Source organism: Thunnus maccoyii, chromosome 19 (assembly GCF_910596095.1).
Source record: "Thunnus maccoyii chromosome 19, fThuMac1.1, whole genome shotgun sequence".
In the NCBI taxonomy this organism is placed as follows: Eukaryota; Metazoa; Chordata; class Actinopteri; order Scombriformes; family Scombridae; genus Thunnus; species Thunnus maccoyii.
This window is the reverse complement of record NC_056551.1, coordinates 22335390-22396337: the sequence shown is the minus strand read 5'-3', so window position 1 is coordinate 22396337 and position 60948 is coordinate 22335390. Positions and strand designations below refer to the sequence as shown.

Here is a 60948-nt window from a genome sequence, read left to right as displayed (position 1 = left end):
TAAAAGGAGAAGCTAAAAGGAGAGGCTAAATGGAGAGGCTTAATGGAGACGTTAAATGGAGAGGCTAAAAGGAGAGGCTAAATGGGGAGGCTAAATTGAAAGGCTAAATGGTTCAGCAAATCAATGAGCTAACATGTTAGCTAATAGGAACAGGAAATGCAAATGCTAATGGTAAACGGAAAGGGAGTTGCCCTTTTAAATTAAAAGCTTCTTAATTTAATTTACAAATGTAGTTATTTATTTCTCTTTTTAAACTGCATTTTCAAATTGATTTTGAAGTTCCATTATTCATTTATAAGTTCATTAATGTATTTTTAAAGTACATACTTATTGACTATTTTATGTTGTTTTTGTAAATCCCTTTTTAATTTGAGCTATTTATTGATGGATTATTGTTTCATTTGGAAATTCCTTTTCTAATTCCACTTTTTATTGCCCATTTAAACAACTACAAAGAGTTTTTAACTGGTTATTAAACAGTCCCAATTTAATACTGATGCCTCTATATGAGCTACATAAGCAAATGAGACCATTAGCAAGAAGACTGGCTATTTCCATATAGTTATTCTAAATGCCTGCCACTGGGTCGGATTCCCTTCAAAATCAGACAAAGTGATTTACGTCATGCAGACCAGAAGAGTCTATGTTTACATTACATTTAGCATTGTAACATGAGGGAGTACGAATACATTACTAGGACGAGGGGAGGACATTTCTCTTTGTTTGATAATGTGAAAAGTAAAGTTAGACTTGTTGTCAGTTTCCTGACTCATTTTAAAAAAGACGAGAGAAAAAGAGAAAGAGCGCAAGTGGCTGAGAACATGAGTGAGAGAGAGCACTGGTGGTTGAGCAAGCTAGAGAGTGAATGAAAAGAGGGAGTGACGGTAGAGAGAACAAAGCAGTGAATAAGAGAAACAAAATATTATTTTCCTATTGTGTCATGGTGTTTACATTCTAAAGCACAAATAGACACACCCACACCTCCACACAACTCAGCAGGAAGGTGCTGCATTGCTGGGTTTAGTGTGAATGCAGCCTTACATATAACATAGCATATCGTGTATGAATGGTACTAAAACAAAGTTTACCTTGTTTCACCATCGGGATATGTCACAATTATTAATTTTACATAGCCACAAACAGATACATTACCTCATCGCTATGCATCCTGCAAGCAGCTGTTTAAAAGAGAAAAATACTATTAAAAATAAGTTGCATCTTTCTTTCACTTGCTTCCAAAACAAATGCACACTAATCAGATCAAGGTGGTGGTGCTCATTCTGGGAAACACTACCGTTTTGTCTACAGGGGCTGCCGAAATGAACACAAAATTAAAAGTTCCTTTTAGTAACTTTAAAATATTAAATAAAAAATTACTTTGTAATTTAGTCTATTTAATTATGGATTAAATAATTAATTTGTAAACCAATTTATTAATCCCTGTTTTATTGTACAATTAGTTATTAATTTTTTTAAAAAAATGATTTATTTCATGACACTTTTGGTCCTCCATACACTTTTACCCAGCGACGGCTCGTCGGTTGGTTGAGCTGGTGAGCTGTGTATTTTTTCAATCCGCCATCTGCAGCGCTGTTTCGTCCCCTAAAAAAAAAACTCCATTTCTACTGGAAGAAAGCATAGAGAGACGCAGTAGAGTACAACGGAGTGGAGGTGGAGTCTGAAAGGTGGGGAGGGAGAAGAAAGGGGAGAGGAGGAAAACGGGGAAAGGCAGATACAACAGAAACGGGGGGAGGACGGCGGATGAATTACGCTTTAAAAGTTGCATTACAACAAATTTGACAGTTGCGGCGAAGAGGAATAAAACAAGATGATAACGCCCTACTTCCTAGAGAATTTCTGGGTAGGTGGTGCTTTTTTTATTCACGGTGTTTACACCGGTGCTATTCCTTATTATTCTCCTGCTTGTGTTCCCTCCCTACCATGTTCATGTCAGCTAGGAATCACGTATTATTGACTTTGCTGAGGTAGTTGTCCGCTTTACAGGCTCACTCCGGTTAAAGCGGCGGCGTCCGGTGCCGCCAGACTGACTGGTCAGCAGCCGGCCATCGTTCATTTTCTTCGGCGATTATTATTTTGCCACCCCCGGGGTTTGGGCCTCTGTGCTGTAAACCCATCTAACTTGAAACCTCAAAGAATACACCCTCCGCCTCCGCTAATTGGCCGGCGCAGGCTCGCTTGGAATGTTTATGGTCAGTTCCATGAAAGCTATTGGTCGCTTCGGCTGTCAGTCACAGCCGTTGGACGTACGCGTCATTTTTCTTCCGTAACAAAGTTTCAGTGAGATGCCAGATGTTTAGTAAGTTAGCGAACAGGTTTTTTAAAAACACTAATTCAGCCTGATGCTGTGTTGGACATTTAGCTCACGTACAGCCGGTGTTGCAGCGTGTGTGCTGCTATTTCACAGTACACAGTGTTGTCTTTTCCCTGCTCAAAGGTCACTTCTCTCTCGATAATTATTTGACGTGGCTATGTTATAGCAAGTTAAAAAAAAAAGTACATACATTACTGATTGGAATTTCGTCTGCAGTTCTGCTTTCACTGACCTGTTTTTTCAGCGTTTATTGGTCTTTGAAAAAACTAAATCCTTGAAGGAAGGATTCACAATTTTTCAAGTCTGTCTTAAAACAGTCAGGTGCCCAAATGAACTCTGAAGGAGGCTTTTCTTGCTGTAATCATTCCTCCTGTTCAGACAGGCCATTAGAAGATCCTTTCATAATACGTTTACAATGTATGTGATGGGGGCCAAAGTCCTTCTTCTGAGCAAAAACGTATTTAAAAGTTCATCTGAAGTTCACCTGTCCAAATTAGTCAAATCAAGTAGATTTCTTTCAACGTTACAGCCTGTTTAATGCCAAAGTTCCTCTTTTTGTTCCTATACTTTCACCGCAGTTCAACAGGGTTACATGTGGAGGAAACACAAAGCGGGAATTTCATACTAAAAAGACATAAATGTTGCAAATATCCACTTGATTGGACTAACTCAGACTGCTGAAGCCTCATATAAGCTTCAGATAAGCTTTTAAACACACTTTTGTACAAAATGACTGTGTGGACACACTGTGTATTTTGGCCCCCATCACTTACATTGAAAGCGCATTAGAAGGGGATCTTTTAATAGCCGGTATGAACAGGAGGAATGATTACAAGTGAGGAAAAACTCTTTCAGTGTTCATATGGGCATCTGAATGTTGTTTTAAGACAGACTTGTAACAATTGTGAACCTATCCTTTAACAACATCATTATTAAAAGTGAAAACAACCCAGGCTACAACGTCATTAGAGCTACAGCTGCAAGCTAAGGCCATGTGTTGCACTGTTACCACTGCAGCAAGAGGTCGTGTTATTTCTAGTCATATATTGAGTCATATCTGAACTGTTATACATGCTGAAATCTCTCTGGTTGACCACATTTTTTTCCCCCATTGAGCACAAAATGTTTCAGACAAAAGCTGTAGACAAGTGTGATGACAGAAAGTGGCGGATAGGCTAAATGCTAATTAATGTGTTATTGATTTGCTTTGCTGTTTTTCAACGATCAGGTGTACTTACAGCTACAGAAAATGTGGCATTTAAATTGCATGTTGCCAAAATATATATATTTTACTTACCTTATGACTGCAGTGCTGATATGTTTAGCTTGTGCATTTGTCAACCAGTCGCTTAACTGGAAATAACCTCCATTAGGGCTGCAACTAACCAATATTTTCATTATGGATTACTCCGCCGATTAGTTGTTTGGTGCATAAAATGTCAGAAAATTGTGAAAAAAGGTCGACCACTCTTTCCCAAAGCCCAATGTGAAGTCTTCAACTGTCTACAACTCAAAGATATTCAGTTTACTGTCATAGAGGACCATAGAAACCAGAAAATATTCACATTTGAGAAGGCAGAATAAGAGAATTTTGACTCAAAATGATCAATCCATTATCAAAATAGTTGGCGATTGATTTAATAGTTATCTAATCTCAGTCTTCCATAAGGTGGGAAAATTCAACCCTAAGTTTTAGCCTCAGATGACCTCAGTTCCAGCTGGTGAAGGCTGTTGGGAGAGAATTTTGACTCAAAACGATCAATCCATTATCAAAATAGTTGGCGATTGATTTAATAGTTATCTAATCTCAGTCTTCCATAAGGTGGGAAAATTCAACCCTAAGTTTTAGCCTCAGTTGACCTCAGTTCCAGCTGGTGAAGGCTGTTGGGAGTCTGCCGCTGACGAAAGCTGATAAAATGAACTTTGTTAGCGAAAACTACATTAAGCGTCTGAAGCAATTTGGAGATTACAGTGCTGTCAACCTCCAAAGCCTCTTTTTTTTTCTTTTTTTTTTTCTTATATATATAAAGGAGACTTCATCATTAACTAAATGGAAAAGAAGGGAGCCAACACACTCCTGATTCTTCAATCTGCCCTTTGTGCCCCCGCTGCGAGCCACAAGAGCATCCAGTGATGGCAAAGATCAGCTGTGTGTTTAACATGCAGGACACACACACACTTGGCATTAGGGGATGCATCCATTTCCCTTCGACTTGACTACAAATCATCGACACAAGCAGAGACGCATACACACACACACACACGTTAGCATGTCAAGATTCGAAACGGATCTCTTTCACTTTTGCACAGCACGCATGAGAGCGCGCGCACGTAGATTTTCTCCATACCGTTCTCTCTTTTCAACCTTAGTCTTTTTTAGAGATCTTTTCCTTGTATGTAACCTTAAGCTTGAGCCTCTCATTCAGACAGTATCTCCCCTTCAGCTGAATAAACAAGTTCTTTAGGAATCAGGACAGACATGCTACTGCCATGTTGTTTTTTCTGTCAGAGTTGCAGCACTTGATTGGTCATCGCTGGCTGCAACATTTCCGCTCGCTAGATTTATTTGCACGTCTCAAATAGCCATTTCCCCTTTTTTTTTTTTTTTTTTCCTTCTTTTCTTTTCTACGGGTGAAATGTGCATGAGTAGGTTTGTTCCCTGTTGGTCTGTTGATGAAAGTTTTCATGACACAAGTGTGGTGTATGTGATTGCTCCCACGTGTGCTGAAATGTTTCAGTTGTTAGGTTGCAGGTAATAGACCTAATGCCCTACATGTCTGATGAGCTTAACGCAGAGTCTTCCTCAGCGCTCCAGCAGTGTCATGGGAAAATAATAAGATGCCAGTGTAATAAGCAAACAGTGTTGATACAGCCAAGAGCCCCAGGGCATGCCTCTTCTCCCCGCTGTGTGTATTGTGTGTGTGGTCTAATAGGTTCTCACACACAAGTCACGGTGGCAATGCCAGAAGTGACAGCCTGACATATGAAGTGTCGCAATAAGAAGAAGAGACGGACAGTAGTGACGCATTTCCTCCATCTGAACCTTAAACACACAAACACGAGCTATATCGTTGCTTCACCTCTTTGTCTTTTAGAGGAAGGTCTTGCTGAGTTTTTTGCGACCGGACTGAGTTGCGAGGGTTTTTTTTTTTTGTGTGCGTTGTTAACACAGACTCTCAGTTGTGCTTGAAACAAAAATCCTGCCTCACGGTGGTTGTTTTGCTTTTTACTGCTTGTGTTTCCAGCTCTCATAAACTCCTACATGTGAGCTGGGTTTAGAGGTGGTTATATGGGGCATAAAGCTGTGACAGACTTAAGCTCCTCTGGGATTCATCCAGTAAGCCGTATACTCGATCTCACATCCCTAACCATAAGTAGTGGTCAACTTCTTTGTGTTTATACCACAAACAAGGCCCGCTGTGTGTGTGTGTGTGTGTTGCTGTTGGTCTGATGAGTTGCGACAGCTCAGTGCACCGCTCCCAGACCTCCCTGGTCACATGACCGAGGGCAGACACTCTGATGTCATTCTGCTGTCTGCCCGCTTGCTCTCTCTCTCTCTCTGTGCTCAAGGCTCTGGGGTCCACAGGCTACACTATGTTTTTTTTACAGCCTGTCTGGATAAAGAGTGAGAGAGAGGGGAGTCTTGTTTATCTGTGTTGAAACGCCTCGGTTAAAAGTGTGCGGTCGTACATAATTTTCACCACTTTCACCTGAACATTCATTCAGAGTATGAACACTCTTGATCCTACCTGTTCCCCCCCCCCCCCCCAGTTTTTTTTTCGTTGGCAAGTGGAAATTATATGACCAAGACTTCCTAAAGCACACTTAGCCTTCCTATGATACATTTTGCACCATTATGTGATGAATACATACACTATATACACCACAGCAGTGACTTTAACAGCCATCACAATGGCATTTTTGTTAGTTCTCCTTACAAATTAAGAGGAATAGGTTTGTTTTGGAGGTAGTCCCACTTAGCAGCCATATTTAGTGTCATTTCTATACATACGCTGTGTTATTGAGGGAAATCATAGGTTACTTGGCAATCAAGGAAAAACAAATAATCGAAACAATCTATCAAGCTGATTTCATTGTGGTTATCATTTGTTGTTTGAAGAGGACGGTATAATACGGAGAGATAACCAGGGCTCTTTCCGTGTCATGGGTTGCATTACTGTCTGTCAGGCAATAAACGTTTGATTCCCTACACTCAGGATATTGAAAGTGGTATTACTCTCTAAAACAGAAAAGAGTAAAAATTCCTGTCCTCTTCTGCCCAGCAGATGTTACATGATAAACTGTGGCATTGTGGTCTGGCTTATCTGTCCTTTAAGGTGGCATTTCAGATTAGGGATGTCGGCTTTCTAACTGTTTCTCTTTTTTTTGTGTTGATTTTACTCTGTAATAACGCTGACGTTACACTGATGTTGTTCTGTGTGAAAATAGTACAGTAATTATTTTAATAGAGGTTTGCTGTGTGTTTTCTGGCCATAGATGGATATCTCTTATTGATTTAAGAGTCTGTGTGCTGATGAGAACGCTAAAGAATACAGTAATATCTTCATATAAGAGCAGACGTTGTCCTCTGGGGTTTTGGTCATGTGATACATCTTAAATGTTTTTTCTTTTTCCTGGTCTTTGTTATTGAAAGACAAAACATGCCAAATAGGCTTGTAACTGACAATTATTTTCATTTAGCGCTGCAATGATTAATCCATTAATCAATCACACGGTCGCCAGAAAATTAATATGCAACTATTTTGATAACTGATTAATCATTTGAGTAGATTTTTAAGCAAAAATGCCAAACATTCTTCTTCTTCTGTTTTACATCATCACAAACTAAAAATCTTTGGGTTTTTGACTGTTGGTTGTTCAAAGCAAGACATTTGAAGGCATCACCAAGGACTCTGGTGAAAATGTGATTATTGTGAATTGTGAAGGTTGATTTGGAAACAATTTTCTGACATTTTATACAAAAAAATGGTTAATAAAGAAAATAATTGGCTGATTAATAAATAATAAAAAGCTGCAGCCATATTTTCATTACCGAAATCTGCCAGATATTTTTGTCTGTTAATGGTTTGATCCTTAAAATGTCAGAAAATAGTGACAAATACCCATACAACTCTCTGTAGACCAAAAAGATGTCTTCAGGTTGCTTTTTTCGTTTTGTCTGACCAACAGTTTACAACCCAGAGACATTCAGGTTGCACATCCTCACATCTGAGAAGCTAGAACAAGGGGATGGACTACTTGTTGCAGCTCTAATGCCAGACTTCAAGCAATGCATGGTGTTGTGTGTGTGTGTGTGTCTGTGTGTGTGTAGCACTGTGTGTTCTTCTGGTCTAAAAGCCTGATAAACATGCAGGTGAGACATCGTCTGATCTTGCCTTTCATCTCATTTCATCAGGAACCGTTTAACCCGCTCCTAGTTTAGATTAAATATCACTTGAACCATCCAGTCATGCACAAATTTTATTAGAAATTAAAGGGTTAAATTGTCTTCAGGAAATAGATGTAATCACAGATGTTAAGCTTTTGTTTGCATAATAATTATAACTCCAGTTGAGAGTTCCTTGAACCCTCAACAGTCAGTGTTCAAGGACCTGAGTCTTAGTAGCTGTTATTTTCCAAGGAAAAAACAGAGCACTTTTAGTCTAAATACCACTATATATAACCTGAAGCTATACTTAATTGCTGCTGTATATTAAATCCTGCATTTAATAGCGAGTGAAGTTGCCGCTCTTTCCATCCAAGCTCACCTTCTCCCTGCGTTTGAGTGAAAACAGTCTCTCCTCAGCAAAAGCTTTAGGGCACGTTCAACCATGACGTAAGCTGTCTAGTTGCCCTTACCTACTTTTTTTTGCAGCCTAAAGCATACAAAGAAGCTGAGTCTCCTGTAGTCTGTGAGTGTTAGTGATATAGTGCAGTATTTCACAGCCAGTATTGAAGGTTCATGTCGGAATCTGTGATAAATATTTGCACAAACTGAATATTGGACAGCTTACACCCTTCTCCCTCTCCTTCTTTTTTTATGAACTCCTATCAGTCTGTAGTAAAGCGATCTAAGCTGCAAACTGTGCTGCAAACAAACCCGTGATTGACATATGCGCTAACCCCACAGCGTGTTATTCTCCTTTGGGGTGGGGCAGAGAGCTAAAAAACCTCTCCATCTAAATCCAAGCATAATAAGTCCTTCTGAATTTCACAATGTGTGGTTGGAATATTAAACAGCCCTCACGACGGCTTTCATCAATGAGTCTCCAGACGAGGACATTGAGAAACTGTGCGGGACTCTGGTATCGCCCCCCCCACCCTCGCTGCCGCACAAGTACATGTAAACTAGCTTGTAGAATGATTAGAGATTCGTAGTTAATTTTAAAGGATAGGTTCACGGTTTTTCAAGTCTGTCTTATAACAATAGTCTGGTGCCCATATGAACACTGAAAGAGGTTTTGTAATGGTTCCTCCTATTAATACTGGCCGTTAAAGATCTTTTACAAGTGTGATTACAATGTAAGTGTTAAAAAATTCCCTGTTTGTGTCTCCCCAGACACAGTTATGTTGCGCACAGAAAGAAGAGTAACAAAAAGAGGGAATTTTGTAATAAAAAGACTTTGAAACTTTGAAACATATTCACTCGATTTGACTAATTTGGACAACTGATGCCTCCATATTAGCTTCAGATAAACTTTTAAATACATTTTTGCACAGCAGGAGGAAGGACTGTGGATTTTGTCCCCCATCAGTTGCATTGTAAGTGTATTATGAAGGGTTTTTTTTAATGGTCAGTATGAACAATAGGAGCAAGACACTATTATTATTGAGACAATATTGTTTCAAGACAGGTTTGAAAACCGGTGAACCTATCTTTTAAATCTCAGACGTTTCATGTTTTGTTTTTTTTTTAAAGGTGATGCTTTTATATTCTCGGCGACCGCTTTGTAAGATTTATTTTTAAAATGGATTCCAGTATTGTAACTCGGTAAAACGTCAAAAACGCCCAGAACTGTTTCCTGTGTTTGTTATTATTTTTCTTGTGTATTCACTGATATCAGATTCCACATGAGCACACTTTTACACAGAATGGACTTTCTTCCTGTTGCCGTTCTGCTCTGTTTGAGCCTGTGTGGGTGTGTGTGTGTGTGTGTGTGTTTTCACTCACTTTTGTCACTTCCCTGTTTTGTGGACTGATTGGCCAATTGTCAGTGCGTCTTTCAGTTTGTGTTTCTTATTGTGTTGCCAGTTTAGTGTAAGTATTACGTAAGGTTAGTGTAATGCTTTCTGTCTTACCTTTCCGTCTTGATATCTAATGCGGTAGTTCTTTAGCTTGCGTATCACGCTGTTTGCTGTAGGCAGGGTAACGACTACACATGTACTTTTTTATATTTATCTTGTTACGACAGGAAACACATATCAGTGGTCTGCTCGTTGAGGTAAAATGTAGGGCGGTGAGCTGTAGCGTTGAGAGGGATACTTTCATTTCAGTGTCTGTTTGTTCTGTAAATATGGTCCTATTGAAACTACCTCTGAGCTTCAATTTCACACAAACCTTCTGACCTTTCATCTTTGTCAATGGAGGGAAAAACAAGGCTAGACCCTATGTGTTAAAGCTGCACACTGCACAGCTGCACTGATGTTGTAGCTTGTATACTGCTGAGTGTGGATCACTCCAGGAACCAGGAAATATCTGTTTGACAGTCTGGGGTTGAGGTGGAAAAAAAAAAAAGTTGACAGGCAGAATCAGACAAGAATGTGGATGAACTGCGGTGTGGACTGTGGTGTTGCTTATCATGTTCACTTCCGTCTGCATTTTCGCGAAAGTATGACATTTTCTTAAAGGGGACATATCAAGCGTTTTGTGATTTTCTGTTATTTTTATACTGATATGATGTCAGATGTCTATGTTAAACATGGTCAAAGTACTAAAACTTGAGGTGAGTGTGTGTAAAAAAAGCTCCCTGCAAGTCAAAAGCCAAGGTTTCAGCCGATTTGTTTACAAAGCTACCTCTACTTCCTCCTCGTGATGACATCAGAATGTTACGTAGCCTGTGATGCTAAGGTTGCTCCACGGGTTGTTTGCATTGTCCACTCGCATATTTCAGATCGGATTCAGGCTCAAACATGTACGGATGTATTTGTGAAGTTCTCATTTAGAGTAAAGAACGAGAAAAAGAAGTGAAATCCTGCTACTGTTGTTTGATTAAGTAGCCTTCCAAGCTGTTAAAAGTCTGCTAATTCGCAGCTCTCAGAAGCTAACCAATGCGCTAAAACAGCCTGTTTGAGGCTGAACTGAGGGTCTGCATAAAGGGCAAGGATAAGATAAATAATTTTTTTTTAAAATGTAAATTATGCAGATATATTCCAGTAAAGCCCCAGAATATAAATATAGACCTAGAAATGTGCATGATACAGTATGTCCCCTTTAAAGTCTCCATTTGACACCATTAGGTAGAGCTAATGCTTAAGTCCTCCAAATATTGATTAAAAGAATTTATAACATTTAAAGCATTTGCCTAACAAGATGTCTCAGATTATCCCAATCAATTATTGTGATTATTATTGTAATCTATTAGGCCACACGCCTGATCTAAGCGGATCTGTTCTCTGAGACAATTTATGTTTCAACAAAAGGGCATTTCCTCGGTTCAAGCCATGATTTGTATGTTTCCTCCTTTCACTGAACCAGCCTAATGGAGGGAGATGAGGAAGTAAAGGGATTCTTGTTCTTCTCTTTTCAGAAGTGACAAGAAAGATTTGAATTTAAGCCGTGTCATTCTGCGGTTATTTTCCAAACGGATGGAGCTCTTACAAACGCATTAGGGCTGCAACTAGAGCTGCAAAGATTATTTGATTAATCAAGTAGCATAAAATGAATCAGCAACTATTCTGATAATCGATTAAGTCATTTAAATACAAAAGTATAAGTATATACTTATAAGTATATACTTATTTTGTATAAATACAAAATATTGCCTCTTGAATAGGAGGATTTGATGCTTTTCTTTGTTTTGGATGCTTATGTGATAGTAAACCTAAAGATCTTTGGGACTGTTGGTCAGACAAACAGGGCACTGGAAAACGTCACTATGGATTTTCTTGATGTTACATACCAACTCTATTAATCAAGAGATTTAATCAATCAAGAATGAAAATAATAGTTGCAATTCTAGCTACCCCTTTCACAAAGCCCGAAAGTACTTTTTAATGTTGCTAATTTTGTACGACCAACCATCCAAAAACAAAAATCTTCAATTTACATTCATAGAAGACTAAAATAAACAGCAAATATCTACATTTGAGAAACATCAAAAACTAGTGAATTTGTGGAGTTTTTGCTTAAAAATGACTGATTAATCGGTTATCGAAACGATTGAAGAATAATTTTCTGTTTGAACTAATTGCTTCCAACCATGGAAGTCATTCTAGCAAAGGACATTTGACATCTATCTAGTATTACAGCTCATAAATGAGGTTCATTATCTGATTCAGCCAGCTGTCTAACTATGTGATTGATTATGCTGAGCCAACTTCCTTATCAGTCCCAGCGTTTGATATCAATCTGTTATCATGCAGGATGTAGCTTAGTAACAAAGTGCTTCTTACTGGAAGTTCTTCTATGCAAACGTGTTGGTATGACATTGTGATTGTTTTGCTTTCTATAACTAATTCATTGTAGGTTTTATTCACTTTCTCTTTTATTTTACCTTTTATTTAACATGTAAACCATTGTTGAGTATTTAATTTACTATAAAGGTATCATCATTAGCTTATCAAACATTTTATCAAACCTAAACCCAACGTTTTCCTTTATTATTAATTATTCAGAGGTATGTTTGCATTTTTAAAGCATCTGTGTAACTAGACACCTAGTGGCATGGTTACGGCAACACAGACAGACACCTCCCTGGCTATTTCTGGTTTCTTATTTGCTTGAATCTTAGACCGATCTACAACAATTTCAGATATTTTTTAACATCCGTTACCCTCAAACATGGCCAAGATGAGTATGGTTGACCAGAGTCTACTTCAAATGCAGCTGGAAGCCATGCAGACAATGAGATTGCTGCTTGTAGAGAAAGCCTTCACGGTAATGTACGATCAATAACTGAGGTAGCGTTGTCGTTTGTTGGTGCTTGTTTACTGATCTGTCTTCATTCTTTTTCTTTTGTATCTGAAATACAGGGTGAAAAAAACAATGGCTTCGATGTGTTGTACCACAACATGAAGCATGGCCAAATTTCCTCCAAGGAGTTGACAGACTTCATCAGAGAACGGTAAGTCACATCAACAGCAACACATCTGGTCTTATTATTAAGAGGTGGCCCTTTTCCAAACAGTGTGGTTAATCTATCACATACTACAAATTACTCATTAACCTATTATAAAGTGCTTCAATAAATGTCTTACCTGTCTTTGTTCTCTGGGTATTTAAATCAATCAGCACCTGCAGGTCTGGTTCCTTGTATTGTGCTTGTAATAACACCCAAAGACTGTGCTGAGACTGCAGCTAATCCACTCTCAATTTGCCTGACTGCTATAGATGTACAGACCGGTGACAAATTAAAGGAAAATATGAATACGGAAACTTAATTTGCCCACAGTTTCACCATAAGACATGCCATAAAAACATAAAAACATACATATAACAATACATCCTTTCAGCATAGTTCCAAGGAAGGATGATGGGACTTGATTTACTACAATCCTAGTTTTATTTATTACCATGAAACCACTTGGGACAAAGGATTTCTTGTAGATATTCATATTCGCTATCGGTAATCTATAACGTCTCCTTGAGGGTAAAGGTTCAAATTCACCGTACAGTGGGTGAGAGGGGTCATTAATAATTCTTAAGAGTTCATCATACATACTATTCAGCTGCTTTTGAGGCTTCACTAAGATTTTGGAGGCCATGTTCACTGTTTTCTGCAGCTTGTTCCTCCTCTCAATGTTCAGATTACTGTATCATATGATCATGTGAAAAGATAGGATGCTTTCCACTAGACTCTTATTCACAGTTTCCAGAATATTTTGACTCACTCCAAAATTGTTGACATAGCAAGTGGAGGCGTTGTGAACATTTTTTAAAAATGTGGTCAGTATTTTCCTTGAAGCTAAGACTACTGTCGATATATATATACCAAGGTATTTAAATTTTATTATTTTATTTATTGGCTGCATTAAATCTTAACTGTTTTGTATGATGAGCTCTCAATATAAAGTGTCTCAGTAAGGTGTTGGGCCTCCATGTGCCAGCAGAACAGCTTCAATATGCCTTGGCATTGATTGTACAAGTCTCTGAACTCTTCTGGAGGGATGAACACCATTCTTCCAAAAGATATTCCCTTATGTGGTGTTTTGATGATGGTGGTGGAGAGCGTCGTCTAACACGTCAGTCCAAAATCTGCCGTAGGTGTTCAATTGGGTTGAGATCTGGTGACTGTGATGGTCATAGCATATGATTCACATAATTTTCATACTCATCAAACCATTCAGTGACCTTTTGTGCCCTATGAATTGGTGCATTGTCATCCTGGAAGAGACCACTCCCAACAGGTTGGAAATGTTTCATCATAGGATAAAGGTGATCACTCAGAACAACTTTGTATTGATTTGCAGTGACCCTTCCCTCTAAGGGGACAAGTGGACCCAAACCATGCCAGCAAAATGCCCCCCAAAGCATAACAGAGCCACCAGATCCCCTCACTGAAGGGGTCAAGCATTCGGGCCTGTACCGTTCTCTTGGTGTATGCCACACATGCATTCGTCAAGAATATGGTGAAGGATGACTCATCTTGACCATATCACTTTTTTCCACATCTCTGTAGATCAGTGCCTATGGTTTTCATTCATCTTTGTAATGAGGGTTTTTTGCACTGCAACCGTACTATAACATCCCTCTCTATGTAATTGTCGACTGATTGTTCTTGCCGACACAGTCTGATCACGTCCTGCATTGACATTCTCAATCACCTGAGGAAGAGTTGCTCTTCTGTTTTTCCCCTTACATATCGCACTAAAGCACGAGCATCACGGTCACCAAATGTGCACTGTCGACCACAATTTCTGACCCTATTTACTGATGATGATCCCATAGATTTAAATGCAGATGTGACTTTGGCCACTGTTCCTATTGAAACACCAGCCAGTTGAGCAGTCTTTGTTACTAAAGCTCATGCCATCCGTGCCCCAACAATGAAGCTCTTTCAAAGTCACTTAGCTCAGCATTTTTACACATGCCACAGAGCATGATTGGATGTTAATTGCTTGATTGTACCACACACTGCACCTGTGTGGAAGCGTCTGCATTTGTTAGGTTTTTTGCTTTAATTTGTCACCTGCCATGTACATCTCTGACCAAATGGTTTTATTCTATCAAAATCCAATAGAGAGTCTCCATATTTATCATGAAAATTAACCAGTAAAATTAGAGCAAAGTGTGAATGTTACATAAACTTAACCTCGCTGTGGAAGGAGCTTAAACCTGCGCCCAACCTGTAACCTGGCATTATCTTACACACCTCTTGCAGCTTGCAGCTTGATAATACCATAATAATAGCTCCTTTTCAAATTTCAAATTCTTCCCACCTCTGTAAAGATTAGCTTCACTGTGTGAGAGGGGTATGTTTATTACCTACCCCATGATAGATGGTCTACCACTGGAATTCAGCACTGGATTCCATTGTCTACCTAACTCTGAGGAATGCACTCAGTCACTCGGATAGCTCGATGTTACATTGGGTTTAATATTTGACATGCTTGATCACCTGTGTCTTATTAAGTCTTATGAAAGCCAAGTAAAATCAGCTTCTTTTTCCTTTTGATAGTGGTTTTAAAAGGCAAAGTTTCACCCTTGCATACTATCCATATTCTGACCCTTCACAGTATCCATTCATAAGTAGTCTCTGTACCAAACTTCTGAACTACAAATCTATTTTTCATTCATAAATACTTTATCAGTCATCATAAATGGTTGATTCATCCTTAATGAGGCTTTCAGAGAGCAGAGATTGAGGGGAAAAAACATTCACAATCACATTATATTATGGCCCTAAAACAGCCATCATGATTGCAATGAATGTTATTTGAATGTGAACATATTTGAATGGGGATTTTTACATTTTACGGTCAATTTCTTTCTATAAAAATGTGTATCAGCTGCACACAAATGGAAACAAAGTTGAAATATTTCCATTTTTGTATATTCTGTGTTACTTTATGAAAAGTCATAAAATTTCAGGCTAAAAAAAAAGCATTCAGAGTGTTTTTACTGCTCTAAAAATGTAAAAATGGGTCAAATTTAACCTGAACTGATACGTAAGGGTTAATCACATCCGCATTTATTCCTTTGGTGACAGGCTGCAACAAAGGAAAAACACACAAAAATGAAATGTGACTCTCTATTGCTAATGATGATGATGCTTGTTATTGCTAGCGCACCACTTGTAAAGATTACCGCCGCTTAACTGTTCAAACACATTCATGTTGTAATAAATCATCGTTTAGCTTTTCACTTTGCTTAAATATTAGCTCTCTTCACAGCCTGCAAGCATGTAATTGTTTATACTGCTATCATGTATTATTCATAAGGAAAGTCATTTTTTGGGGGAGGGGCACAGAAGGTCAGGTTTTAATTTATTGTGTTTATATTGTTTAGGAGTATCGTAATTCTTATCGCACTGTGCCAGACTCCAGGTTTTAAGTTCATATGTTGGGACTAGTGATGATGTTTCATGGTTTACCTTTCTGAAAAACAACACAATAGCTCCCTCTGGTGGGGGAAACAGCTCTGTGCACGGTGGTAATCTATCCCCAGCATCTTTCCCAGCCACTCTATCAGATCTCCAGGCATTTTGAGGCTAAAATTATATTAGCAAGCATTATGAATACTTAGGCAGGAGATTGACAAAATTGTCAAACATCTCACTCAAAAACTAAAAATTCAAACTGAATTCTTGCACCAGAACAGAGTTTTTTTTCTCATTTCAAAGCAGAGAGCAGATCATGCAATCTACCACACTGTCCACATTAGATTATGGAGACATCCTGTGTGCTCATGCTGCGGCCTCCACCCTTAAACCCCTGGATGCCATCTACCACAGTGCCATTTGATTCATTACAGCTGACAGCTATAACTGTGAGTTATATGAAAAGGTTGGATGGTCGTCACTGGCGTCTAGAAGACACCAGCATACCTGTGTCTTCTTTTATAAGGCCTTGCTATTTAAGTGCAGAGTTATTTAACATCTTTAGTTGAGCTCAGAGCTAATAACCATGACACCAGATGACAGAGCAGGTTGACTTTAATAATTCCTCATACGAACTCTGAACTGGAACAGACTGGTTTCCAGCACTATGCATCTCATTACTGGAATGAAGTGCTACACAGCTTGTTCCTCTGAGGGACTTTAAAGTTTTACTAGCTGCTGGTCTTCATAATGTTTGTGATTGTTTGTTGTGTGTCTGAGAGTACATAATGATTGTTTTGTGATTGTGATGACATCCTATTGTGATCCTGTGTAGATGTAACCTGCGTAAGATCTCGATCTCAATGAGATTTCCTGAATAAATACAGCTTGATAATAATCTCCAAGAGACACACACACATCCATAAATGTAAATATTTAATTTAAAAGACAGAAAAACATTTGCTTACTGCTGTTTTATTCTTACTTTACTCTTAGTGGACATGACCACAGATGATCAGATGGTACCTGAAGTTGTCAGTCTTGTTCACGTAGAATAAAAAGAGAACTAAAATAATTTCAGCCAACAGATAAACATTCAGACTAGACTAGAGCCCTCTATAGCAACCATTGTGAACACAACCTCCAACATGCACAGCATTAAATATTTTCAGTTTTTAAAAACAAGTAAAAAGTTGTGTGCATATATGAATATGAAAGGAAAGGAAAAATCTGAAGGATAGTAAAATTTAGGAGAAGTGTTGTGGCTGTAGAACTGTAATAAAACAACAGAAAATGAATTGTCAACTAGGCTAAAATTCTCTGGTTTCAGCTTTTTAAATGTGAATATTGGTTTCTTTAGTCCTTTATGATAGTAAACTGAATATCTTTGGATTGTGGGCTGTTGGTCGGGACAAAACAAGACATTTTAAGTTGCATCTTGGGTTTTGGGAAACAGTGATAAAACATTTTTCACCATTTTTCTGAACTTTTTCAGACCAAACAACTAATCGATTAATTGAGAAATAAATCAACAGATTAATCGCTAATGAAAATAAGCGTTAGTTGTGGCTGCCAAGTGTGTTTTGCACATTGGGTGTGTGCCCACTCTGTGAATGATAATCCTCTTGTCTGTGAAACGCACACAGAAGTCAAACATCAGCCTTCATGAGTCCTGGTTTTGAAATAGAAACATTTACTTTTTACACTGTTGTTAAAAGGCAGAAGTTACTGCTGGCACTGTGGCAGAATGTACAACATGATAATAGTAACAAAATAAACTGCCATTGTGAAGATGTGAACTCACACAAACATGCTCGTCTTTTTTAGCTTGTCTCATCCTCCGTGCTGTTGTTGTTGTTGTTGTTATTGTTGTGTTACGGGTGAGTCTGTTTGCTTGTTCCTCCACTGGAGGTGTGTGTTTGTGTCTGTGTGTACCTTTTTATGTGTGTGTGCGTGCACGTTTGTCCCGTTTCCCCCTGGCTGACCTTGTTCCTGTGACGTGACTACACAGAGAGGCTGGTTAAATGAGACATGCATAATTCAGGCTTTCATTATAACACGCCTGCAGTTTTTTTTGGTTCTTTTTTGTTAGTTTTGTTTTTTCACTCCTGTCACTTTGCTGCAGAACGAAGGAATTAAAAAAAAAAAAAAAAGGGGGAAACTGAGAGAAGCAGGGGATTCAAACACTAGCTTTCACACTCTGTCAGCTTCAACATGGGGTTTAAGAACTAATCACAAGCCAAACCACACTTATTTGCCCACACACAGCGCATGTGGTCAAACATTTATGTTGCAAGTTCTGTGTGGGTATTCTTGGCAGGGATCTTCATTTGTTCAGCGGCATGCCCTATTTGAGCCATAACCTAGTTGCAAATACTTAGGAAAAACTTTGTCATACTGTATAATAGAAGGATTTTTAAAGGCAGAGTTGTTATCTTGACACTATTGGCACATCATACTTATAAACCTGAGAACTTGAATAGTTATTTTTAAATCATTTTTTATTGATTTAATAAATAATCTCTCTGTTTTTCTTCGCTCTGTCCTAGGAGTACTATCGAAGAGGCTTATGCCAGGTCGATGACCAAACTTGCCAAGTCAGCTGGCAACTTTTCTCAGCTTGGGTGAGTATAAACAGCTTTCTGAGTGTAAAAAAAAAAACAACAGTGCGAATGAATGGCTTCGAAGTCCATGTCCCGTCCTAGCCTCTGAAGTGTCTTGTCATCTTTTGTCCCAGGACATTTGCTCCGGTGTGGGATGTGTTCAAGACCTCGACGGAGAAGCTGGCCAGCTGTCACATGGAGCTAGTGAGGAAGCTGCAGGAGCTTATAAAAGAAGTTCAGAAGTATGTGGAAGAGCAGGCCAAAGCACATAAAAAGGTAAGAAGATGTAGAACAAAACTGTTGCACAAATGTAGAAGTTGGAGCGGGGTATTGTTTGAAAATGTTTGATACTAGCGCCGTTTGATCAAAGAACAGATTTGAGCAACTATTTGATTCCAGCTTTCAGTACTTGAGTACAGCTTTCAGCCAACTATTTTGATAATCAATTCATTGTTTTGAGTCATCTTTCAAGAAAAAAGATTCTCTGGTTCCAGCTTCTGAAATGAATATAATTCAAGATGAATGAATATTTTCTTGTTTCTTGTAGTCTCCATAGATAGTAATCTGAATATCTTTGGATTTTGGACAAAACAAGACATTTGAGGACGTCTCCTCGTGCTTTTGGAAACAGCGGTTGACGTTTTTCACCATTTTCTGACATTTTATAGACCAAAAAAAAAATACCGATTGAATCGATAATGAAAATAATCGTCGGTTGCAGCCCTAGTTTGATACCCAGCCCGAATCAAAGTGCAAACATGTGTCTGACACTCCTTTCTTTGAACAGTTTTTCTTCTTCTTGTCACAAGTAGTTTGCAGCTCCAGTGTTGCCGCAATTTAGTTTCATTGAAAAGAGTTAAATATAGACCCATTCTCACGTCTTGTTTCTTTTTTTTTTTTTTTTATCAGATGTTTCTCACTCTAGTTATTCCCCTTTAGATTGAAAGAAGTTGACAGTTTGACTTCTTTTAATAGATGATTCCATCTTGAGAAAACATAGCCTGCAGTATTATTTTATGAAGCAATTTTTTTTTAACACCTCACTCCTCTATCTCACCCCCCCCTGCTAAGACACACCATTAGCTCATATCTCATGCATGAAGCCACAGAACACACAGAAAAAAGAGGAGCTTGGAATTAGAGGAGTTGTGTTTGTGCTTTCAGCTTGACAAAAAGGCTGTCAGAGTTTCTCTCAGTCACCTCCCTGCACTCCCCTGCTCTCGCTCTCTGCTGCGGTGTTAACGGTCAGATATAGCGCATACTGAACTTAAGCGGTGTGAATAACACCCGCCCTGAAGTAGGCGCCGGAAATGTGTGCATAATTTAGTGTTGCTTATAGTTTATATTACACAATAACCACGTCAAAATGGATAAGAAAGTGATGATAAGGAGTAAAACAAATGAACAACCAAGTTTACTGTATGGCCACTTTCATTTTAAGTCATTACAACTTGATCATATTTCCCTTTTTATGTCTTAAAGTAAGTTGATGTGAGGAGCTATAGAAATAGAACAAACACCACTATATTAGTAGCTTTCATTGTTCCTGTGTGTGTCACATGCTGGCGAGTAGTGTTGAACCGGAGCAATGAGAGATTGAAATTGTGCATTACGTTTTGTTTTTAAATCACATAATTAAGGCTTATTAGCGGATGAGCGAATCATCTGTCGGAGACTGAGATTCAAGTCGAGTCGAGTCTTTTTTTTGGTTTTGTTTTGTGTTTGTCAGTCAGTGTGTATTACAATAACAGGATGAAACAGATAGAAGCTTAGAAAAATGCACAGGGATAACATTTCAATGAGGAATTATAAATAAGGGGAATAATGAATATGTTTGAAGAGGAGAAGTTATTATTTCAGAGCGGATAATGCTGTGAATTTATTTAAAATAGTCAGGCCTACTGTTTTTATTTTCATCTAAAAATGATTCCAATCTTAAATCATTTCATTTGTTAATGTATTCTTGTTTAGATTTATTAGTTTTTATGCCTAAAGAGCAATAAAGCAGTAGGCCTACCCTGCTGAAGAAGAGATGTCGGTTATTTCACAGCAAATTTATTTTCACAGTGAATTTATTTTAAACCGTTTTTTTTTAATGTTTAAAGTGAAATTAAAAATAGAGCATAAGAGCTGGATTTAAACACATACATATGTGCCGCCTGTCTCGTTATTCCAATAAATCCATATGGTGGCCTGACATTATATGTCGGTAATTCAAAAAGGGTGTAATTCAAATCTTGCATCATATGCAGCTGTCTTTTATTGATTTTTTTTTTTAAATGCTTAAAAATATGTTCCCATGACTCTGTTTCATTTGACCATGTTAATGTGACTGAAATCATCACTGAAACTCATGCCAATGGATTTTCTGGTTGCCAGATAGTCTATATGAAAAAAAACAAAACAGGAACGAATAGTCGAATCTTTGTATTGAACAGCCAAATCGGAGTCGGGTTCAGCCCTACACATAATAAACAAGGGTATCCGAGGACAAGTGTTGAATGTGTATTATGTTAACGTGAAACTATACGAGAAACAGCTGCATAGATAGCAGAGTAATGGGTGACACTCGCACATATTGTTCAGCCCATTGTTAGCAGAGTTACTGTACTGGACATGTGTGTCTTGTTAGACAAAAGAAGAGGTGGCGTCCACCCTGGAGGCTGTCCAGAACATCCAGACCACCTCTCAGGCGCTGCAGAAGTCCAAGGAGATCTACAATGCCAAAACTGTGGAGCAGGAGCGCCTCCGCAAAGAGGGGGCCACCCAGAGAGATGTGGACAAGGTGGGAGGTCACACTCACACGTACGCACACCCACATAATCATGGTATGGTAATAGGGCATGATGAAGTGCCTTAACACCCCAGTTTATACAGAAACTTTAACCCCAAAAGCCTCTTGCCGTCAGATGTTAAGTGGAGTTCGGTTTCCCTCTAGCTGATTTGTCAGCTGATCCCGGAAAACAGAGAGCCATTGTCTACAGCTCCAACAACACAACACAACTGCTCAAAATACAATCCTGTCTTACAGATGTTTAAAAACTGGCTCTCTCGAAACTTTCTTCAGTCAAACTCAGATAAATCAGAAGCCATTATCATAAACCCAGACCCCCCCCTTCCAGCGAGCACTTCTCCTCTCACTTCTCTATCCTGTTGCATCAAAAGCCGCTGCAGAAACCCGGGTGTTATCTTTGATAACAAACTGAACTTCTAACCAACTGGTGAAGTCAGTCGTTCGATTGTGTTTTCTGCGACTTCACGATATCTTGAAAGTTAGATCTTTTTTTTATCCGCTAAGAATCTGGAAACTGTCATCCACACTTTCATTACGTCCCACTTAAACTGCTATAACTGGCTGTATTTCTGTCTCACTCAATACAGCCTCTCCAACCCTCAACTGGTTCAAAGTACTGCAGCAAGACGACTCACAAAATCCAATAGAAGAGTCCACATAACGCCTGTTTTAACATCTCTACACTGGTTACCTGTACATTTTATTGATTTTAAAATTTTAATGGTTACTTTTAAAGGATTTTTGGCATTGGCCCCTGATTACATCACTGACTTACTAACCCCCTTACGAGCCTGAATGCAGCCTGAGATCCTCCAGCACAGGTCTGTTAGCGAAGGTCAAGGCTAAAAACCAGACAAGACCCGAACCTTTAGAGTCAGTCTCTCTTAAAAAACTTTTTCAGAATTTCTTTCTCTTGAATCGGTTATTCTTCCGTTTTTACTTTACTTGTTTTTACTGGTAATTATACCTCGTTTGTCATTATTACTTTTATTTATTATCTATCTGGTAATTTCTCTAGTTTTTACGTCTTCGTAACTTGTTTTTGAAAAGTGCTATATAAATACAGTTATTATTAGTGTTATTATTACAGTGTATAAACAGATTATAGCCATTTATCTTTCTGTTTGTGCTTCGCAGGCTGGAGTTAAAGCCAAAAAAGCCACAGAGACCTACAAGTCGTATGTGGACAAATATGCCACAGCTAAGTCAGAGTTTGAACAGAAGATGGCAGAAACTGCACAGGTAATGTGTGATTTTTCTCTCTGTGCTTTCCTTTTTTTTTTTTAAAAATGTGCTCAAAAACTCTGTCTATTGTCTGTCTGCGTGGTATGCAACACTTTCATTGTGTAATCTGTCAGTCCTGTGTGTGTGTTCCACATTTCGTGCCCTGTATTATCTCCAGATTGTGTTTTTTCCTCTGTAACGGAATCATTGTGGAAAGACCCTGATTGGATCCATCTGAAGGACTGATTAGATAAACTCCAAATTAAAATCAGATCAACAGAATTTGGCCTCCATATCCTCCTGCACCGCAGAAGCTCCGCCACCATAAAAGGTTCCAGTTAGCCCGGCGTTTTTTTTTTTTTTTGTTTTCCCCCAGAGAAAGCGGCGTTGCAGATTTCCTTCCCCGGGATCACACAGTCTACGGCTCATCTCAAACGCCGCACATGTGGATATGAGTTATAAACACTGAACACATGTGCTCTCTGACATTACCGGGGCTCCTACATGTGTGTTCTCTTTGTCTGAGTGTGTCTGCGGGTGAGTGGGTGTGTCTGCGTGTGAGCGTATGCTAGCTGTTATTGCGGTGAATGACAAAAAAGCGTATTATATTTTAGTGTGCACGTCTCAGAGACGCAGGAGTGAGCGGCTCTTTATCTCTGTGTGTTTGCGGTGAGAAAGGCTCATCTTCCTCTCCATCCCCACTGTGATTTTCCAGTTTATGATTATTTACACTCATTCTCCATGGTTTACCCCAAAAACCCAGAGTCAGACTTAAATGGAAGTATATACTAGCATTTAAGGTTGTGTTTTCCCTCATTCATCTACGCCATACTGCTGCTCAAAGCCAGAAATGAAACCCCATCAACGCATCTCATGAACAAAATAATTGACATCTTGTGGGAGGACCCGTAACCATCCATGTGCGTGTGTGTGAGAGAGCGCCGTAGACCACCCAGATGCATGGGAAGTGGCAATGACAGAATAAGGAAGTGCTGTTTCCTTGGCTGCATTTTGTTATCATGCCTGTTTAATGAGTCCGACACCATGATGCAGATTTGTTGCCATGCAGTTAATTTGATTTAAGCCAGTGGATGATTTGTAGCATCGCTAGTGCCATAACTACCCCCGCCCTGTGTTGCAGAAATTCCAAGACATTGAAGAAAACCACATTCTCCACATGAAGGAGATCATTCAGTCATACTCGCAGTCTGTCGACGAAACACACGTTCAAATAGGAGAGGTAAGTGCTCACATACATACTCTCAAACATTCCTGTGGGTGGAGTAGGTGTCTTGTTGACCTGAGGCTGTGCTCATTGGGTTCACTGTGTGTCATATCAATTAGTGTCATCTTTGATCTCACTAATCATTTAACTGAGAACCAGGAAATGGTCCATTCAGCCCTTTATGCCAAGCAATTAAAAACTGATCAAAACTCCCTCTCAGCCTATCTAAAACACCTCCATAAGTCCAAACACTGGGCCAAATACCGTGTCTGACGAGTTAAAAGCGTTGAACAGGCCCCTGTTTGTTTCTGGAAGAGCGTGTTTAGATTTTAGAAAACGGCGTCAAGTCCAATTGCGAAGGCTTTCAAACACCGTTCACAAATATATTAATCAGTATTCAACATTAACCAGAGATTCCTTTTTCATGTGCTGCCGCTGTAGTTCCCGTATCGTCCGTAGAGGGCGACGCAGCTCCACCGTGAGAATGTCTCGGTCCTGCCTGCGGCTCGTGCGGCAAGTTGGAAAGAATGTGGAGCGACAGGCTACCACAGGTTATTCAGCCCCGCGGTTCCTGTGCTTCTGAGCAGGAGATGGGCAGTGCTGCTGCCTGTTGCTGAGCTAAAATTAAAATACAGCTCGAGTGTGGTGGCCAGTCTCACCAAACCAGACAATCAAGCAGTTTGAGAGATTATGATTTGGTGATAAATACTCTTCAAACCAGGGTGTGAGGGACTATACAGGTGAGGTTAGAGGAAGAGGGAGGAGAGAGAGAGCAGGACTAGTTTTAACTCTGCAGTGTTGTGTTTAGCATTAGCTTAGAAGTTTGTATAAATACTAAGCAATAAGAGAAAACCCACACGAGGAACTTTTATTGGTTTGAACTATCTATACTATCTGTCTACTGCATATAAGAACAAGTGACGAATTACAACATCAGTTCTTCCACACAATAGAAAACCAAAAGTAAACAAAACCTGCCCTTCCCAAGCTTTTCAATGGTTGAATGTGTTATGTGTGTTAAGGGAGTGAAGAGAAGCTGAAAGTAAACAAGGAGGAGGTCACAGAACTAATATCACTATTATTCACTCTAACATCATAATGTGCATAAGCTCAAAAGTGTATTTACTGACTCTGCTAAAGAGCCCAAATTCCTTTTTTATAGTGTATGAAGTTGTTAGACTTTAAGAACAATTTAAGCTTGATCTCAAAGATGTCTTAGTATGCTCTTAAAGTTCATCATAGTGAATCTAGGACTGATAAATAATATATTCATATAATGTATATATAATATATCTATCACTCAGAGGAAGGCCTGAGTAAAGTCAGCAGCTGTGGTGCTTCCAACTTAGCTTGCTGCACCACAGTTGTGAGCAAAACTAGAAGCGTCCATTGGTTGGAAACTAGTGAGCGACCGTGTCCTTGTTGCTGCACCAGTGACTGGATACTGGATGGGTCGGAGCACCTGCAAAGAGTCTTGCACATCTGGGGCGGGATGAGTATGAATCTCTGCACGTGTTAGACCCTCTCAGGGAAGCTCCTCGCTGCCAGGTGAACAGGAACGTGTATCGGTGTATCGGAGGAGACACGACTGTTTACGCGCACACAAGGCCAACAGTGGACTTGGCGATGACTTTTACCTGTGTACAAAGGAAATTTGGGTGGAATATACAACAAAACAACAAAATTGTTTCCTTACATGTATCTCATCCAAGAGTAGAGTCCAGCGTTGGAGCTGCTGTCAGTGCAGAGACTTGCAGTGTATGAAACTAAAGCAAAAGGGTACCTGTAACTGAAGGTGTCACTAAAATCAAGGAGTAATCATGTCAACGTGACAGGTATTTTCAGACAAGGCTCAGCTCAGCTGGGCATGAAGTATAAGAGGGTTAGAATGAAAGGATGGGAGGGGAAAAAAGTAAGTAGTGTAAAGAGGAAAACACCTTATATAGGTATATTAAGTTCACGTTTGAAGTTGAGAGGAGTGCAGAGTGCTGTTCCCTGCGTCGAGAGCTTTAAAGTCACATAAGGGCAGGTGTATCTGTCGGTGCGCATGCTGTGTTTGTTTTTATAATGCGTGAGCGTTTGTGTGTGAGCGAGGATCCCTTGAAAGCAGATGCATGTTTCGAGGATGTGGGCGAAAATTCTCCGCAGGATGAGGTTTGTGTGTGAGTGTGTGTGTGAGAGAGAGAGTGAGAGAGAAAGAGAGAGAGAGAGAGAGAGGCCAGCGGGGCACGCAGGTTGAGTCCAGTGTTAGTGCCCGCCGTCATGGCAGCAGCACCTGACAGATCGCGTGTGCTGCAGTGAGCATACTTCCTCACCGCGGCAACCTCCCTGTGCCCTCCTCCCCCCCACCACCACCACCACCTCACCCTCATCACCCCCACCCCCCCTTCCCAACATCCTCTCCTGCTAGGACATAGAAGGCTAATGCACTCCACCTCGCCACAGGGGCTCGAGGGCAGGGGTGGGGTGGTGGTGGGGGGGAAGAGACACATTTGTGTGTGTGTATGCGTTTACAGTATCACGCACATCTAAATGGTTTTGGCGAGATGGCACAGAGTCAGCTGCTGTTCTTCATCCCCATCCCCTATACGTACACACATCACTTTCACTTCCCCCCCCTCGGTAAACACACAAGCACACATGCACATTGAAAACAAACAAGCAAACAAACACTACGCCTCCTCTGATTCCGCCCAAAGGGCATCAGCGCATCGCAGTGCCAACAACAATGATTCAACCTGACGCAATAGAATGACAGTAAAGTATAGTATCTCTCCACAGGCCAAACACAAAGTAAACGTTAAATAAATATCAACTAAAGGCTAAGCAGTGTGAGTTAGAGGGAGAACTAGCAGCAGCAGATTGTGTTTGTCCACCGTCCTGTATATCACAAAAACAAACACCCAGACATCTCACCGCTCCGTCGACCTGTCACACTAATCCTCTGTTTTTCTTTGAAACACACAAATATTACGACAAAACATAAAGAAATCTCTGAACAATGAGTTTAATGTTACTTAACACTGACTTATGTAACTGCACCCATCCCCCCCCCCCTCCAACATGGGATGAACATTTTACATTTTAATCAATTACTGGTTATGATGATGGTTGATAATGTCAGTTCCGTTCTAGCATACAGTGGAAATACACGTCCTCACTACAGTAGATGGCTGATAAGCTTGAAAACGTGGCATAGTAATTCCTCCAGGTCAAACAGTTTCACTTAACGGGGCTTTAAATTGTCCACAAACACAGTATATGTTGTATATAACTACAGTAAAGTTATTATATAGCATTTACAAAACCACCACCAACACCAACAGCTGGTATCTTTGCTGGTGAGTGTGAACATGCTTGTGCTGCTTGTACTTGGGTATCTAGTTAATTGCACTTGGTTACACACCTTTGTCAAGTGAGAATACAGGCATTTATGGCAAATACTTTTTATATAAGAGAATTTGACCCCATTAACTGACTTAAAACCAACTTTTTTATTAATTCCATTGAAGTGAATGTGGGTTTTATAGGAGATTTTGCTGCAGTTTTCACATGTACTTAAACACAATTCATTGTTTTGCATCCCGTAGGTCCACAACGAATTCGTGAGGAACATCGAAAACACCTCGGTGGAGAGTTTAATACAGAAACTGGCCGAGAGCAAAGGAACGGGCAAGGAGAGACCAGGTGAGCCCAGCCTCGCTCTTGTTTGTTCCATTCCACGATAACACGTGTTTGTCAGCGTCTTGAGTTGCGCGTAAACAAACCTGCGGTCCAGAGATCGGGGGCCCTTCCATCTGTTTCATGCCTTGTGTGGGGAGGGGAGGGGTATATAGAGAGGGGCAATTAGAAGTAGGAGAGGACTATCAGAGTCAATCATAGTAATCTGCTGTAAAGGTAGGCAGGCTTTGGCATTCCAGTAAGCATGTGACACAGAGGGGGCTTTGCTGTGCTCGCAGGCTAAGCAGGCAGAACCAACCTTTTCAGGAGGTCAGAGCTCAACAATGACTCTTGTGTAAACTTTGCCATGCCACAATAATCAAGGGAATACTCCTCAGACTCCTTTGGCTCTACCCCCCTCACCTCCCTCTTTTTTTTTTTGTTTGACACACACACACACACACACACACACACAGCTCATTCATTGATATTAGGCTCCTCGCGGTCTTTGTAAAGCCTGATTTTTTATTTTTTTTTTATACCTTAATAAATATTGATTAGTCGGCGAAGCCCGTGAATAGTTTAAAAGGCCTCGTCATAAATATCCAATTACTTCACTAGTCTCTGTACTTGTACTACATTACGTCAGGTCACAGGCACAAAGGGTTCACCTCTGCTGTGTTTGTGTGTACACAAACGGTGACCCCTGTGTCCAGACGCTGCGTCCAAGGAGTGGTGGCCTTCATTTGTTTGGACAGCAGAATTAATTGAGGCTAAAAAAACGGTCAGAAAATTCCTCTTGTATCAAGCTGTTCATTAGGGATTGCACAGCAGCCCCGGCCCTGTCAGAAAAATAACCTGTCTGTCCCCTGATTAAATAGCTGAACGGATGGCCGGTCCAGTGCCTTTAGAGAGAGAGAGGTTGAATAAACTTTCTATTGCGGAAACAATCCCAAAGTGACACGCTGCGAGGCAGGGGGGTTCGGAGTGTTCAACGATATCCAGCTGAGCTGTCAACTGGCGGCGGGCCAGACACGCAAACCCCCCCCCCTCCTCCCTCCTCCCCTTCTCCCACTCCCAGTGCCATGTGAAGCATATGCAATTTAAAAAACCATTCTCCGCTCATGCGTGACTGCATGCTTCCCTCACAGAGAGTAGAAAGAAAAGAAACATCTTCCCCTGTATAAACAAAGTCGTCTGTCTGTTTAGGAGATGTTTAAACAGTTCCTAATGTCTGCCCAGATTTAGGTAATATTCATGTGTCTGGTGTTTAGACTTTTTTTGCAGTTGGTGTGCATAAATATTGTCAGATGCAATAGCAGGATGCTAGCGGCAAAGGGTTCCTGCTCTGCCTGGGCCTGACGTAGGTTCACAGCAGCTTTTGTTAAACATCCCAGATTTTGAGTAAAGAATCCAATGTGTAATTTTCCATTAATTTCACCCCCGTTCTGGGTCCTTTTTTTATTACTTTTGTTTGACAATTCCTACAACCGATGCAGTTAATGAAATATGATGGCTGATGATGAGATAATGATGATGAGTTTCCTCTCCAGGAAAAAAAAAAAGATACACCTCCTGACTTCAAATACCTGTTTAATGTCAGCACGGCGACCGAATGAGGACGAACGGAATTACCGTCGTCTGCGTGCGCCTCTCTCACTTCCTCCCACGAGAGAAAGTTCTTGAATGAGCATGCCAAGTCGTTCGTGCCGCCGTTGTGTATTCGCCGGCGGTGAAGAGGCCTGATATTGCACAGTAGAGTAGATCGGTCATTGGTGTACTTTATCCACTTCACTTGGCGTGATGCATGCCTCTCGTGACTCGCCGCTTCCCTGCGCTTCACTCAGCATTGCACACGCCAAACAATGCGTCAATGCTGCTCGCGACCGGCATCCTCTGGGGAGGCTGTATCGGGCCGCTGCTACCGTATAGGTTTTTGAGTTTAAAATATCATTAGCTTTGTTGTTTTCAGGTCAAGGCATGTTAGTGTATCGGAAATATTGCCAGAGGGTCCTTTCCCCATCTCTCTCTCTTTCTTCTGCTCATCTTACAAAGCTATTAGGTTTCTGGTTAAATGCACTCTGTTTGGTCTGATAGCAAACACAGACTGCGTGTCTTTAAGGTCATGTAATAAAACAAAATAGTTAGAAACACTTAAGCATTGATGCAGTGTTTTCTGTTGTGCAGCCAGTTCTAGCTGCACCAACTCACAGACTGAAGGAATAAAGCACATCTGTCCACTTGTTTAACTGAACAAATCACATCCACAAACGCAGATATTACACTAATGTAAGTTTCAGTTTGTTTCACTATATATCTGAGGTGTCACTCTTTGTAATAGATGATAAAATCACAGCCTCACAACCTCCCTGGACTACACACATCGCATGTCTTGCCTCTGGTTTCCCTGCAGCTTTTAGTGTGTGTGTGTGTGTGTGTTTGCGCGTGTGCATGTGCACGATAAAGCGGCGACCCCTTTCGAAAAAGCCTCCATAAATGTTTCTGGAGGAACGATCGAAGCGTGAGAGAAGCGCGGGGGCCTCGGAGGTAAATGTGTTTAATTGATGAACATTAAATTAAGTGTAAACTTTGTTGTTTTTCACTGTTTTCTCATCATATAAATGATGCATCTGAATAACCAAAAGCTATGTTTTTTTTGTTTTTTTTTCTTTGGTTGTTTAAACTAAATTCATTGCTGGTCGTGCTCCAAGTGATATCACGGTCATCGGCTGGAACAGATATGACAATTTGTTACTTCCATCTATTGACCGGGGTTGTGTTGTGCATGATCATGTTTATTTTATGCTCTCTTCTTCTTTTTTTTTTTTTTTTTTTTTTGCCTTCTTCTGGACAGTTTGCACATGCCAGAGAGAAGCAGAAGAAAAGGGCATCTCTTAAGCCTGAGAGCAGATTTGTCCATGTGGATTTAAACACTTCATCGCATGTAATCTCAGACTTGTTTGTCTTATTGTAATAGGGTTAGCGACTTTGCGTGTACCGTGCGGGCAGGGTTAGTTTCAGCTCAGTTAAGTCTTCATACCTGCTGTGTGCTGTGAGCGCCAAGGCTCCTCCTGCGTTGATTAATTGGTTTATGAGTCGCAATTTATGCGTCCCAGGTGGGGTTTTATGTGTGTGTGTGTGTGTCTGTTAAGAAGTGTTGTAGAGTGTTGTTTTTTTTATGTCCATTGGAGGGAGTGTCATATCTCTGTTAGGGCCACCAGACACACAGTTGACTCCGCTATTGACCCTATCTGCCCTCTGGGACCAGCCTATCCCTGTTTGTATACACACTCAGTATGGCACGCCAGACTGCATGTTGTGTGTTTGCCAAAACGTATGTGTGTGTGTCTGCGTGTGTGTGTGTGTGTGTGTGATTATTGCGTGATGTACGTTCACAGCATTCACAGCAGTTGGTCATTGACCCTTTCCGTGCCAAATGAACCTAAATGATTTTTTTTTGTCTCATTAGGACCCATTGAGTTTGAGGAGTGCAATACAGCTATTGCTACTGAAGGTAAGGTGCAATATATAAGATTCACAACTAAAAAAAGTAACAAATAAACTGCAAGAAGTATAAAAAATCTTTAATGTGCACTGCAAGTTGTTAAACCAACACATTTCAGACATGATTTATAACAGATATAATGTGTGTTTTGTCGTTTTTTTTAAAATCTGTGGTTAAAAAATGTTCTGTTTTTGTATTAAGGTGCCAAACCAAGGAAGAGAAAACCATTTGGCATCCCAGGTCGTAGGAAAGACAAGGACACAGACTCCACGTGAGTGAAGATTGCATCTTCAGTGCACCAAAAACAATTTATGCAACTTAATTTATTGAAGCATTTCTCATCATCATGTGAACATTTTGTCTTCCAGGGAGTCCACAGAAGTTGAAGCTGCTGTGAGTATCGTTTTCAACAGAAACATCCAGGGATTTTTATTCTTTTGAGTTGATACTTAACTGTTTATTTTATTTCTGCTTCGTATGTTATTTTCATTTCAAACAGCAGGAGGTGGAAAAGATCCTCCTTGGTTTTTATTCTGCTATTGAACATGTGACTCTCTCTCTCTCTCACTCTCTCTCTCTGTTCCCTCTTGTTTGTTTTGTAGATTTGCTCATTCATTCATTCATTCATTCATTCCTCTCTGTTTATGCTTGTAGAACACTGCCAATGGTGCTCCCCCTGGATACTATGGGGCCATAGACATCCAGAACGCTGTAAGCAAGCTAATACATAAACTAAATATTCATGGTTTTTTTTTCTGTAAGTGAGAATATATGTTTCATAAATATTCAGAAATAAAAAAAAGAAGGCTTCTTTATTGCTTCCTTGCAAGAATTTACTAATCAACAATACATTTCAGCAAAACATTTCACTATTTTGTATTCATGTGTCCTTTAAAGTTGTAAATCTGAAATATGACAAGTTGTAAAAATGTCAGCTAGCAGCACTAAGCTCTCGGTGAACTTTGATGACGTTTGTTCAGATGTGTGTCGGTCAGATATGATGTGTGGATGTATGGAGGGACGGTTTCCACAGCAGCTGGGATACTGGGATTAAACAGACTCAGTGGGTTTGAAGTTGTTAAAAATGTTTCCAGTATGAACCCATCTGAACATACTGAGAGAGTTATATATTGTTTTTTTTCTATGTAAAATGTTAGAAACAGAATACCATGAATGAAAATGAACTTTCCATCTATTAACAGACTTCATGATCCAGATGTGATGAGCTAATCGGCTCTGATGATTTTAAGAAAATATACAAGTTTGAAAGTTTTGCTTATGTTAAAATACAGCAAGAGGAGGAAGTCTGATTAATATGCAAAGAGGAAAATGATTTGAACCATCACACATGTACTAGTTAAACATGATTAAAATAACTTTTTTAATTACATGTTTTGAGCACTTTAAAAAAATGTAGAGTTTTAAAGCAACAATGACATTAAAGAGCAAAATAATGTGAAAATGTGATATATAATAATGTATAAATACAATTTGGTTGTCATTTAGCTGCTTCTATATTCATTTATAAAGGATACACATATAAAACATTTAACATTGTGTTATTTAATAGTGCAAAAAAGTTTGATTTTAAACTTGTTTTTTTCTTTCTGCTTGTGTTTTGCAGAATGTTCCCCAGGTCGATGCAGAGGGCTTCTGCATCAGACCAGAAGCAAATGAAAACGATATCCTTTCCATTTATCTTGACTCACACTCAGCAGTTAATCGCTGCTCAGTCCGGCTTCTCAGACATCCAGGATTTATTGTGATCTATCTTCACACCCACCTGCGTCTGTACTTCTCTGTCGCCCCTTATGGCCAGGCTTAAAAAAAAAACGGTCATTCTTGATGATCTCTCTTGTCGTTATCGCCTTAACTTTTTTTTTTGTCCTCACATGCCAAAGAGAATTCCTTCTACTCATCCAGCGATTCCGAAGATGAGGACGAACCCAGGAAGTTCCACGTAGAGATCAAACCCGTTCAGCCGAACAACGGCACGCACCAGAACCGAGCCACCATCGACGAGCTCAAAGCCTCCATCGGGAACATCATCCTGTCGCCTTCGACCTCCGTACGTATGGATTTAACACACACGAACGTGTCAAACACAAACCTGTTGCTGTCCTGCTCTGCTGCGAGCAGACGTCTACTCTACTTCTACAACACCAGAGGGCAACAGGAGAATGTCTAACCTCCAGTTAGAGTAGACGGGAATGCCATTTAACCGTAGTATCCGTCCTGTGGATGAACGCCATTAGTCACTCTTTCTTCAAGCTTATTTTATTTACCTTGGAAAGTTACATGTGTTATGTTTAATTTACTTCATATGCCAGATTGGCTTCTGATACAGTAAAGGTCCTGTTTGCACACATGTCATGTTTTGTTTTTACTTAAAATTCCAGTTTCATGTCTGTTTTTTCTTTTTTTTTTTTTTTTTTTGGTTTTGTTTTAAATAAGAAATATCAAGAACTCAGGAACAATAATTTCAGAGTTTTTGATGTTGTTGGCCGTTTACTTTAGACTCACACACACACATGCACGCTGCTCTGCTCGCAGGCACTTAAGGGAACACTTTGCGGCAGACACTCACACACACACACACACACACACACACACTCTCACACACACTGGCCGGTCTGATCCGTGGCCTCAGTCAGTCATGGAGCCTTTCATTCAGCTCCTTGTCCCTCGCCATCACTCAATCTCTGAATCACTCTCCGCCGTTCTATGAAAATAGCCGCCGCCATTAAAATTTAAAACCACTACCGCTTGTGTGCAAACATGCGTCGTGTGTGTGTGTGTGTGTGCAACACCGAGAGCTGTTGTTGTTGTTAATGTTGTTGTTGTGGAGCGGCTGAGAGGGCACGCTCGGTGTGGCGATAGGGGGGGGGGGGGTCTAGTGGGTTTCACCCGCCACACACTCTCTCTCTCCCCACGGTTACACATGAAACGAATGTCACGGCATCTTCTCTCTCTCTCTCTCTCTCTCTCTCTTCAGCTTCTCTCTTCCTCTGCTTTCACCACTGTTCCTCCTCACTGTTTGTCTTGTACCTCCAGTCTTTTTTTTTTTTTTTTTTTTTTTTTCCCTCTTTTCTTTGTTTGCTTTCACTCTTTCGGTTTTATTGGAGCCCACTTGTTCTAGACAGGACTCTGTTGTGGTTATTTATGAATACTTTAACGGGCTTAGTTGCCTAGTTTTTTTTTTTTTTTTTTTTTTACAAATGTTTTCTTTTTTCCCCACTCTAGGAATTAACGGTAAAGATAAGTTACAAGTTTATAGAGGATGTTTTTTGTTCTATTTTTTTTTATAACAAGATCGGAGGAGGAAAGATGTTCTCTTTTAAACCTTTGACTTTGTTCATTGCAGTTTTGGTTTTCGGTCGTTGTTGAGACTCAAACCCACAATTACCGTCTCGTACTAAAAGTCCAAAAAAAAACAAAAAAACAACACAGACCACAGTTTGTGTGTTCATCCCTGATTAGCATCTAAATACCAGTATTCCTGCCTTCCTCGCTGTCTGTTCACATTAATTTTTCACACCCTTTTCCTATTTATATTTATAGAAATGTTCTGGATTAAAGTTAAAACATACATCCAAGGTGATGAGGAACGTTGCATCATCTGGGGTGAATTATTGAGAGATTTTCTCTTTTTTTTTTTTTCTCTTTTTTTTTTTTTCCGCAGCGCTCATTTTTCTGTCTTTTTCATTTCTCCTCCTGTTTGGTTCTCCCTCCGCGGTGTTCCTTTATTGAAATAGCAATGGAAGTCGTGTGTGTGTGGCCAGCAAGAGCCGTAATTGAACCCATTTGCCGCTTAGCGCCTGTGGGACTAAACCCTGGCCTCACAGCTCTACCGTGGTTAAACGCTTTTGCTATGTTCCTTAAACCCATTTTGTTTCTCTTTCTCCCCCTCCTCCCTTGACAACCCCCCACTCCTCCTCCCCCCCTCACCTCCACTTCCCCACCACCACCACCACCACCACCCACCCCCCAAACCTTTCTCCATGTGCGAATACATTCTTTATTGAAATTGATGTTCTAAGTTTCCATCGGGCTGGTGGCCCTCAAGAGCATATCTTGCATATCTTGTGTTACGCAGCATGACACAGCAGATTTATGGCCCAGAGAGAGAAAAAAAAAAAAAAGGGGGCTGTGTGAAGGAAGCTGGTGAAGTGTTGGGGGCACGCTCTCTGTTGTCCCTGACTGATCGTTGTACGGGCTTAGATGCATGGTTTGGAGCTGCTGAATTTTTCACCCTAGGTTTAACGTCTGGTATGTGTGAGTGGAGAGTAGTCCTGTGATTTACTGTCTTTAACTCTGAAGTGGAAAATTCCCTTTGCCACTGGGAATAATTAATAATATAGTTTTCAACCCTTAAAAGGGTTTACATTGTGATGTCATATCTGAAATTTTATATATATATATTTTCACATAAATAATTGAAGGCTTAAGGTTTCAACCTGTTGGTAAAAAGTAAAGGAGAGGCAAGAGTTGTGCAAGTTGCACCGAAGCAGAGAGGAACATAATAACCCATAAAAACTCACTAAAAAGTCTTATTTATGGGTCATGTAGTATGAAGAATGATCATTTATGTCTTGTCAGTCATGCAGTTTTATTTGGAACTTTTTTTTTGCACAAGTTGACAAAGTCCCGCTGAGTAATAGTTCAAAAAATTCTTGGTGGGCCGTATGCATCTTTGATTAATTAATGTCTGTTTTTGTTTTCAGGGACAGATGCGGAGGAACCAGTCCAGTGAGTATTTTCTCTGTCTTCCTGACCTCTCAATCTGTGTGTTGCTGGACGGCTGCAAAGGGGAGGTTGACTGTACAACCTCTCAACTACGTTTTTCTTGGCCGGCGTTGTTTTTAAAAGAAGTTGTCTTTAAGAAAGGAAAATTCAGAAACCCAGCCAAAACCAACATATCCAGAGCAAAAGTAAATAACTGTTCTTCTCTGTAAAATGTGAGCTTGTGGGATATTCCCCCCCCTATGGTACAAATAAGATTAATTGCTTAATTAGCTGTTTATATTTTGACATGTCAGAAATTATCTTTTTTTTTTTTTCCCCCCCTTCTGCAAAACTGGCAGAGTTTTTGTGTGTTTTGCTGTGCTTGAGAAATGCTTTTAGCATAGCAATACCCCACAGGTCATGTATCATGCTCCATGAGGTTTTCAAAAAAAAAAGTGTTTTTTATCAATTGAGCAATTTTTTTCATGAGTTATTGTTTCTTTTTTCACATACAGTGTTTAAATGCAGCTAAACAGTAATAATATCCACATTCTGCAGCTTTAAAACATTAATAGAGTTTCAATCAATTTACATAAGGTAATTGCATTGATAGATGTATACTCTACATACGCTCAGGGATCAGAGGAGTATCTACATTAAGCTCTAAGGCTCAGGGTCCTGGTGAGTATGTTTTCACTACAGTAGTAAGCCTACAACCCTTCCTTCCCCTCCGCCACAGCCCTCATCTCTATCTACCCCCCCCCCTTCATAGGAGCCCTTCACACAGCTGCTGCAGCCAGCTAACATCACTGACACCGTGTTCTCTCACCGCAAACTTTCACTATCTCATTTTTTTTTTGTTTTTTTTTTTTAAAAAGAGTTTACTTACATGTGTGGGGTTTTTATATATCGGGGTTCCTCTCAGTTCTGTCTTCTTACATCTGGTGCTGCTTCAGGTTGCTTGTTATGGATCTTTGCAACTTTAGACACAGGGGCACAAAAATTAACAAAGCAATACCTGACTTTCATTTTGAGTTGCAAAAATCACTCCATCCCCTTTGTTTTTTAAAGTGTTACCACCACTACTACGATAGAAAACGCACTAGAAGGCTTGCAGTAAGAGTTTGAACTTTGCGAGGCAGAAATAAGAAAAATGTCTTAAAACTCTCACTGCAAATATATTTCTCTGACTTGTATGACTCATGGCAGATGGTGGTTCTCACTTTTTTTTCAATCATAACCTCAGTTTATATTTCTGGTTTAAGGTGTGATGTACTTTAAACATTACTTTTGGCAAATGTGTCGGAATATCGGCTGGTGAAAAACCTCTTGTGTTGTTGGGTTTTTTTTTTGTATCATTTTATTTTTTACTTGCTGTGAACATGTATTTGCTGTCATCGCTCTCCGCAGGTCTGTGGGTCTTCAATTTTCTGTTTGTTTTTCTCCCACTGCAGGTGATGAACTGGCAAAGACCAGAGTGCCAGCGTCGTACGAGTAAGTAGAAAGAGAAACTTTAAAAAAAAAAAAACTTTTTTCTGCATCGTTTAACGTCTGCTCGGTGCAAAAAAATAAAAGTACTCTTCATGTTTACAGCATCTATGCACTTAAAACAGTCTGTTTTGTATGCGTATGTGCATGTTTTTACTTTACTCTGATGCTTTTCTGCTCTCTCTCTCTCTCTCTCTCTCTCTCTCTCTCTCTCTCTCTCTCTCTCTCTCTCTCTCTCTCTCTCTCTGTCGTGTTGCAGACTGACTAACAACGACCTTCTGTCTCTGGACCCGTTCAGCCCGACTGTAGCAGCAGGCTCCTCCTCCTCTATGTCCTCATCCACAGGTAATGAAAACGCCACTGTGCACATATCTTTCCCCACAACTTATCTTTCCTTTAAATATCGTACAGTATCCCTCAACATCAAGAGGAGACTGTAATTCCTTTAAAGAGCAACCACCCTACAGTTTTTTTTTTTTTATTCATCTACTCAGTTGAGCCAATGATCCAGTCGTTTTTGCTCTGTCTGTTCCTTGATCTCATCATCTCTGTGTGCGCTGCGTAGTATCCCCTCTCCCTCTTCTTCTTTTTTTTTTCTTTTTCCAAGCTACTCAGTTGGAAGCCGTTCCTCGCAGGGCAGTCCCAGATGGAGGAACTGACCCCTGAAGTCAAACTCAATACTTGACTTTAGGGAAATAAAACGGCAGACTACAAATTTTCACTGTTTAGCCTTTTTCTTTCACGCTTAAATAGCAGCAGCTTTTATATTTTGTTATTCGAGCTGTACCTGTCTTAGTTTCCGTCTTTCATATAGATCTTCCCTAGTTTCACACTTTTGAGAGTTTGTTTTACTTAACTTTCGAGGGGTTTTCCGAAGCGCGCACATAGCCTCGACAGTGGGATTCTCATGGCTTTTACTTGCATGACACCAGTGTTTAAACAGAGTGACATTAGCGCTGACCCATTGCCTAGGCTAAGCATAATCCACAGTTAATTGGCACCTAGTTGAGGTCAGAGGGTCGGCCGTAAAGCCCGCTGGCACGTATGTTGTGAAACAGTGTCTCGTTACTGTCAAAGGTCTCGGCTTAAAAGTCAAAAGAGCAGCGTAAAGTGCCCCGATTTAAGATATCGTGATGGGAATTAAGTCCCTGCTTACACACTGTTAAATCTCTGTGTACAGTGTAGCTGTTGTACCGGCTCCTAATGCACACATGACACGTTCAACAAGTCTAGTCTGTGAAGTATTAAAAAGATTCAAACATGTATGGATGTTTTTCATTTATTTATTTTGTGTTCATCTGTTTTACTTTACTTTTTGTTTCATTACATCCCTTGAGTTGAAATAACTTGATGTATTATTGATTTTTAATTTTTTGATTTTCACCTGCTCTCGTTAGACCTCGCCTCTATTATCCTCTCAATCCCTCCATCTCCATCTTTTCTGATGAATGACTCAGACGTGTTTCTGCCAGAGACACCAGGTAAAACGTGTGTGACCCCGTTTATCAGACGGCAGTTTAGATTCAAACCTTTGAAGAGCTTCATCGGCTACTGTTTTGCATGGTATTTATATTTGTAAATCTTTATTATTACAGTATAGCTGATGCATGTGACGACGTGTGATTGCACTTAACCATAAATTGTGTAGCCAGGTTAAATTATACTTAGATTATCAGGATGTGATGCTTTGTGTGTTTGTTGCTGATAACAGAATGCATTTTATTTTGTAAATATGCATGATATGTTCCTGGATTTGACACCAGAACTGTGGTTACACAGAGTTTCAGTGTCTATTAGTCTATTTTTCATGTTAAAAGAAGAAAAATATGTCATAATTGTAGGTTCTAATTCACGTTTTATTCATGTGGATATAGGTTTAAGCTCCACCAACTGTAATATAACAGGGTTTAGATATAATGTAACATGTATATCATATAAGTTCATACTGATACTGAGTGACTTGGTTGTCTTTACCAATAAAATCTTCATTGTTTATGTATTTTGTGACAGTTTTCGATGATACGGTGCTTCTCTCTCTCTGACATCAGCAGCAGATGTGTGTCTTAATGTCTACCTTCTATACTCTGTTTTGCATCTGTCATGTTCCCCCTCCCCACCCACCCCACCCCCCAACCGTCATACGCATCGTCCCCTTCAGCTGAGACGGTGGTACAACGGGAGCGCTCTCCTCCCTTGGCAGAGAGCCAACAATCCAAAGATGTCTCCTCTTTCTCTTCGTCCACATCCTCCCCCTGGGACTCACCAGAAAACCCTTTCCAAGCACTCAAGCCCGTACCGGCGCGGGCCCAGAGCGCCCCCATCACCCTGCCGGCCGAGCCAGTTGACCCCGTCAAGAGCCCGGTCGCTGCAAGCCCTCCAAAGAGCGTCGACGCCTTCTCCTCCGTGTCCTGGTCCCAGAGTCAGTGGATCGCCTTCAATGATAATTTCGCTCCACCTCGTCGTCAGGGCTCGGGGTCGTCCGTGAAGGAGCTCCAGAGGGCCCAGTCCGGCTCCGGCAGGTCCAGTCGCTTCCTCTCTGATGACTCCGCCGACGCCGACTGCAAAGCGGCGGGCGGCAGGGAGGACAGCGGCTCTTGTTTCTCTGACGTCTTTTCTGGGATTACAGATAGGGCGATGGCAGCCGCTCCGTCAAGCAAAGTGTTCAATGGTAACATTATTATCGATGCTAGAGACATGTCTCATGCCTGAGATTTGGAGTTTTAGTTTTGTTTTGTTTCATTTTAACTGTATTTTCTTATTTTTGTGCATTTGTTTCATACTTGAGACATATTTTTTTATATTTTCTATTGTTTTTTTTTATTATTTTATTCGACTGACATATGGTTGTTTAACTGACTGCCTGGTTTGCCACGTTTTTTTTTCCCTTGTTTTTCTGTTTTGTGATATTTTGTTTGGAATGTGTTTTCCTTGTTTCCTGTTATGATTTTCACTATATAATTTTGCTACTGTGGTTTTCATATTAGAGGTCTTGATGCATGATGGTTTTGCATCTACTTGAGTGAACTTCCCGTTTCTGTTCCCAATTTCTCTGCTATTTAACTGTCACCAACCAGTCACATTTTCTTGTGCTCTTCCTCGTAGTGCCAGTACCGAACAGACCTACCACCCCTCTGACAGCCGGAGCCCTGGTGCCCCCACCACGACCCTCCTCCAGGCCCAAACTCCCCACCGGGAAACTCACAGGAATCAATGAGATTGTGAGTACATATGTGCAGTAACACACTATTGATTGCTGTTTAAAAAAAACAACATTGTGATATCATCTCTATTTGATTGACTCTGTCCATGCAGGTACGGCCGTTCAGCCCACCCAAGACATCCAACGCCAGCCCGCCTCCCACCGCACCGCTCGCCCGGGCAGAGAGCTCCTCCTCCTTGTCCTCGAACGCCTCACTCAGCGCTGGTAACACCCCGACTGTCGGTAAGAACGCTTCCTCGGCGTGCCACCGTTAAAAGAATATCTCTTTTCTCGGACTATTTCTTCTCCTTTTCTTCAGCTCTTCACCAAAACATGCCTTTTGTATCTACACCACAATGTCCCACCTTGCTTCCCACTTCCCTCACTCTCCTCCCTTCCTTCACTCCTCTCCTTACAGGAGCTGAGCACACCTTTGCTCTCCTCCTCTCCTCTCCAGAGCCAGAGCTGCTCTCCCCCTCTCCTTTCTTTCTGCTAAGCCAAAGTGAGTCTGCCCTTCCAAACTCTTGTTTTCCCCCTAAGAGACACTCCTCTCCCTGTGTGGTGCTTACAGTTATCATCTCTGCATAAATACATTTCGCTAATGCTAAGAATTTCATCATTAGGGCCTGTTAGCTCTTTGTTCATCTCTGTGCAGTCATATCAGCCTTGTCAGCTTAGGGCTCACCTGCCACCATCACACATCATTTAGAAACTGGCTTACAACTGTGATCAGCGTCATTCTCTCCTCACATTTGTGCTCTCTGGGTCTGTTTATCTCCTCCTTTCTTCTTTACGCCTTTTTTAATTCGGCGTAAAGAGGACGATGTGTTCATAGCAAAGCTGCCTACCTTTGAGAAGCGGTGTGAAACACCAGCAGGTATGGTTGTAATTCATACAAGAGGACTCTCCTCTATATTTAACTAAAACTAACTCTCAGTCTGTCGGCCGGGCCGGACGGACACCTGCATTTTATGCTTTGCAGTGATTGCATTCCTCTGTCTTGTCTCCATATTCACCTTCTCAACTTGTTTCTCACATTCTCTTACTTTCAACGGCATTGACTCCTAACACGATGAAGTAATGAATGAATTGACTCATTCTCTTGTTTTAATATGCTGTCTGAGGTCATTCTGACTTTCTAATAGTACTTAATTTTAGGTAAAGCAGCTGCAGCGCAAACTGCTCTAAAAACATATGCTATTTCTGTTCATCTGAGAAATAACAGAATGTACTGATTTGCGATGTATGAATGACTGACTTCATGAAATGCAATAATAGAAATATTCTTAATTATGTAACGCATCTTTGCATGATCAAACCTACCTAATGCTGATGTGAGGACCTCGCTGTTATGAAAGTCTGATCTGCAGCTGAATCAACAGACCCACAACTCTCTGCCTTTTTTTTTTTTCATTCTCAGGAACGTCTCGCGGTCCCAGCCCTGTGACCCTGGCATCCCAAGATGCTTTGCCCATTGCCGTGGCCTTCACAGAGTCGGTTAATGCTTACTTCAAAGGGGCTGATCCCACTAAGTGAGTCTCACATGACCTCCTGCAGCTCAAAGGCCCCGACATGGACCTGCACGCATACACATTTTTGTCCATATTTGAACTATAACAAGTATGACGTTATGAGTTATACAGTGCACGCTGGTGTACAGCACGGTTCCTAGTGCAGTGCGCGCTGCACCCACACGTTTTGGTTGTGCGTTTTCGCAGAGTGTGTCTCCATGTCGGTGCGTATGTGTGGAATGTTTTGTGTTAAGTCTGACACCATTCTTTCAGACTGGATAACCTACATGGGGCAGATTATAGTCTGGGGCAGTGAAAACATACAGCCTTTTATTGGTTAACTGCTGTTAAATTGCTGCTGTGCAAAAGGCTTATTTTTGCAGGGATTAGCAAATGGAACATTTCATAAGCAATGCAGCAGACACACGGTGCAAGGTTGAGACCCACTGTGGGCTGTTACCACTGCAGCCAAGGCAGGACCCCAACGAGCAAGACTCTTCCTGCCCCAGATGTACATTAGACTACAGAAGAATGTAGATATACTGTATATTTAGAGATGGGGATGTGTTAAACCTAGAAACTAAAGCCAATGTTAGACACAACACTACAACAGGTTGAATATCTAGTCTTAGGCTTGATTAGATCTTCGTATAAAGGGTGGATTAGTGGGCTAAAGTACCATCCAGAATAAGACCAAATATGTCAAATTTACCTTGAAATTAATAATTTTCATAATTGACTAATTATTTAAGTTATGTCTCAATCAAAAATGCCAGATATTCTCCTGGTCAAGCTTCTCAAATGTGATTATTTCTTCATATCTTTGGGTTTTGGACTCTTGGTCAAACAAAACATGTGATTTGAAGATGTCAACTTGGTCAATTTGTGACTTGTGATTCATAGTTTTCTGCCCTTTTTACAAGCTATACTAAGTACTGCTAATACTAAGTATTAATTGATGGGAAAAAAATGATCAACATATGTCTGCACTTCGCAAGGTGTATCGTGAAGATCACAGGAGACATGACTCTGTCGTTCCCCGTGGGCATCATCAAGGTGTTCACCACCAACCCCTCCCCGGCCGTGCTCACCTTCAAACTGAAGAACACCAGCAAGTTGGAGCAGATCCTTCCCAACCAGCAGCTACTATACAGGTGAGGGTGTCCAAGGGGGGGAAAGTTCACAAAAAAAACAGCTAAAATATAAAGGTTTGCAAGTGAAGAAGTTTGCAGAGCTGATGAGTTGATGACTTGTCCGAGTTGTGGTTAGGTAAAAGAGGGATTTGGACTTGATGATATGAGTGAGAATTGAGGAAATACAGAGTGCGTCAGTGAGAGGAAATTCAATTAGTAATCTGACATAAACCTATCATTAAGCTGTCAGGGAAGTATTTTCCACCAGACTTTAACAGCCAGGTTCTCAACAGCCCATGTCTCTTCTGAAACACTTCACGCCCTAAAACAGCAAAAAAGAACAGCAAACTTCTTATAACAGCTGCTTCATTTAACCTACGTTATTTTACCTCTCACCTCTTTTGTCTCAGTGAGAGCTGTTGAAAGTATCTTGTAGTTCACATGTGCAAGTTTCAAAAAAATGGCACCAACTCTGTCAGGTCGACTCTTTGTGACCAGTTTAAAAAATCTCTCCCAAAGCTAAAGAAAAATGAATATTTTTCTGTTTATTTGTTTCTTGCTCTGGTTCATCTCAGTTATCCCCCAAGACCACATGGCTGGACTAATTGAATCAAATGGAATTCATGATTTAGTAGCTGGTTGGATATAACAGGGTCATTTTTTCCAAGCTATTGGAGCTTTGCACACAAAGCCAAGAAGAGCAATGAATAATTGAGCCTCTGATTATTCCTTGTGTGTACGAGCGCGTGTGTTCGTGTGCGTATCCTTCTGACTGTTTTGTCTTTTATCTGCGTGTCTTTTATTCAGCGATCCTTCCCAAAGTGACTCCAACTCCAAGGACTTCTGGTTCAACATGCAAGCACTGACATCCTACCTCAGAAAAGCCTTAGATCAGAATCCTTCAGCTTCCTACTACAACGTGGACATCTTAAAATACCAGGTCAGTCAGCTGACACCGAACCGAGAACATAATCCAGATAAAATAACTGTATTTTAAAGAATGCTTTCTAAAAAAAACAACATTTCCAAAAAGTGCTTCACAATCCAGACAAGTCCTGAGAAAGACGCAATAAAACAAATGAAGACGAGGTTACAGGAGTGAACATGTTATTCCAGTGATCGTACTCTCGTAATCTTTAAGTTTTGCTATATTAAAACTGGTCAATGAATGTATTTATGTCTGATTTTGATATGTAAATAGATCCATAATGGGAAATTCAACTTATCAGCCAGCAAATGTTGTGGCATCAGTTGTAGGTAGGAGTTAAATATCTTGTCAAGGGATTCTTCAGCTGGTTCGGCCACACTGTCATCAAGCATCAAGCCTTGGCCCTCCAGTTGATGGATGACCTCACAAACCACTAAAGCTGTCCTGCCACCCCATAATCAGGCCCCGCTTTTTTTTTTAGAGTCATCTTGACACAAAAAAAGACTTAGTTTACGTATGGTTGATCAAGAAATATAGGAATATAATGAAATGTATAAAATCATAGAGTTGTAAAACAAACAATCCAATAATCAACTAACTGAGCTCAACAGACTGCTTTGTTTATGGAACAACTGATGAACAGTTGATGTTCACTAACAACTTTTGAGCTTTCCAGGAAACCTTGGAGGATTATGAGTTTTGTTTTTTAGCGTGCATTCGTGTTTTAATCACAGCAAATCAGCTAAATATGTTGTGTCAAAAGTATAATACCAAAATGAACCTTGAAAGTTGAGTTTCACAGTGTAATTCCAACAGAGGATATGAAGAAAATCACTCTAATTACTCAAATTCGAAGCAGCTTTGTCTATATTTAACGTTTAACTCTGCACTGCTGCGTTCAGGTGCTGTCTGACGGGATTCATTCCACTCCTCTCAACCTGGCCGTTTACTGGAAGTGTGCACCGAGTACAACGGACCTGCGGGTGGACTACCGCTACAACCCGGAGTCCATGGCCTCCCCCGGGCCGCTCACCAACATACAGATCTTAGTGCCTGTCGACGGAGGAGTCACCAACATGCAATCCCTACCCAACTCCATCTGGTGAGATGTGGAGCTTGTTGTTATCAGCAGTAGCACAGAAAATATGAAGCATTGAACAATAACTCTTAGCTTTAGCTTAATGCGTTATTTCATTCTCTCCTTTTAGGAATTCAGAGCAGAATAAGTGTCTTTGGAAACTGAGTGACATCTCAGAAAAGTCTGAAAATGAAGGTAAGGTTTATACAAATTTGTTTGCCACAAGAGACAGCTTGTTTGAAATCGTACTTTGTAGACTCAGTGGCAAGTGAGTGTATTTGTGTTTGACCCCAGGTGCCGGGTCTCTGAGGGCCAAGTTCGAGCTGTCAAATGGCCCGTCAAACCCCTCCACCATGGCGGTGCAGTTTATGAACGAGGGGAGCACCCTGTCAGGAGTGGACATGGAGCTGCAGGGGAGTGGATACAGACTTTCTCTCAACAAGAAGAGATTTGCCACAGGTATATATTACCCTTCATCAGCCAGATCAAATGTTCGTTAGCGCACCAACAACTCAAATTGTGTCACTTTTGTTCTTTTCTGCAGGTCGTTATATGGCAGATTTCTGAGGTGACCCACCACTCTGCTTCTCAAGAAAGGAAAAAATCTCGCTTGAAACAGAAGTCGTCAACTTCGCAAGGTCTCCTGAACCTCCGGATCTATCTGAGCACGGTTGTGCTTTTACCTGGGAAGCGAGAATCTCACTACAATAAAAACAGCACTGAGTATTGAACACTGTTTAAAAAAAAAAAAAAGAAAAAAAAAAAAAGACAAATAAAAGCAAATTAAGACGAGCTTTCAGGAAATGTGTAGATATGAAGTCTAATAATGCTTTCTGATCAATTCACTTTTGTATAGTCAGAAACGATTTATTGATTAGATATAAATCTATATTGTATTTGAAATCATAAAAAGAGAAAAAAAAAGTGCACTAAAAATCTCTCAGACGCTCTTCTTCCCTTTTATATTCATTTTTCAAGAGCCTATAAGGAATCTAAAACAAAACCATGCGTGGAAGAGAAGAATAACCATGTGGTTTCTCCCTCTGTCCCTCCGCACTGTAAATATTAACACTCGACCAGCTCTGACTTTACTCTCAAATCAGTTCTGTCTTACTCTTTTTCTTTTTTTTTTTTTCCTCCTTTGCGAATTGTCTTTTTTTTTGATCGTGTGCAATGAAGCAATGAAGGTAGAATCTGTCTCACACACTCGTAGCACAAGTTTGATCTTTACAACAACATTGAAGTGCTTTCAAACAAATGCAAATGCAAAAAAAAAAAAAAAAAAATCTGACCTCAGTGCCTCCTCTTATACTGTGGATCAATAGGCAACAAAAGTGCGTCAATGTTTTAGCCTGATTTGGGTCTCCAGATTTAATCTTTTCTCTATATGGAGTTTTTTTTTTTTAAACAATCACCCTTTAATGGGGTCTGTGATCAGTGTGATCTTTTTTAAAATTCAACTATTTTTCCTTGTAAATCCCCCTTTCAGTCAAGGCTTGTATTTTTTACATTTTTAAGCCCTTCATTTTTTAAAATCTTTATTAAAAAAAAAAACAGCTCAGTGATCTTGACTGTAAAACATTGTGTCAAATGCTTTAAAAAAAAAAAAAAAATCAAGGGACGTTACCCCAAACCTAACTTGCAACCTTTTTTTAAAACTTAAAAGTATTTTTTAATCAAACTTTTGTGCCCTATTAATGGAGAAATGTGCCTGAATCTTAACTTTTCTCTACTCTTTTTTTTTTTTTTTTTTTTTTGTATACTACAGCACAATTAATGAAAATAGCACCAACATTGTGCCAGTTGTGTTTTTTTACTCCTTTATTTGGATATTGAAGGGAAAAGACTTCCTCTTTTTACAACCCAACTGTCTTCCAGAAATGATAAACTCTTCGTTTTTCCTTCTGTGATTTGGGTTTGATCATTGAACTCTTTTTATAACTTTTTTTTCTATTCGATACTCGTCAGTCGATCTTAACCTCTCGTTCGCTCGCCGCGCGGTAGACGATGTTAGTGAGAAGTAGCACAATAAGGCCAAATTAATGATTGAAATGCCTTATCGCAACCACTCGACACTGAGTAATCCAGTGTTGTTGACTGTGGTTAGATATTGTGACAGAGTACTGCCATTGCCCTGTGATAGACTGGTGAAACTGTCCTGCCTCTCACACCCATTGCATGCTGGGAAAGGCCTTAGCCCCTCGAAACTATTGACAGCACAAGTGGGTGAATGGAAAATGGATGGATGGTTGGAAAATTGCCACGTTTGACTCTTGGTGTTTCCATTTTTGTCTCTTTACTAATGGAGGGCTGCTGCTGTAGAGGCTGTTGTACTTCTTGATGGAGTATGTTATGTTGTGTAGGACCTTTTTTTTTTTTTTTTTTTTTCATTGACCACGTCCTTGCAATGATCATTCAATGATGTGATTAATTGCTTGGAAGCTGTGATTGAAAACTGATGAAACTTTTTTTTTAACGACTGGAGTTTCATACACTGTGCATCACTCGGCCAACTGACCTCTCTGATAAGATTTTAGGAAGTAATTTTCGCATCAGGCTAATTTTTTACTACAAAAAAAACAACTCATTGGAGGTTTTAAATGATTGGATAACAGGTGGTGAACAGGTGACGACTTGATTCATCTGATGTCTCACTTGAAAACTGTTGGAAACTGATGATTTATTTGATTTCAGCCATCAAATCCAGCCAGGGCAATTATATGTAATCATCAGTTTTTAAAATACCTTAAATGTTTTATATGACTCTTTAAGTGGACATCTGTAGCTGGTTTAAGACTAACGCCTTTAATAATAATTTAGAGACACTTACCTTAAATGAATGATGGAAAAGTTCATTTGAGTTGTGTCTTAAATGGACTTAAATTTTGTATATCACACTGAACTTTAATCAGCCAAATGTTGAGTTTACATAAAATCCTAAAATTGTAGCACCAGACATTTGTACAGTGAGAAATCAACACATCGCTTAGTGTTTTCTCTTCATTAATTATACCAGTGATTATGGTAAGATGAGCCGAAAGCATTAAAAAAAAAAAAAAATACAAGCAGATTCTGTAATTGTATTCAGTATTAGCAAGCTGGTTCTTGCTTTCCCTTAAAAAAAAAGAAAAAGAAACCTTTCAAAATGAATTTACAAGGCTCCTTGTTTGGTCACTTTCACATTCTTTCTTTTCTTATTTGTTGTATTAAACAGAGTTTAAAAAGAGCAAAATTGTGTAAATGATTCTCATAAATTGTACATTTTTACCAGTATCAGCCACTTTTTGTCTCTACTTTATGATTTCTCATTGTGCCTGTATTAAATGTGTAATATATGAATATATACAAATATATGAAAGTGACTACTTTAAGTGTGTTCTGTGTGTTTTTCTTTAAGCTTGTTAACTTTAAGATATAGTGTCTAGAGCATCACATTCACTTTTAGGAAACTGTGACAGACGTTTTTTTCTGTTATCTGGCATTTCATAGACAAAGCGGATAATAGCTAATCGGCAGATTAACTGAGACTGAAAACAATCATTATTTGCAGCCCCGTCCCTGTGTTCAGCAAACTTTATGGGAACATTTTTATCCCTTTTGTGTGGAGACGGACAGTTGTGTGTGTTTTTGTAGAAATTAGTGTTATGGTTCAAGCATTTTGACTCAACCTGGAATTATGTGGATTGTTAGATAGATTTAGGGGTAGCAAAAGGCAAGTTTCAGAGTTTGGGGGTGAACTGGCCATTTAAAGGCCCTGAAAACATTTTCTCTCTCAGCTTCATACTAGACAGACAAGATACAACAAGAATTTTCTCCAAAGTTAGAGCAGTTATGGTTACTTTTGTTCATTAATCAGGATTTTTTTAAATCACAATCTGATGACAGTTAGTGGGCTGTTTGCTCATGTTTCCAGGTCACTGTCAATTAAAATTTTAATTTTGATTGTTGCTTATTTAGTCATGATTCTTTATGGATATAGAGACATACTTTTTTAGATTTTAAACCAAGTTATTAGGGGTTTTAAAGCCTTGAAATCTCCCCAATATTCTTCATGGACAAAATGTAGGCTGAGAGGTCAAAACTTGCAACACTGCAAGATGAAAATTACATTTTTCACTGTACTATCTATCTATTGTCAGTTTTACATTTAAAAAAAAAAGACTATGATCCACATCAAAAGGTTTGCATTAAACTTTCTACTGACATGCAGAATGATAGAGCATGAAAACAGCTTGAAGACACCATCACACATGTGTTACTAATGTACTGTTTGCACTGCGCGAAGCTCATGCAGTGCTTTGCCTAGGAGGATGTATGCATGACTGTGCGTACGCGCTCAGCACTACATCAACACCTTGTGCATATTTACACACTCAGTCATGCCTTGTGTCCCTCTGCCTGAAGACCTCCTCCACGCTGTTTGAAATACACCGTCTGAGCTGCCTGTTCACAGCCACATGTGTGAGCCATCAGTGTTGACTGTACTTTTCCCTGTCCGCCTCACTCAGATGAAGAGGAGGAGATCTTAGGGTCTCTTGTGTGTGATGTTATTCTCTGCAAAACCAAAGTAAGATATGTGAGCTGAAGTCATATCCAGAAACTGTGTTGATCCATATGAAGACTCTTGTGTACGGCCAAGCACTTTACACAACTTGAGAGGATTTGGGAGTTTGAGTGTGAGAGCTGTACAAGTATGAGATATGATTGAGAGAGCCTGAAGGAATAGATATTTTGGTAAGCTTTTTGCCCAGATGAGAAGATATACTGTCTGTAAAGTAAATATGAAGCACTAGCCAGCAGCAAATTAGCGTAGCTTAGCATAAAGACCTACCAACAACTTATTTACACGTTTTATCTCGCTTGTTTAATCCGTACAAAAAACAAAGTGCAAAGTTGTGATTTTACTGTATCTTTCTTATGTATATTTCTTGGCTCAATGAAACTCTTCTCATTGGCTGGACTTCTTGCAGTAATGACAAAACTCCAAGAAGTCTCTGCTCCCGGCGGTCCTTCACATAACACCCTGTAAAACTCAGAGCCCAGCATTTCCTGAGTTTTAGAGAGTTCAACATTTTGGGAAATACACTTTCTCACTCTCAGAAATGAAGTGAGAAGAGTGATACCACTCTCATGTTTTGAATGCTTAGTATGAAGCTACAGTCAGCTGCTGGTTAGCTTAGCTTAGCTTAAAGACTGGAAACAGGGAAACAGTTAGCGTGATCTGGTCCAAACGTAACAAAACCTGCCTACCAGCAGCTTTAAAGCTCATTAATTAACATGTTCAATCTTGTTTGTTTAATCCGTACAAAAACAAAAGTGTAAAAACTGCAAGTCGTGATTTTACTGAGAGTTATGTGCAGGTATGTTTCTTGGCCGGGAGCAGTGAATTCCTGGAGTTTTGTTGTCACTGTGACAGGCAACCAGCTGAGATTCACTGTACTCAGTCCTGCACATAATCCAGTGTAGTTGTAGTTTTTTTTTGTCGATTCAACAAAAGAGTTTTAACTGTTGTGTTAATTAACGAGCTTTATAGGGCGTGAAAGTAAGAATAAGTGTATTTCCCAAAATGTCAAACTATTTCTTTCATATTGAGGAAATTCTGGGTTCTAGGATGGTCGAGCCATCTGTGCCTGGTATCGATTGAGAGATCCTGGACGTCAAGAATCAGCTCCGTGAAACAGTCAGAGCAGAGGGAGCATTTAGTCTGTGTTGTCCACCATCATAGTCATGTTTGTTCAAAGGCCCACTGGAGCCATAGAGTTGAGTTATTCTACAATCCAGAGAGCGAACCCCACATCAGTAACATTTATGGACAATTTATAATTGATGTGCCCATTTGATCTCGCTCTTCACCACGAGGAAAACCATCTGAATAAACAAGGATGGTGTAAGTTTATTGCATTAATATGGATTCCTCTCCTCTGCTTCTCTTGCTCGCTCCAAAACCCAGAAGACCTCTTTAGAATAACTCAAACCCTGAACATGTCAGACTCACATCCAGCGGCATCTGTCACATTTTCCACTCAGCAAGCAGAACTCTGTCAACTTTTCCCCCCGGCAATAAAATATGAACACAATTCACTGTTAACAAAACTGACAGGGATTTTATCACTATATAAGGACTGAGACTGTATGGCTTTATCTGCCTGACATCGGCAGATCACCAGCTTCAATCAATCCATCAATCAATCCATCCATCCATCCATCCATCCATCCATCCATTAATCAATTTAATCAAAGCAATGCAATGTGGTTTACAATAACATGAAAAATCTAATAAATTACATTAATGCAGACAAGAACAACAAAATTATAAAACAAACAAAATTGTTGAAACAGAGAATCTATGAGAATAAATATAAGAGTAAACAACGACAAGAGAGGACAGAATTTTGGGAATATCTATTAAAGTCAGGCTAGATATATTTAAAATGTTTTTAAAGTTTTCGGCAATCCACAAGCCCCATGGTAAAAAATTGGTCATTTTAATTGGACATGATCATGCAAACACAGTAATAGCTTGGTTTCTTTCTGTCTCAAAAACAAAGCAGATTTCTAACCGCCAAAATGTGGCAACTCTGCTGTTTACTGCTTTTTATTGATAAGAAATGATGATAGAGGACATATTTCATACCTACTGGTATTCTAAAAGCAATCCAACTTCCTAAGTTGCCCACAGCTCACGTCATAACTGTTTAATTAACAAAGTGGTTCATGTTTTGTAATGTAGAACATGTGAGTATTTTGCAAGCACTTTGGGACAGCAAACACAATAGTTTCAAACTGAAACTGTACTGTTAAAACATCCAAACACCTTACCTGGGATCCTCTTGGAGCCTGATTAAAGAGCCAGAGACTAGAGGAGCTATTGGTTGCCTCACCGTAGGTTTTTGTTTTTGGCTTTTGGAGTATATAGTAAGTAAGTCATAAGAGGCCTTGGGTTGTCTGCCTTGTACCCATCTTTGTATTTGAAATGTTTCCTAAACATATCTCAGGTGCCATTCTTTGAATAAATGTAGAAACAAATCTAGATCTTGATATTAATGCTAAAAAAAAAGACAATTGAGAGATAGTAAAATGGGGCTGATTATTTCTATCTGGTCCCTGGTAAAACTCTCTGCAGCATTTTAAATGAATTGTTATTCATTTAATCCTGACCAGCTAAAGGTTAGTCACCACAGGCCACCTACTTCTTATAGCCTAGGCCCCCTCGGCGGCGAAGTAGGGGGCCCCAGCCAACCCAGACAGCATATAACTGAACTGGGTAAGGCCATGGTCTAACTTTGCAGGGGTCCCCAAGCAACAGACCATCTGTACACTTCATTCACAGGAAAAATGCAGGTGTATCATGTCCAGTCAGGTGAAACACAGCTGACACACATACACCCTTTTCACCAGTCTGTGCAGGCTGCTGGACACCTCTCTCCATGTGGTCTCAGCCGAGGCACTAAAAGCATAACTCTTAGAGGTCAGTGCCAGCATTAAGGCTGGGACATGACAGGCAGAAGCGAGCTTCTTGAAGCAGCGTCTCCATCCCTGGAGAAAGCTGTTCAGCAGGCAAACTCACCAATCACTGAAGAAGAAAGGATGACAGCGGTGACTCTGCCTTATATACTGTAGGCTCCACACGTATTCAGGTAGGCATGTTCTGATTGGCCAGCTACGTTTATGCAAATTTCAGTGGGCAAATACATGCATGTGATTGGAGGAGAGTATTACCCATGGAGTCCAGTGGAAGGCTCTGCCTGTGCTAACAGAACTAGGGTTACAATGGCGTAACCTTCGTTAGCTTACCTTGCCATAAAGACTGGAAAAAAGTTTACCAACATGTTATAGGCCTATATGTGTTTAATCTGTACAAAAACCAAACACTAAAAACAAGAAGTTGTGGTTTTATGTGCTAGGCTACCTCTTGGCCAGGAGCAGTGACTTCCTCGACTCTTATCGTCACTGTAAGGTTGCCCTAACCCAACCAGCATAGACCTACGTAAGCCATGGAGGTGCTAGTAGATTTTCTTACCTTTTGACAGAGCCAGGCCAGCTGTTTTGCCATCTTTTCAGTCTTCATGCTAAACTAAGCTAATCGGCTGCTGACACAGCTACATATTCAGAGTAAAAATGTGTGAATGGTATTGATCTTTTCATGTAACTCTCAACAAAAAATCAAATAAGTCTATTTCCCAAAATGTCAAGTCTTCTTGATACACCAGAATTGAAACATTGCAGTAATATAGCCTGTTTGTTAAAAAAAAGGAAGTATTTAATCTTCTAATGTCCCCTGGAGAGAGAAACAACCTGACCTTTGCAATGAAATGTTCACACACCAAGCCTGCTCTCCATAGGGAGGCTGTCATTTAAATAGAGGGTCTTTCTGTCTTCTTCCTGTCTTCTAACACAACCCGATTTTTTAAATCATTTCTTGGACTTAAATTGTAGCTTGGACTAATAAAATCATGCATCCTGATTTACATCGGTCCCACCCTGCACCCCTCCGCTCCTTTTGGACGTTCAAGACACTAAGTCGGGTGATATGTTAAGCCTGGGGTCAGGGAGAGATGACGAACAGCAAGAATTTTATTGCTGGTACCTTGAATCTGCAAACAGACAGACACAGAAAAACTACTGTTGTGACTGCACAGTAGATTTTTTCCTGACCGCTGCTAGAAATGATTCACCGGAAAAAAGATCCAGTGAAGACATACTCAGACTCCACCGCCTTATCTGCCCTGGGGAGAGGGAGTGGACCCTTCCGTGCCATGTTCACAGAGGCACGTCACAGGCTATTTGTCATGGTAAGCATGTGTGTGTATGTGTGTATGTGTGTGTGTGTGAGTGTGTGTTTGGGGGAGGGGATGACTGAGAAATAGTCACATCTTAATTCTTATGATGGTCCTTTTGGTCCTTCTTTATTGCCCTGTCAGAATCTGCCTTTAAAATTACTTCTCTTGGGGGGGAATATGATACTGGAGCAGTTCTTTAAAATTTGAACAAACAGACTGTAAAGATAATTGGAGAAACAAAAAATCATCCTCTGCATGCTCAAGTCTCCACCAGGTAAAAAGAGGGATGAATCTGGGAGCACAGTGTGCAGCTTTGATGCTTTGGTGTGCAAATAATGATTATTTTTATTATCAATTAATCTGCAGGTTGCTTTCTCGATTAATCAATTCATTGTTTGGTCTATGAAATGCCAGAAAACAGTGAAAAATGTCTGTCATGGTTTCCTAAAAGCCAAGGTGATGACACAGGAGTCTGACTTCTCCGAATCTGTTAGCATTTAAAAGATATTAAATGGCGTCATCTGTGAAGAGGCATCATTGTTTAAAAGAGTAATTTTATAACTTCTTCTCCTGCAGGTTGCTGATGTTAAAAAAGACAGTATACTGTATAGATGTTGGACAGATGTACTTTTACAGTATAGTGGCAGAGCTGAAGTGAAATGAAGCATAAGCCCAGGGGATCAATACACCCCAGTGTGAGTCAACCGGAGACACACACACACACACACACAGAGCTCTCCTTCCTTCCAGAGAGGAAATGTTCAGTCCATAAATATTTGGAGTTTTCTAATTGAAAGAATATGTGCAGCTTCAATTCTGGGGGGTTCTTTAAACACTGCGCTCATATGGATTCTTTGTATAGTTATCTGTCCCTTTGTTCATTAGTGCCAAGTGAAATGAGGCTGAGGCTATGGTAAACATAAAGACAGACAGATGCACACATGCAAGGACACACATATCAGCTCATAGTCACTTTTGGGGACATTACATAGACTTACATTCATTTCCTAGAGACTTACCCTAACCCTAACCATAACTTCTACTTGCCTAACCCTAACCTTTAACATAACCTAACCTTAACCACTCACCCAAAAATCGTCTTCTTCCCAATCGGGGACACGGCTTGTTGTCTCCAATTGGACAAGCCGTCCCCAATGAAGTGGTCCAAGTCTGAAATTTGTCCCCAAAAGTAGCCTATGACAGACCACCGACACACACACATACACACAAGTTATAGGTTTGATCAGCCACTGGCAACCAGGGCAGCAGCAGTGTGTGTGTTTGATAGTTAGTTGTTTCCCCTCTGAAGACCTTTTGTTTTGCTTTGCCATAAGTGGCGCATGATCTTTCTTTCCGATTGGCGAGCTTGTCACACGCAATGCAGTGCGGATGCGTTTCTTATGTAGGCAAATGCAAGCTGTCTGTCAGGAGAAGAGCAGGCTGCTATAAAATTCTACTGAAAAACATGTTTGCATGTCACTGTGTTTGCATTCAGGATGAAAAATTCATGAACATAGGTGTTTTTTCACTGTAGCATACACACACACGTACAACATGTCTAGCTGTTTTTGCAGGCTGCTCTGCTGCAGCCTATGGAGGACACACACTGACAAAAGAAATTTTTCTTTGTCTCACAACAATGAGGAGAGAATTAAATTAAACTAAAAATACAGACAGATACAGAGAGTAAGGTATGCCATACACACTGTAGATACTAACACAATTTACTTCGATAGTTTTTCATATGAAAAGAATTCAATTAAATACACTTTGACAGGTGAGAAGAATTATGTCAACCTTAAAGGAATGGTTCACAATTTTTCAAGTCTGTCCTAAAACAATAATCAGGTGCCCAAATGAACCTTGACGCATGTTTTTCTTGCTGTAACCATTCCTCCTGTTTATACTGACCATTAAAATATCCATTCCTAATGTGCTTCCAATGTAAGTGATGGGGCACAAAGTCAACAAGCTTCTCTTTGTGCAAAAAGGTATTAAAAAGTTTACTTGAAGATAATATGAGGCTTCAGCCATCCAAATTAGTCAAATCAAGTTATATATTTCAAAGTTACAGTCTTTATAGGGCCAGATTCCCTCTTTTTGTTACGATCCTTCCACTATGGCTGAACAGGAAAACACTGTCTGTGGAGACACAAAGAAGGTTAGAGAGGGAGGTTTTTTTTTTTACTAAAATGACTGTAACAGTGGAGGATATCAACATCAATTGACTAACTCAGATGGCTGAACCTGGACATTATCTTCTGATAAACTTTTAAATACTTTTGTTTGGATTTTGTCCCCCATCACTTACATTGTAAGCACATTTGAAGCGGATCTCCTAATGGTCGGTATGAACAGGATGGAATGATTACAGCAAGCAAAACCTGTTTCAGTGTTCATATGGACACCTGACTGTTGTTTTATGACAGACATGAAAAATTTTGGAACCTATCCATGCATAAAGCCCACCACCTTACAGGATTTCATTGAGGGAACAGTTGGCTTCAGCAGACTTCACTCACACCCTGGTTCGAGTGTTGAGGATCTTTCAGCGTGACGCCTGCGTGTTACATGTGGGCTTCACTCTGTGTGCAGCTCATTTAGCCTTTGACTGCAACACGTATAGCGTGATGTGTTTTTAAGCTCTTCCACTTAACATGCTAGACTGATTGTTCAACTATTGCAGCATGAGCTGTCGCTGATAAGTTATGCATAACAGCGTAGTTGGGAGAGGTGTCCGTGTGAAATGACATGTGACGAGGTGGATTTCGCATCATGCTCTGTGCGTGCAGGAATCTCACTTTCCTCTCATTTCTTTGTCTCTTTAGACTGACCCGAAACACACCAAACCTTCTCTCTTGATTATAATACATCACACAGGATTGGTGACGAGCCTGATATCCAAAACATTAACTATTAAGGATTCATTGTAAATATAATTTCATCATTTGACTGCATTGTTACATTTTCTTGTATACCAGCATGTTTATCACATCAAAATTGTTCTGTAATTTGCCCAAACAGACTTTTCTGCTATAATCTGCACCCAGCACTACTCTAGACTATAATAGTAATCTTGTTGTCCACATGAGTTGATTCACACATGCTGAAATAGAGGAGTTGCCATTTGAACACAGTGCCCAGCAAGTGCAGGTTAACTTATAACTGGCCCCCTTTAGCTGATAAGTATCTTCAGAGTTACTCAGTGTTCAGTCAGTTTGATTTCACTGTGAGAGGCTCAGTTACAGTGTCTACACACATATGAACTCATGGACCAACAAGGACCACAAGGTGTCTGGACTCACATGTTGGGACAATGGCCTGTAGTGGACACTAACTGTGCTAGAAATCCTACAGTAGTCCTCAGTGGGCTACCTGATCACCTGCCACCTGCTCCACACCCTCGTCAGTCAGACAGTTTGCTGGATGGCGAGAAAACCGGAGCCACCCTGCTGTTCTCTGGAGTCTTCCTGGCCCTGATGGGTGTCATCTTCACCACCATGGGATGGCAACAATACCAAGTCAACCTAAGCTTTGAGTGGCCCCAACTGCTGGGCCCTATCCTGATATCAGTCGGAGGCACTTTCGTGTTTACCAGCGTCTGCAAGTTTGGGATCGTCTCCTGCTGTCGCTGCAGACAGTGGGATGAAGAAGTGCTGGTGATGCCTGTCATGGAGCAAACCTCTTTTACCTTAAGAGGCACAAATCAACCAATCGTGTTACGTGGTGGCACAACAATGCTGTGTATTCCACCTCCGTATAACTTTATAACCCAGGAAGTAAGCCAGGCCAATGAGTTCCAGCCTGGCAGCTCTGTGAGTGCAGCCCTTCCTCCACTTAACGCTGCGTGCTGTGCGGATAATGCAGCTTTCACAGCAGAAGAAGCAGACAGCTCAGACGTTAGAGGAAGCAGGTAGGGAACAGTGCTTACATGACTGACATTGCTCCAACTTTTGAGAACACATAAATATGAGAAGCAGTGTTTTAGTCCTGCTGGGGTCCCCCATTACTTAAACATGCTGTTATGATGAGCGTGTGGTTTTGGAGAACAGAGGACAGGTACATGCATCATTTTTTTTTTTTTTTTTTTCAAAGATAAAAAAACCAGCTGTCATCCACAGGCAACGGATCCCCGCGAGGCTGAGTTTTGCTCCTTACCCAGCATGCAACATGTTGACACTAGAGCAGATAAAACCAGCAGAGGCAGAGACTTAATCTTAAATCAGATTTGAGTGCGTTAAAGACTCGCAGCTTCTCACAGTGCTCATTAAAACAGTCAAAGTGTGCCAGAGTTCGTTTCTTATTAGCCACAAGATCACACTTAGGCCCAAAGCGTTTTTGGCCGTCAATACTCTCTCAGCCAATTATGGTGCAATGAATCTCTCCGTAATAGTCAACACACTTGGAAGGATTCACGTAAATCACTAGTGTGCTGTGAGCAATATGAGTCACGTGAGCTCTAGTTACTGTCGCTCTAAAAAGGAAGAAAATGATTTATTTTAGCAAACAGGGGAAAATTAATAATTAATTTTTGTTTCATAGTCCAAATGAGTCTTGTGTCAATGAAATGGGGACGATTAATACCAAAATAGATCCCCATACTCTCATATAATCACCTTTCCTTAATTTATACTGCACTATTCATTCATAGTGAAACTCAAAGTGCTACAGTATTAATAACATAGAACTCACAAGATAAAGAAAACAGTAACTAGCTCCTAAACTAAGTGGATCATTGCAGCAGGAAACATAACGTTACATGCTGTCATTTTTACCAAAAAAAAAAAAAAAAAGCTGCTTTCCTTTTCCTTTCCACTAATTGCAGGATCCCATTTATTTAAAATCCAATCAAATAACCTTGGACAGACGTGGTGGTGAACACAAAGCTGCATTCCATTAGCGGAAAGTTACAAGTTTTCACTTATTGTTTTTAGACGATTACTCCCAGCAGGTTTCCAGGAAAGTAATTCACTTTAATAAAAGCAGACAGCAGGAATAATACAGTTAACCTAGGATAACTGTAAACTGCTGCCCTGATCATATGAACACATGCTCAGCTCACCAGCTCTCACTTATGCTGTCACAACTTCTGACCTGTTTCGCTGTGTTTCCAACGGTTAATGCCAAATAGAGGAATGATCAAGGGAGAAATTGCTCAACGTCAGTGTTTTCCTTTAAAGATCAGTGGGCTTCCTAACGCGCGCTTTAAGCATAACCAATTGGGCCTGTAAACATTTGGATATTAGCCAGCTCTTATCTCTTGTATCCAGCCTCCTTGAGATATTTTGTTTAATTTCCTGTATAGGATTGAGAGGACAGACGATGAAAGAGGACGTGGTGATGAGAGCGGATCCCCCTGTGCACGTCCACCTGCGTACGAAGACATATTCCCGTCCTTTAACCAGCCTGATGTGACATAAACGCATCCTGAGAGTTGTTAGGAGTTTCATGTGTGGCTTTACAGTCTTCCAATGGATGATACTGGATGTCAAAAGGGATTTTTACAAGATTCACTGCATTGCTAAACTTAAATGCCCCTGATATTTCACTCCAGAACAACAGGAGATTAAAAGATGGGTTCACAATTTTTTTGAATACATCCAAGTTTTCAAATATGTCAGTGAGTTTCCAAAGCGTTACAGCCTGCAGATACAGCGGTGTTCATCCATAAATCTCCATTTTAATGAGGTTTTCTTCCAGGGGGCCTCATCTGAGTGGATTTTATGACTTCATACATAGTTATTATGGTTACTGTACATGATAACAGCTGTGAGAGGAAACTGAAACCTACAAGCTCAAGTTAAAGGACGAGTTCAGAATTTTTTCAAGTCTGTCCTAAAGCAATAGTCAGGTGTCCAAACAACATATGTTTTTATTGGTGTAATCATTCCTCCTGCTCATACTGACTAACAAGAGATCCCTTTATAATGCACTTCCAGTGTAAGTGATGGGGGACAAAATTCAGTCCTCCTTCAATGCAAAAAATGGCTTTAACCGTTAGCTAAAGTTAGTCCAATAAAGTCAATTTCTTTCAAAGTTTCTGTCTTTTTAGTGCCAGATTCCCTCTTTTTGTTGTCACTAAGTAACTAACTTTTAAATAAATTTTTGCTGTGGATTTTGTCTCCTATCACTTACATTGAAAGTACATTTGGAGGTATCTTGTAACGGTCAGTATGATCAAGAGGAACGATTACGGCAAGAAAAACCTGTATCAGTGTTCATTTAGGACACCTGACTATTGTTTTAAGACAGACTTGGAAAAACTGTGAACCCGTCCTTTAACTGAGCTTTCACTTTCCTCTCACAGCTGTTATCATGTACAGCAACCATAATAATTATGTATGAAGTCATAAAATCCACTAAGATGAGGAGATTTATGGACGAACACCGCTCTATCTGAGGGCTCTAAGGTTTCGGAAAACTTAGAGGTATTTATATTCAGCTTCAATAAACACACATTTATCCAGCGCTTGTTGTCTCTCAATAGCTGCACAAACCACTGTACATGCCCATTAAATGTTGGCAGGGGAAATGCAGGCGGTCACTACAGCCTGAAACAAACATGGAGACAATTTACCAAAGATACTTAAAAAAAAAAAAAAAAAAAAAAAAAGAAGTGTTTAAATGTTCTATGCTGGGATAAAATGAACATCAAAAGAGGAAAAAAGTCATAATGGTCATAATTGTTCACATATTGCCAGCGTTATTCATAATCACGTGCGGTGAGACAATGAAAGTTAAACAATGATCACTTCAGTATGAACAGATCTGTGTCAAAATGTCAGTTTGGAAAAGGCACTCAACATACAACTACTACAACTACTGCTAGTACTACTACTACTACTATTACTACTGCTACTACTACTACCACTACTACTGTAATAATAATAATATCACACCTTAGACCAGTAGAATCCACTCAGATGAAGCTCAAGTTTCACATTTATTTCCTTCTTTCCTGTTTGATCAGCCAACTGAATGTAATAGTTTTACTGAGGTAGTTTATTGTCAGTTGTGTTTGCAGGATAAACACAAGTGTCACTGCACCACACGGGGGCAGAAACAC

At 40.1% G+C, this 60948-nt stretch overlaps 2 protein-coding genes across 5 annotated transcripts; both read left to right on the top strand.

Moving 5' to 3' along the window:
- The first annotated feature begins 1580 nt into the window (after window positions 1–1580).
- fcho2 (FCH and mu domain containing endocytic adaptor 2) lies at window positions 1581–45699 on the top strand. 3 transcript variants are annotated; one of them, XM_042395073.1, is made up of 29 exons: window positions 1581–1861; window positions 12524–12615; window positions 18579–18653; window positions 18767–18908; window positions 21265–21417; window positions 22564–22668; window positions 23792–23890; window positions 27466–27562; window positions 31005–31049; window positions 31242–31311; window positions 31409–31433; window positions 31695–31751; window positions 32665–32722; window positions 32933–33108; window positions 35765–35789; window positions 37220–37259; window positions 37513–37598; window positions 38651–38734; window positions 40356–40471; window positions 40566–40695; window positions 40871–40954; window positions 41270–41329; window positions 41873–41984; window positions 42962–43117; window positions 43904–44036; window positions 44927–45126; window positions 45233–45297; window positions 45397–45561; window positions 45647–45699. In XM_042395073.1, the coding sequence occupies exons 1-29, from the start codon at window positions 1829–1831 to the stop codon at window positions 45667–45669; spliced, it is 2706 nt and encodes a 901-aa protein (XP_042251007.1). In that variant the 5' UTR covers window positions 1581–1828; the 3' UTR covers window positions 45670–45699. The 3 variants fall into 3 exon arrangements, with proteins under 3 accessions (XP_042251007.1, XP_042251006.1, XP_042251008.1); XM_042395072.1 differs by lacking the exon at window positions 1581–1861 and adding an exon at window positions 12312–12428; XM_042395074.1 differs by lacking the exons at window positions 1581–1861; window positions 38651–38734; window positions 40871–40954 and adding an exon at window positions 12312–12428.
- A 7845-nt stretch (window positions 45700–53544) lies between these two features.
- On the top strand, window positions 53545–59582 carry tmem174 (transmembrane protein 174). Of its 2 annotated transcripts, XM_042395075.1 has the most exons (3): window positions 53545–53894; window positions 57240–57795; window positions 59188–59582. In XM_042395075.1, exons 1-3 carry the CDS (start codon window positions 53633–53635, stop codon window positions 59300–59302), a joined length of 933 nt encoding a protein of 310 aa, XP_042251009.1. In that variant the 5' UTR covers window positions 53545–53632; the 3' UTR covers window positions 59303–59582. The 2 variants fall into 2 exon arrangements, with proteins under 2 accessions (XP_042251009.1, XP_042251010.1); XM_042395076.1 differs by lacking the exon at window positions 53545–53894 and having other exon boundaries at window positions 56309–57795.
- Window positions 59583–60948: the final 1366 nt, after the last annotated feature.

Excerpts from the sequence above, each read along its gene's own strand:
- fcho2 (XM_042395072.1), top strand. The coding sequence starts at position 12,333 with ATGGCCAAGATGAGTATGGTTGACCAGAGTCTACTTCAAATGCAGCTG. Across the intron at positions 31,050-31,241 it reads TACAGCTATTGCTACTGAAG|GTGCCAAACCAAGGAAGAGA; the intron begins GTAAGGTGCAAT and ends TTTTGTATTAAG. Across the intron at positions 31,312-31,408 it reads GACAAGGACACAGACTCCAC|GGAGTCCACAGAAGTTGAAG; the intron begins GTGAGTGAAGAT and ends TTTGTCTTCCAG.
- tmem174 (XM_042395075.1), top strand. The coding sequence starts at position 53,633 with ATGTTAAGCCTGGGGTCAGGGAGAGATGACGAACAGCAAGAATTTTAT. Across the intron at positions 53,895-57,239 it reads GTCACAGGCTATTTGTCATG|TAGTCCTCAGTGGGCTACCT; the intron begins GTAAGCATGTGT and ends GAAATCCTACAG. Across the intron at positions 57,796-59,187 it reads TCAGACGTTAGAGGAAGCAG|GATTGAGAGGACAGACGATG; the intron begins GTAGGGAACAGT and ends TTTCCTGTATAG.